The sequence below is a fragment of the Melospiza georgiana genome, chromosome W, assembly GCF_028018845.1.
Source record: "Melospiza georgiana isolate bMelGeo1 chromosome W, bMelGeo1.pri, whole genome shotgun sequence".
Classification (NCBI taxonomy): Eukaryota; Metazoa; Chordata; class Aves; order Passeriformes; family Passerellidae; genus Melospiza; species Melospiza georgiana.
Window position 1 is genome coordinate 10,230,615 of NC_080464.1, and position 72,089 is coordinate 10,302,703.

The window sequence follows — 72,089 nt, forward strand, 5'->3', positions numbered from 1 at the left end:
GCTTGCTTTCTTTCTGGGCCCCATGTCAAAGGTTCCAATTCTTTCTAATTTGTGGCTTCAGTTAAGGGTTTAATTAACTCTCCCTGCCCCAGAAACCACGGTCTGCAGAATCCTACTTGTCCTAAATAAAATCCTTAACTGCTTTTTTGTCACTGGCTGGGGTAAATTTATGAACACTTTAATTCTTGATCTGGATCTATTAACTTCTGCCCTTCTCTTAGGATGAATCCCAAATACTTCTGTTTGACACAGCTGTAATTTAGATAGAAATGCAGTGTCCTTTCTCAGACAATTCTGTACATAACTGGCATATAATGTACACTTATCTTTTGAATTACTATCGATAAATCATCCACATACTGTACTAACACTGAATCTCTGGGTAGTTTTACATCTTCCAAATCTGTTTTTGATATTTGTGAAAACATAGTTGGTGCTCCCTCAAAGCCTTGAGGCAACCTTGTCCAAGTTACCTGTTTCCCTTCCAAGTGAAAGCAACCAGTAGCTGGCTTTCTTCTTCCAATGGAATACTAAAAAATGCAGCAGTTAAATATATGACCACAAATACCCTTTCCCAGTATGGAATTTGTAATAAAAGGGTTGATGGATCTGGTACCACTGGAAGTGGCACTAGCACATGCTCATGAATTTTTCTTAGGTCCTGTATAAATCTATATCCTGTATGACCCTCTTTATCGATTCTGGTTGTGGTAACTGATAATGGGGTATTATAAGGGGATTCACATTCACTTAGAATACTGTTTCTTAAAACCACATCAATTAGGTTTTGAATACTTGGACGTGCTTCCCTGGGGATAGGATACTGCTTTACTGCAGGTGGAACACCTCCCTTGGTTTTTATCTGCACTAGTTATGCTGACTGCAATAGACCCAAATCTCTGCTTGTCTAGCTCTACAGTAACTTTGGGTCTTTCTTCAATTTTGAGGGAATTCCAAAAGCATTTCTGGTTATAACTTCTTTCAGTTTTTCTTTTATCATATTAATTATCATAATGTCTAAATCTATTCCTTCTGATGCCAACCTTATTTCTACATCCAAAGCCTGAAACAGATCCCTTCCCAAAAGGCACACGGCTGAGTCCTCAGCTATTAGAAATCTTCCCTGTGTGCTCTTACTTACAAATCCTCTGCTCCTATCCTGAAACATTTTTGCCGACACTGTTGCCAATAAACTCACTTTCTGTTTCTTTCTTTTCACCTTCAATTCTTCCACCTTTTCCTTTCCATCATATACAAATGTGGACACACTCAGTATTGTTTAGCATTTATTCTTTTACTGTATTAGATTTCAGCTAGGTTCATTTTATGTGTAGATAAGAGAATAAAGCATATGAGCCTCTATATATACATTGGTTTGAAAAGACAGGTGTCTGCTAAGGAAGGCAGGAGCCTCCCCTGAAATGGAGAATGTAAACCCCCTCCCTCCGAATTGTTATAATTTTGAAATTAAGGGCCTCTCCGGCAAAGATGTGGGAGCAGGAATGACAGTTCTTTATTAGGGAAGAAAATTAAAACAAACAAACAAACAATGCAGTAATACAAAACAACACTGACAGAGTCAGAATACAACCTGACTGATATAATGATCTCCTTGAGCCAGGTCTTATAAGCTCTTGGAGATCTATATCACACCTGAGATAGCTCAGCCACCTCAGATGGCATAAAATCAGCAGGATGGCTTCTGTGGCAGTGTTGGAAACAGAAAAGTTTTAATAAAAGGCAAAATAACAAAGCTCTTTACAGAGAAAACCCGAGCTAGGGGCAAGAGGCTCTTGCTTCTGTTAAAACACCTCACAAAAGCACATAGTTGCCTTTGTTTTCTTCTTTTTCTAGTAAATTGCTTAGGCAGGACTTTTTTTGCTTCTGTCCAATTGGCTATCCTTAAGTTTCAGGTGAAGTCCCCAAGGTCCTATGAGGTGTCTTTTTACCTAATTGAGGAGAGAAACTTCTGGGCTTTTTTCCTTTTTAAGGAAACAAAGGATAATTTTGTCACTCCATCAACAGGGAGCACATTCCTACACCTGACACCCTGTAGGTCAGGGTGTTGGTATCAGTCCAATTGAAATGGTGGCTACAGTCCTCCTGGAGTGACAGATGTGGTTCTGTTGAAGCAGTGATCCTGTAGAAGGGTGTAGTCTTTCTTAGTCTTTCTCTGAAGATCCAGTGGTGGTGTAGATGGGCCTGGTCTTCCTTTGGGAATCCAGTGAGAAAGGGCTGCTCCTGTGGGAATCCAGTGGAGAAGGCTACCCTGGTGTCCCAAAATCTCAGATTATATCCAGGAAGTAATGCTTGGCCCCTCCCTCTGGGCGGAGCATCTCACAATGGGATGATGTAATTTCTATCAGTCATGCAGTGAGACTCAATGGCCCATTAACAGAAGATATTTGCTGGAGAGAGGATTGGTTTGTGGAAGAGATAAAGAAAACCACCCAATTAACAGAAGATAACTGCCACACCACTAACAGATGGCAAATAGAATACACACTTATCTTGCAATTCAGGACATTATCCACCCCTTATTCTATTTCTATCTGAATCACAATGAAACCTTACACACAATTCTCACTTAAGAATTATTGTAGCAGCAAGCCCCGAATGGGGAATAATTAGAGTTGACTCCATGATTGCAGAAGGCTGATCCATCGCTTTATTACTATGCTATGCTATGCTATACTATACTATACTATACTATACTATACTATACTATACTATACTACCCATTGCCCTTGCCAGACAGTCCGATACAGCTTTGACCTAATTGGTCAATCAATCAAAACACCATAACCAGAGTCCAATTAAGAACCCACCCTTTGGTAAACAATCTCCATAACACATTCCACATGTGCACATCAACGGGTGCAACAAATTGAGATAAGAATTGTTTTCTTTGCGCTTTCTCAAAGCTTCTCAGCTTCCCAGGAAAATCCTGGGAGAAAATTATGTCTCTCTCTGTTCAGAGGATATGTGATTACCACATCTCACCCTGTTTACTGTACAAAAAGAAGAAAAGGAGCTGTGTTTGTAATCCTTCTGCTGGGCCCTTTGCAGAAAAGAGAACACAGCTCAATAGGTTTATCTGTTGCTAATCAAAACCTTATTCAGAAGCTGATTTAGAATAGACAGGGAAATTGTTTACCTGTAGAATATCTACTTCTATCTTATCTCTAAAACAAGATTTACAATATGAGAAACCAAACAACAATGCAAAGAATGATCATTGTTTTAGTCCAAACAGCTGAGTTTCAGAAGAAGGTCCCATTGACTGGAGATGTTCATCTTTGACATCCCTGAATGTCCTTCTTGGTCCTGAAACAGAGAACAGCTGAAGAAAGTTATTAACAACTATTAAGAATTAATCAGATGTGACATTATATAATTATCAAGCACTATAGCACTGACTGTCATCCCAGAGTCTGCAACAGCTGATAAACCTCAAATCAGCAGATTTGGAAATCATGTCCGGATCATGATTTTCCAAAGTCCCTTTGAGAGCAGGTTCGGCTGTCATATATATGTGGTCAAATTGCCAAGCCAAAATTACTTGAATCCTTTGGATGTAGAAAACATCTGGGTTGATTGTCAATCATCCCCCATCCAGGTAGAGTAAGGACCTGGCCACAGCCCAAGCTCTAATTGGATGGTTTGCAGGATTACCTTTTCTGTGTATAACTGTTATCAAATTCAGAGGTACTGAGAAAATCTCGGGAATGCCATTGCCACAGCCCTTAATCCAAACACTTGGGCCGAGGCTGACTCGTGGCCTTCCAGCACATTGAGCCGTCAGTGAAGACGATAGCTTTTTCTACCTTTTTTTTTTTTTTTTTTTTTTTTTTTCGCTTGCAGAAGGCCAGCAGTGGTGGCAGGCTTTAGGACCCAGCGGCAGTGGGCGCGGCGGGGGCCCTGGCCCCAGTGGGCGGGTCAAGGGGCTCAGACCCGGCGGTCAGGGCGGCAACACCTCTGCTGTTGAGCCCAGATTCATTCAGCTTGTTCCCTTCCCCCAGCTTTTTACTGGTATCATGTGGGACCCCTGGACCTGGGGTCCCTGGGACAGCTGACACCCATCCCCAGATGGGTGATACACTTCCGTCTTTTCCTTAATCGCCCGCCCTCACCACATTGCCTGTGTCTCGGCAATTCCTCCCTCATTCTGCCCTTCCCCCCCCCCCACTCCCCCGGCCATGGCCCAAGCCACAGCCTCTCGGAACCCCGCTCCTCCTGCCCTGCAAGTGAGAGCGGAATCACGGGGTGCCCCAGGGCACGGCAGGGAAGGTGTTATCCCCGGAGGAACAGAGATCTTCAGATTTCACAGCATGACCGGGCCGATGCTCAGCTGTGAGGGCACGCCCCTGCTCGGAGACAGGCTGACGGTGCTCGCTGCTGTCGCTGTCTGTTCTCTGAAAAACCGTGTGAAGCAGCGGCCGGTGGGGCACCCGGGAGCGGCGAGGCCGGCTGGGGACTTTCCTCTGAGCCACAGCTCACGTCTCGAATTGGAGCCGGGCCGGGTAGAGGCAGCGGGGGCGGCTCCGTACCCTCCGGCACAGGAGGAGGAGAACTCAGCGACAGGGCTGATCCACAGGAGGAGGAGGGGGAGGCGATGGTCCCTCTTGCACTGGCGAAGGCAAAGGGGCAGGAGCGACCACGGCTCCAGCCAGAATAATCATTGATCGAGGAAGTGGAGCTGCTGAAGGCTTCGGTCCTTCCTGCGCATGTGCTGGGAAGCCCGAAGTAAGCTGCTCTGACTGCACTGTGGGCAATGCAATGCCACCCCCCCCTCCCCCCCCCCCGCCTTGGTGGGGGGGGAAGGAACCAGCAGTGGCTGCTGTCCTTGAATAGATCAGTCCCTGGCTGGCTGCGGCAGGGAGGCTGATGGCCACGCGCCTGGGGTGAGATGCTCCTCCATGTCCAAGTCGGATGTGCCCACCAAAGTGGAATGGTCCTCCAGTGGGGTCTTGCCCCTCACAACTCTGGAAAGCGCTGATCAGATCAGTAGTTGTCGAGGTACACTTGTACCTCGCCTGAGCTTTCCCAAAAGGTAGAGACCCAGTGGGTCCCAGGCCCGCGTATCCAGGGAGGGTTCCACATCCATGGGGAAGCCATGAGCTTTTGCCCAACTGAAAAACCTACAGAGAGTCTCTTCTGACACAGGGATACTGTGATGACGAGCCAGAAATTTCCACACTACTAGGGTGACCTCCTTTAACAGAGAAAATCGGATGCCTAATTCTGCAGGCATCTCTTTCGAACTGCAAACACACCCCAGATCGGGGGCAGTGCTTTTGTCAGGAGATCTGTCCCCTGCCCCAGCCTCTAGGCTATGAGGCCAAAACGCAGTCCCAAGGGAAAAATCTCCAGAAAAACGCGGGGAAGGGGTAATGTTACCTCTCCTGGGGAGGAGAAGGTGTCCGGTTACAAGCGGGCTGCCTGGGGCTTCGCAGATCTCAGCAGGGTCCCAGAGGCGTCTCCCATCCCGCGACTTCACAAAGGGCTGCTGGACATGAATTCCGTGAGAGTTCAGCAGACCATTCCCATGTTCAGCCCTGGCTGCGAACTCGGCTGGATCCATTCGGATCCTGGTTCTTCAGCCTAGGCTGCACCCCAACGTCGGGGTTCACCACTTATTGTAGCAGCAAGCCCCTAAACGGGGAATAATTAGCATTGACTTCTTGATTGCAGAAGGCTGATCCATCGCTTTATTACTATGCTATGCTATGCTATGCTATGCTATGCTATACTATACTATACTATACTATACTATACTACCCATTGCCCTTGCCAGACAGTCCGATACAGCTTTGACCTAATTGGTCAATCAATCAAAACACCATAACCAGAGTCCAATTAAGAACCCACCCTTTGGTAAACAATCTCCATAACACATTCCACATGTGCACATCAACGGGTGCAACAAATTGAGATAAGAATTGTTTTCTTTGCGCTTTCTCAAAGCTTCTCACAGCTTCCCAGGAAAATCCTGGGAGAGAATTATGTCTCTCTCTGTTCAGAGGATATGTGATTACCACAAAGACTAGGTTTCTCTGTGGTACACAACAGCTTTCTCCATCTTTCTGCATTACCCACCAAGTGTAACCAGGTCCTTGAGCAAAAACAATCCCATAGATGGGTTTGTCTTTGCCTGAGGTGAAGTTAATCCAAACAGTCTTTCCTAAAATACCTTTCATATGTACCACAGGAACTTTATCTCCATCCACTGTGTGCAAGGGTTCAGACTAGGCAGGACCAGCTTGACAGATGGACCGGTTTGATTGGGTGTTGACCATTCAGGTGGCTTTTGCTAAGTTCATTTCCCAATTTCTAATGGTTTCCCTGCCAAGTGCCTTCAGGGTAGTCTTAAGTAGTCTGTTGAACTGTTCAACTTTCCCAGCAGCTGGTGCGTGACAGGGGATATGATAGATCCATTCAATACCATGTTCTCTGGCCCAGGTGTTGATAAGGCTGTTCTTGAAATGGGTTCTATTGTCCAACAGTTCTCTCAGGGGTGCCATGTCTCCACAGGACTTGCTTTTCTAGGCCCAAGATGGTGCTCCGGGCAGTAGAGTGAGGCACAGGGTAGGTCTCCAACTATCCCGTGGTGGCTTCCACCATGGTCAGCACATAGCACTTGCCTTGGCGTGTCTGGGGCAGTGTGATGGAGTCAATCTGCCAGGCCTCCCCATATTTATATTTGGACCACCACCCACCATACCATAGGGGCTTCACTCGTTTGGCCTGCTTCATTGCAGCACACGTCTCACAGTCATGGATAACCTGCAAAATACTGTCCGTGGTTAAATCCACCCCTTGGTTTCGTACCCACTTATAGGTGGCATCTCTGCCCTGATGACCTGAGGCATCATGGGCCCATCGAGTTAGGATTAACTCCCTCTTATGTTGCCAATCTAAGTCTATCTTTGACACCTCCTTTTTTGCTGCCTGATCTACCTGCTTGTTGTTTCAGTGTTCCTCATTAGCCCGACTCTTGGGGACATGGGCATCAACATGATGGACTTTCAAAGAGAGATTTTCTACCTGAGAGGCAATGTCTTTCCACTCTTCAACAGCCTAGACTGGCTTTCTTCTACGCTGCCAGTTGGCCTTTTTCCACCTTTCCAGCCAGCCCTACAGAGCATTGGCCACCATCCACAAATCAGTATAAAGGTAGAGCTTTGGCCAGTTCTCTCTTTCAGCAATGTCCAGGGCCAGCTGAAAGGCCTTGAGTTCTGCAAGTTGACTTGATCCACCTTCTCCTTCAGTAGCTTGTGCAACCTGTCATGTGAAGCTCCTTATGGCTGTTTTCCACTTCCAGTTCATCCCTACAATGCAGCAGGAACCGTCAGTGAAAAGAATGTAGCGTGTTTCCTCTGCTGGTAGTTGTTGTATAGTGGAGCTTCTTCAGCTCGTGTCACTTGCTCTTGTTCCTCTTCTTTAGTGAGACCAAAGTTTTCACCTTCAGACCAGTTTGTAATTATCTCCAAAATCCCAGGGCAATTCAGGTTTCCAATACGGGCACGCTGTGTGATGAGGGCAATCCATTTGCCCCATGTGGTGTCAGTGGCGTGGTGGGTGGTGGGAACCTTTTTTTTGAACACCCACCCCAGAACTGGTAGTCGGAGTGCCAGGAGGAGTTGTGCTTCCATGTCAGTCACCTCTGAGGTGGCTTGAACTCCTTCATAGGTGGCCAAGATTTCCTTCTTTGTGGGAATGTAGTTGGCTTCAGACCCTCTGTAACTTCGGCTCCACAATCCCAGTGGTCGGCCTCAAGTCTCCCCAGGCACCTTCTGCCAAAGGCTCCAGGACAAGCCATTGTAGAGCACATTCTCCACCTCTGGTCCTGTTGTGACTGGGCCAAGGGCAGCCGCATGAGCGATCTCCTGCTTGATCTGGGCAAAAGCTTGCTGTTGTTCAGGGCCCCAGTGGAAATTGTTCTTTTTGCGGGTGACCAGGTAGAAAGGGCTCATAATCTGGCTGTACTCGGGAATGTACATCCTCCAGAAACCTATGGTGCCTAGGAAAGCTTGTGTTTCATTCTTGCTGGTTGGTGGAGACATAGCGGTGATCTTGTTGATGACCTCAGTGGGAATCTCACACTGTCTGTCTTGCCACTTTACTCCCAGGAACTGGATCTCTCAGGCAGGTCCCTTGACTTTGCTCTTCTTGATGGCGAAGCCAGCTTCTAGCAGAATCTGGATGATCCTCTCTCCTTTCTCAAATACTTCTGTTGCTGTGTTCCCCCACACAATAATGTAATTAATGTACTGCAGGTGTTCTGGAGCTTCATCCCTTTCCAGTGCAGCCTGGATCAGTCCATGGCAGAGAGGGGGGCTGTGCTTCCACCCCTGGGGTAGTCAGTTCCAGGTGTACTGCACGCCCCTCAAGGAGAAGGCAAACTGAGGCCTGCATTCTGCTGCCAGAGGAATGGAGAAAAATGCGTTAGCAATGTCAATAGTGGCATACCACTTTGCTGCCTTGGACTCCAGCTCATACTGGAGTTCTAGCATGTCTGGCACAGCAGCACTCAGTGGTGGAGTTACTTCATTCAAGGCATGATAGTCCACAGTCAATCTCCATTCTCTGTCAGTCTTGCACACAGGCCAAATGGGACTGTTAAAGGGTGAGTGGGTTTTGCTGACTACACCTTGGCTCTCCAGTTCATGGATCATTTTGTGGATGGGGATCACGGCATCTCGATTCGTTCAATACTGCTAGTGGTGCATCGTGGAGGTGGCAATTGGCACCCATTGCTCTTTCATCTTCAGGAGTCCTACTGCAGATGGATTTTCTGATAGTCCAGGTAAGGTGTTCAACTGCTTAATGTTCTCTGCCTCTACAGCAGCTATGCCAAGAGCCCATCTGAGTCCCTTTGGGTCTTTGTAATAGCCATTCTGGAGGAAGTCTGTGCCTAGAATACACAGGGCCCCTGGGCCGGTTACAATAGGATGTTTCTTCCACTCTTTTCCAGTCAGACTCACCTCAGCTTCCACCAGGGTCAATTGCTGCGATCCCCCTGTTACCCTGGCAATGGAAATAGGCTCTGCCCTCACAGGTCCCGATGGTATCAGGGTACACTGTGCACCAGTATCAAGTAAGGAATTGCATTTTTGTGGTCTCTGATGTGTCAGGCCATGGGATCCACACTGTCCAGAAATCCTGTTTTCCCGTGCCTCTTTCTGGCTAGAGGCAGGGTCCCTCTCACCCTGCTGTCCTGGTTTAGGGCAAATTTGGGAGAAAGCCTCCAACGGGGGCCCCTCCAGAAAGCAAACCCATACTGCCTCTCCTCCCAACCGATTTGGGAAGGATTCCTTGGAGAGAAGTGGAAAGAACCTGTTTATTCAACAGGCAAAGCTCCCTCCAGCACACGAAATGAACAATACTAGATGACAACACTCTTTCACCACTCTGAAAAAGATGACAAATTCAGAAAGTTCTCTTGGGAGTGATCACTCTGTTATCAGTCCCTCTGGCGCTGGGGATAGCTGCTGCTGGCCACAGGGTGCAAACTCTTGGTGTTTCCCAGGTCCCAGTCCAGAGCAGGTTCGAGTAGGTCCAAAAAAGGGAAAGGAAAAACAGTCCAGGGAAAATTGCACTGCTTAGCTGAACTAACTAATGAGCAGAAGCAAAAAGCAAGAGCAAAGCAGGTGCAAAGCAGAAGCAAGAGCAAGAGCCAAGCAAAAAGCAAAGCAAAAAGCAAAAACCGCACTATGTACTGCCCCGTCTGTGTGTCCTGCCACATGTGGGGGAGCAGGCTGATAACAAAACAAAACATTTGCTCTTCAGAGCCAGTCTTGAAGGCAGACAACATAATATCCAGCATAAACAGAACACACGAATGGGGATACGAGCATCATAACATCACCCAAGGACACCTGGTTATTATTTCTTTCCTGGGCATACATACTCGAGATTCCTTCAAGGGGATCTGACAGATTGTCCAGGTTTAGAGCAAATATGGGGAAGAATCCCCCAAAGGAGCTCCAGTGGGAAAAGCAGATCCAATCGGCCCCTCCCCCCCAACTGGTCCGGGAGGAAAAAATACCTCCTTGGAGAAAGGTGGAAAAAAACTGTTTATTAAACAATAAGACCAAAACAATATCAAAACAATGAGACCCCTTGCCACTCTAAAAGAGATGACAAACTGAGAAAACCCCGGGTTCAAGCAGCAGCTCACTCAGTCTCTGATCAGTCCCTCCGGTGTTGGAATTGTCGCAGGCCAGGCCTGGCCTGGTGGGCCACAGCTGCAGCTGCCGGTGCTCTCCTGGGTGTTCAGTCCAGAGCAGTTTCAACAGGTCCAAAGAAAAAGGAAAAAAAACAGTCCAGGGAACTTCTTTGCCTCAGCTAGCTAACACTAACTAAAAAGCAAAAGAAGAGCTCTGTCCCACTGTCTGTCCGCAGACAACACAGTCAGGAGCAGGAATGTGGAGGAGTGAGTGCAGTATCTGAAAACAAACTGTGCGCTTCTTCTCTCCCCCCCTTCACTCTTGTCCTGGTTTAGGGCAAATTTGTTAAAGAATCTGCAAATGGGGGCCCCTCCAGAAAGCAGAACCCACACGGCCCCTCCCCCCAACCGGTTCGAGAAAAAATTCCTTGGAGAGAGGTGGAAAGAACCTGTTTATTTGACTGGCCCAGCACCCCCTAGCACACAAAATGAACAATACCAGCTGACACCGCTCTGAAAAAGATGACAAAATCAGAAAGTTTCTTTCGGGGGTGGTTGCTCTGTTCTCAGTCCCTCTGGCGCTGGGCCAGCTGCTGCAGCCGAACCTTCGGTGTTCCCAGGTCCCAGTCTGGAGCAGGTTCGAGATGGTCACAGGAACAGGAGAGGAGAAACAGTCCGGGAAGGAATTTGGACTGTTTAGCTAGAACTAGCTAATAAGCAGATGCAAAAGCGGGAGGAGAAGCAAGAGCAGAAGAGCAAGCAAGCAAAGCAGCAAGCTGAAAGCAAGAAGTGAAAAACAGCCCTATGTATACTGCCTGTCTCTGATAAGAGAAACCCAAACAAAACTTCCACTCTTCGGAGTCGGTCTTAAAGCCACAGAACAGATGAATGGGGATACAAGCATCACCCCTGGACATTCCACCCCTTATCCCCATATCATCAACATACTACAACACATCATGCATTATTCATACAAAATTTCCATCTGTTTCTCCAAAATTACAAGCAATACCCATCATGCCTTCATCACATCCCCACACTGGACCACTGAATCCAGGCCCTAAATTAGAGCTGCAGGATTCCCCCTTTTCACTTTAGTCACTTAAAGCTCCATCTATCACTTGCTCAGACCTTCGACACTTACACATCTCCTTCTCCATCTTCCACTTGCCCAGACCTTCAACATTTACACATTTCCTTCTATCTCATGTCTGTATGGTTTAATGTACAGACAATGGCAGTAACATCCAATGAACAGTGATATTGCATATCATTCTTACCCCACAATCAGATCTCCCTGAGGTACACATCGTGTTGTTCCATCTCTTTGCATTATCCACCATGTGCAACCTGGTCCCTGAGCAAAGACAGCCCCACGAATGGGTTTGTCTGTACTCGAGGCAGAATTGATCCACACAGTCTTCCCTAATGTCGGTTTCTTGGCTGTTTAGGTGGCCTGGAAAGGCCCAGGGTGGCCTTGGACAGCCCGGCGCTTCAAAGGACGAGGAGAGACTTCTGATCTTTTCTCGGTCTCGGTGTTTATTAATTTTTTATCTAAAAGATTTTCTTTCAGCCCAACAGAGGTCTGCACAGCAAGCTAGCTATGAGCACACTGCGAGCCCCCGGGGCGGTCACTTATCTTTATACCCGAAGTTACGTATACAATATTTATAATTTTTCTCCCATACCTTCTACCCTTATTAACCGGTGCACTTCTAGTAATGACCAATCTCAAAGTGCCACCATCACCACAGAAGATGGAGGCCAAGAAGAAGAAGAAGAAGGACAGGACACGCCCCAATTCTTCTATCTTACTTCTTTAGACTCCCCTGTACAGAAATCCTAAACCCTGTGTTTTACACTCTAATTAACTTATCTCTTCACCATTCACCCCAGTGAAATCCTCCTATCCTCATAAAGGTGTCGTCTCCTGTGTAGGGTCAAAGTCCTGCCACCAGACACTTCTGGCAACATTCCAGGACTCCCGAGCCCCCCAAGGGTGTTCTTGGCCACTCTGCACCTCCATCCTGAGGTGCTGAGATCCCACATCTCCCCCTTCTGTTTGTACTAGGAAGACTTCTTTTGCTGTCTGATTCATAGCGTGTTTTAAACATGCAAATATGTATGGGACGACAAGTATGAGGACTAGGAGGACTATTAAATCATAGAATCTTACTCTTAAAATTCTTTTCTAAATGGGAGAGATGTCAAAGAAGTCTACTAGCTGATCGATCTATGATCAAGCAAAAAAGGAGCTGGAGAAAGTCGCAGACGCGATACAGAAAAGGCAGGCACATCGATTTGTTCCAACGTTGCCTTTTCAGTTGACAGTGCTGGGGAAGAAAACACAGTTCCATGGTTTGATCTTCCAATGGGACGAATCGCAAAAGGACTCTTTGATAATCATAGAGTGGATTTTCCTACCACACAGGCCCGCAAAAACAATTCTTACAGATTTAGAGATGGCAGCACAAATCATCATAAAGGCGAGAACAAGGTTGCTGACAATGGCAAGAAGAGAATTCCTAGTCATCAGATTACCTTTGAAGCGAGACTATTTCGATTGGGCAATGCAACAATCGAAAGACCTGCTAATCGCGTTGTTGGCGTTCCCAAGAACTTGCACAGTCCACTTTCTGAGACATAGAATACTGCAATCGCAAATATGCTATAGAGCGAAACCAAGAATAAGCGAAGAACCTTTAGACGGGATCACAGTGTTCACAGATGGCTCAGAGAAGACACACAAGTCAGTGATCACATAGAGAGACTCAACGACAGGAGATTGGGAATCTGACGTGAAAATAGTTCAAGGCTCTCCACAGAGATTGTGGACTTGGCAGCCGTTGTCCGAGCATTTCAGTTGTTCGAACAACCTCTCAATCTGGTGACAGACTCCGCATATGTTGCGGGTGTGGTCAAGAGATTAGAAGGTTCGCTCTTGAAAGAAGTCAGTAATGAGGTTTTATACTCATACCTGACAAGCTTGAAAATACTGCTAGAGAGCAGAGAGAGAAAGTATTTTATCACACACATTAGAGCGCACACAACACTTCCGAGATTTTTAGCAGAAAGGAATGCTCAGGCAGACAAGTTGACGATGCCCATTTCACAAACACTGCCGGACATTTTTGAGCAGGCAAGATTAAGTCATGCGTTTTTTCATCAGAATGCGCAAGGGCTAATGGAGTCCTTTCGTCTCACAAAAAGTCAAGCGAGAGAAATCATTAGTGCTTGTCCAGACTGTCAGCTTGTGCAGCCACCTTCTTCTACCAGAGCCATCAATCCGCGGAGGCTGCAAAGTCTTCAGTTGTGGCAAGCAGATGTCACGAAATATCCATCTTTTGAGAGGCTCAAAAATGTTCACGTTTCTGTAGATACATTCTCAAGAGCAGTCTTTGCTTCAGCACATGCAAGAGAAACAGCAGACCATGCTTGCCGACATTTCCTGCAAGCATTTGCAGCGTTAAGTGTGCCTCAAGAGATAAAAACAGATAATGGACCGACGTATACAGGCAAGGTGCTTGACAGATTCTTGAAAAAGTAGGGTGTCAGACATACGTTTAGTATTCCACACTCACCCACAGGTCAAGCGATCATTGAAAGAACACATCACACCCTGAAATCCCTTCTGGACAGACAAAGAAGGGGTGAGCCAGAGGCAACACCTCACATGAAATTAAATAAGGCACTGTATGTGTTGAATTTCCTAAATAGCTCATCCTCAGAACCCAATCCACCGATTGTGAGACATTTTTTAAACAGCACACAAGCAAAGCTAAAGAAAAATCCTTTAGTTTTGATCAGAAACCCAGAGACAAGACAAATAGAAAGTCCTTTCAAGCTAATCACTTGGGGCAAGAGTTTCGCTTGTATCTCCACAGATCGAAGTCTGAAGTGGGTGTCGGCACGGCACGTGAAGCCATTCCGAATGCGAGAACACGAGAACGCTGATCCAAGAAACAAAGAGACGAGTACTCAAACAGAAGTCGAGACTCAGACCGCACAGAACGATTCAGAAGAAAAATAAAAAGAAGCTAAAGACTTTGGGAGAATTTTCTCTAAGGTCTTGAATGACAAGCAGAACAATGATTCCACGCAGAAGCGGAGTCGTGAGTTTCATGATGCTTATGTGCATCATTCTTTCATTCATTGTAGTAAGCAATGAGAGTAATTTACCTATTAGTCAGCCAAGGCAAAATGTATGAGAGACTTTAGCTCAAGCAGCAAATTTAGATAGTATCTGCCTGACACATTCTTCTTCTTGATCCACACAGTCTTCCCTAACAAACCTCTGATATGTACCACTGGGACTTTGTCTCCTTCTATTACATTCAGGGACTCAGACTGGGCAGGACCTGCTCGGTTGGTGGAACCTCGGATGTTAACTAACCAGGTGGCCTTTGCTAAATGCTGCTCCCAATTCTTGAAAGATCCCCCACCCAAAGCTTTCAACTGGGTTTTTAGTAGTCCATTGTACCTCTCCACTTTTCCGGCAGCTGGTGCATGGTAGTGGATATGGTACACCCACTCAATGCCATGTTCCCTAGCCCAGGTATTGAATTGATAAGGCTGTTCTTAAAATGAGTCCCGTTGTCTGACTCGATCCTCTCAGGGGTGCCGTGTCTCCACAGAACTTGGTTTTCAAGGTCCGGGATGGTGTTCCGGGCTGTAGCATGAGACACAGGGTAGGATTCCAACCATCCAGTGGTGGCTTCCACCATGGTCAGCACGTAGCGCTTGCCCTGGCATGTCTGGGGCAGTGTGATGTAGTCAATCTGCCAGGCCTCCCCATACTTGTATTTGGACCACCGCCCACCATACCACAGGGGCTTCACTCGCTTGGCCCGCTTGATGGCAGCACACGTCTCACAGTCATGGATAACCTGGGAAATACTGTCCATGGTTAAATCCACCCCTCGGTCTCGTGCCCATTTATAGGTGGCATCTCTGCCCTGGTGGCCTGAGGCATCATGGGCCCATCAAGCTAGGAATAACTCTCCCTTATGTTCCCAATCTAGGTCTATTTTGGACACCCCTATCTTTGCAACTTGGTCTACCTGCTCATTGTTCTGGTGTTCCTCATTGGCCCTACTCTTGGGTACATGGGCATCTACATGGCGGACTTTCACAGGTAGCCTCCCTACCCTGGTAGCAATGTCTTTCCACTCATCAGCAGCCCAAATTGGTTTCCCTCTGCGTTGCCAGTTAGCCTTTTTCCACCTCTCCAGCCATCCCCACAGAGCATTGGCTACCATCCATGAATCAGTGTAGAGGTAGAGCTTTGGCCACTTCTCTCTCTCAGCAATGTCTAGGGCCAGTTGAACAGCTTTGAGTTCTGCAAGTTGGCTTGATCCACCTTCTCCTTCGGTAGCTTGTGCAACCTGTCGTGTGGGGCTCCATACGGCTGCTTTCCACTTCCGGTTCATCCCTACGATGCGACAGGAACTGTCAGTGAAAAGAGCGTAGCGTGTTTCCTCTGAGGGCAGTTGGTTATAGGGAGGAGCCTCTTCAGTACGTGTCAGTGGTTCTTGTTCCTCTTCATCTGTGACACCAAAATTCTCACCTTCGGGCCAATTTGTAATGACCTCCATAATCCCAGGGCGATTCAGTTTACCTATACGGGCGCGCTGAGTGATGAGAGCAATCCACTTGCTCCATGTGGCACTGGTGGCATGGTGAGTGGAAGGAACCTTGCCTTTGAACCTCCACCCCAGCACCGGTAGTCGGGGTGCCAGGAGGAGTTGTGCTTCAGTGCCTATTAACTCCGAGGCAACCTGGACTCCTTCATAGGCAGCCAGGATTTCTTTCTCTGTTGGAGTATAGTTGGCTTCAGACCCCCTGTAGCTTCGACTCCAAAATCCCAGTGGTCGACCCCCAGTCTCCTCAGGCACCTTCTGCCAAAGGCTCCAGGACAAGCCATGGTTCCCGGCTGCAGAGTAGAGCACGTTCTTTACCTCTGGTCCTGTCCTGACCGGGCCAAGGGCTACTGCATGGGCAATCTCCTGCTTGATCTGGACAACGGCTTGTTGCTGCTCAGGGCTCCACTGGAAATTGTTCTTCTTGCGGGTGACCAGGTAAAGAGGGCTCACGATCTGACTGTACTCAGGAATATGCATCCTCCAAAAACCTATTGCACCCAGGAAAGCTTGTGTCTCTTTCTTATTGGTGGGTGGAGACATTGCTGTGATCTTGTTGATGACATCTGTAGGAATCTGACGCCGTCCATCTTGCCACTTCACTCCCAGGAATTGAATCTCACGAGCTGGTCCCTTTACTTTGCTCTTTTTAATGGCAAAACCAGCTCCCAGGAGGATCTGGATGATTTCCTTCCCTTTCTCAAACACTTCCGCAGCTGTGTTCCCCCACACAATGATGTCATCAATATACTGCAGATGTTCTGGAGCCTCTCCCCTTTCTAGTGCAGTCTGGATCAGTCCATGGCAGGTGGTGGGCTGTGCTTCCACCCCTGGGGCAGTCGGTTCCAGGTGTACTGCACTCCCCTCCATGTGAAGGCAAACTGACACCTGCATTCTGCTGCCAGAGGAATGGAGAAAAATGCATTGGCAATGTCTATAGTGGCATACCACTTTGCTGCCTTGGACTCAAGCTCATATCGGAGCTCTAATATGTCTGGCACGGCAGCACTCAGTGGTGGAGTCACTTCATTCAATGCACGGTAGTACACAGTCAATCTCCATTCTCCTTCAGATTTTCGCACAGGCCAAATGGGGCTGTTGAAGGGTGAGTGGGTCTTGCTGACCACCCCTTGGCTCTCCAGCTCTCGGATCATCTTATGGATGGGGATCACAGCATCTCGAGTGGTCCTATACTGCCGTCGATGCACTATGGAAGTGGCAATTGGCACTCGTTGCTCTTCTCCCGTCAGGCATCCTACTGCAGATGGATTCTCAGACAACCCAGGCAAGGTGTTCAATTGCTGGATGCCCTCTGTCTCTACAGCAGCTATTCCAAATGCCCATCTGAGTCCTTTTGGGTCTTTGAAGTACCCACTCCGAAGGTAGTCTATGCCCAAAATACATGGGGCCTCTGGGCCAGTCACAATAGGATGCTTCTTCCACTCATTTCCCGTTAGACTCACATCAGCTTCCACCAAAGTGAAATCCTGGGATCCCCCTGTCACACCAGCAATAGAAAAGGACTCTGTCCCCACATGTCTTGATGGGATTAATGTGCATTGCACACCAGTATCGATCAAAGCCTTGTACTCTTGTGGTTCCGATGTGCCAGGCCAACGAATTCACACAGACCAGAAAACACGATTTTCCCTGGCTTCTACCTGGCTAGAGGCAGGGCCCCTCTAAGCCTGGTTATCCTTCTTTCCCTGGGCGTATGTTTTGGTGTTCCTTCGAGGGGGTCAGACATGTCATCATCATCATACCTGGCCGTTCGGCTACGGGCAACTGGAGCTGCTTTCCTCCTGGTGGCTTCCTTCAGTTCACGCACCCGTTGTGCCAGAACAGCAGTAGGTTTCCTATCCCACCTTCTCACGTTTTCCCCACAATCACGCAGGTAAACCACAGCTCAGCTTGTGGGGTGTACCTTCTCTCACCATCTGGGAAACGTCTGCCTTGGAGACCAGAACCTCGGATCTGTACTGCTGAAATTTGGAGAAGGTCTTCTTTAATCTCCTCTCTAAGCTTCTTATGGTTCTCCTCTATCTTATCCTCCAAGTTCTGCAGACGTGTTTCTACCGCTGCGATTCTGGCATGTGTCGGGCCATGTACAGCATCTGCATATGCTTGGAGCTTCCTTGCCATGTCAAGCACAGTCTCACCTCTCTCATCCCTCTTCATGATGGCTAAGGCAGAAGCATATTCGTGTGGCCCAAGTCGTACGAGTTTTGGCCACATCACAGATGTGCATGGTACTAAGTCTGGGTTCCTAGTTGTTACATCATCTGAGAAGATAATCTCTGCCACTGCCATTTCTCTCAGGCGTTGGATCCCTTGCTCTATTGTCTTCCACTGAGTTTGCTGCATATAGAGATCGTCCGCACACAGGTATCTTTCTGCTACGCTTCTTAGGACCCATTCCCAGAGGCTGTGTGGATTAGCCCCCCTCATCATTCCTTGGTCTATGACAGGATCCTGTGACAGGGATCCCAAATGCCTGGCTTCAGTGCCATCCAGAATTGTAGCCTCGCCTGCAGCATCCCAGAGACGGACAAGCCAACTAATTATGGATTCATCAGGCCTTCGAGTGTAGTCCTTCCATAGGCCACGCAGGTCCTTTAGGGAAAAGGACTCATCTGATCTTGCACCTGCTGCTTTGACTCCTGATTTTATGTCAGGAGGCATTGAGGTTCATTCTCCTTCATCATCATCATCATCATCATCATCATCCCCTGGTCGATTGGTCTTCTCCGTGCATTTCCCACTTCTAGTGCTGGTAGCAACAGCCATGGGTTTAGATGCTGGCTTTGAGCCTGGGCTGTTAGCTGCAGCCTGAGTCACCGGGACAGTTCTGATTTATCTCCCTGCCCCCCTGCCTCTGTCTGCTGCCCGACAGTATCTAGCAGTGTGCGACAAGCATATGCCAGGGCCAAGCTCACTGCAATGACCTTCCTCTCCTTAGGCTCATCCTGGTACTTCTCTTTCAGATATTTCCCCACCTCAGCTGGGTTCTGAATTTGTTCATGGGGAAAATCCCAGACTATAGGGTCAGAGAATTTCTTCAGGATTTGGCCCATATCCTCCCATTTTCCATACCACTTAGGATTTTCCACACCTGGGTCAACTACTGAGTCAGGGGTCTCATCAGCCCATCTAGAAATCTCAGCCCTCATTCTAGAGAAGCAGCAGGCTGTATAGAGGAAGGTTACCAGATTGAATACCAGGAAGATGGTTTCTTTAACATTGAGGGGAAACTGAACATCCTTCACTAGTGATGCAACTGATTCATAGGAGAAGGAGGAAAGCAGGGGCTGAAAAACCTCATTCCCTCCTGCTCCTCCTGCAACAAACTGGATGCATAACCATAACCATGAACCATTCATACCTGGAGCAGACACTAGCATGTTTATAAACTTCTTGCACATTATTGCCACCAAGCCCAGCAGGATAGCTACTCTGGTCACTGCCCCTCTGATGTAAAAACTACGTATTAGGGGCAATACTAAAGCTATTTCTGGATAAGAAAATAAACCTAGGGACCAGAGAGGTATTAAAATCTCAAAAAACCCTTGGGACGAGAAATGCATGCAAACCTTCACCCCAATAGACATTATGAGTTCGAAAAGCATGGTTATTAGCTGATTTAAATGAACACAGAGTAATAGCAACCAAAATGCAGTCAAAACAGGGTTTTTCCACTCTCTCAAGCCCCCAGGATGGGGGCCAATGTTTTGTCCTGATTTAGGGCAAATTTGTTAAAGAATCTGCAAATGGGGGCCCCTCCAGAAAGCAAAACCCACACGGCCCCTCCCCCCAACCGGTTCGGGAAAAAATTCCTTGGAGAGAGGTGGAAAGAACCTGTTTATTTGACTGGCACAGCACTCCCCAGCACACAAAATGAACAATACCCGATGACACCGCTCTGAGAAAGATGAGAAAATCAGAAAGTTTCTTTCGGGGCTGGTTGCTCTGTTCTCAGTCCCTCCGGCGCTGGGGCAGCTGCTGCAGCCGAACCTTCGGTGTTCCCAGGTCCCAGTCCGGAGCAGGTTCGAGATGGTCACAGGAACAGGAGAGGAGAAACAGTCCGGGAAGGATTTTGGACTGTTTAGCTAGAACTAGCTAATAAGCAGATGCAAAAGCGGGAGGAGAAGCAAGAGCAGAAGAGCAAGCAAGCAAAGCAGCAAGCTGAAAGCAAGAAGTGAAAAACAGCCCTATGTATACTGCCTGTCTCTGATAAGAGAAACCAAACAAAACTTCCACTCTTCGGAGTCGGTCTTAAAGGCACAGAGCCGATGAATGGGGATACAAGCATCACCCCAGGACAACTCTCTGTAACACTCTTAAAGGTACAAAACTTATTATTATTCAACATAAACAGAATGAGACAATTGGGGATAAAAGCATCATATAGTCAACCCAGGACACAGATCATACCCAGCTGCTTGGTCATGGGAGGTTGAGGCTAACTTTACTTTAGTGGAACTCCCTCAGTTAGTGTTTTCCTCCTTGAGTTGACTCACCCATGCTGCCAGGACAGAAGTGGGTTTCCAAACCCACCTCCTCATGTCTTCCCCATGGTCACACGGAAAGAACCATAGGTCAGCCCGTGGGGTGTACCCTCTCTCCCTTGCTAGGGGACATTGTACTCTGACTTTGGGGCCTGTGACTTGCACTGATGCGATATGGGAACTGTTCCTCCTCACCTCCACCCTCACCACCTCCCTCATCTCCTCTTTGAGGTTCTTAGTCACAGCAGAGACATGAGCATGCATCGGGCCATTGATCATACTTTCATAATTCCTAAGCTTGTTGGTTACAGAGCCCACTGTCTCTCAGCTGGTATCAGCATCAATCATTGCAATGAAGGTGGTGTATTGAGATGGCCCTAGATTTACCAGGCTCCACAACATTTGTCCTGTGCACCTGACCTTGTCGGGGTCATTATCATGCTGTCCATCCCTCCCAAAGAGTACCTCCAGTACTGCCACTTCTCTCAGCTGTCGGATCCCTTCCTCAAGGGTCTTCCAGTGCATTCTATGGTGCTGGTCCTGCATTCTCTCCCTGTGGACAAACCTCTGACACTCATTAAAAGCCACTCCCAGAAGGAAAGGGACCCTGACTCCCTTAGAAATACATGACTCATACCTGAGTCCTGGGTCAAGGGTCCCAAATTCCTTGCCTCACCACCATCCAGTTGGATGCCTGTACCCACAAGGTCCCAGACCCAAAGTAACCAGGTTGAATAGCCTCACGTCCCCGTCGTACAATGTCTTTGGGCAGATTACGGAGACTTTTGTATGTCAGGGACTCAATGATAATCGCAACCTCTGGCTCCCCTGTGGGTTGTGAGGGTCCTCCATTCTTATCCTTGTCTGGGTGCTCTGATTTCATCTTAGACTTCCTTGTTTCTTCAGGGGAGACTGCTACTGGCTGTGACTACCTTTGCAGTTCAGCTGGAACCTGGATGGATATAACATCTGTGGGTTCCCCTGCTGCACTATTAGACTCTTCCTCTTTGAGGCAGGGGGGAGGGCTTCTTACCAGCTGGGGAAATATACTCCTTCAGCATCTGGCCTATCTCCTTCATCAGAAACCCCACCCAATCTGCATGGTTCATTTCTGAGGTGGGCTGTGGGGCAGGGATGGGCTCTGGGGCTTGCATCCGTAGTCTCTGGGGTAGGTGTCAGGGTGGTTAACCAGGTTAATCTTCCCTTATCTCTGAATGCTAAATAGAACAGGAGTATCAGCAACATCAGCCATTGTATGATATCATTAGCATTTAGGGTGGATCTGAACCCCTTGAAAACTGGTGAGGCAGACCCAAAGAGATGGTTAAAGGGTTGGGAGAAAATTTCCCCCGGTGTCATTTCCTCACAGTAGGTACCATTATTAAAGTAACCCCAAAAACATTCAGTTAGTGTATGATAGCTCTGAATCCATGTGCCTGCTTTTCAAAGGACGTTAAAGACCCATTAATTCCTCACCTCATTAACCATTTAAAAAAATGGATAAAAGCCACAGTAGCTTTAGTTATAGGACCCATGTTTCGATAAGGGCCTGAAAATGGGAGTAATATAGCCACGATCATGTGCCACGGAAACCAGGATAAGCTAGACCACATGGTGTCACTTAAGGACACTGGGGATGTACAAGTAGTTGGGAGGGGACACAGCTGAGACAGCTGATCCAAACTTACCAAAGGGATATTCCATACCATATGCCATCATGCTTAGCAATAAAAAACACAAGGAAGAAAGGAGGATGGTTCAGAGTTACAGTGTTTGTCTTCCCAAGAAATCATTACATGTGATGGAGCCCTGCATCCTGGAGATGGCTAAACATCTGCCTGCCAATGGGAAGGAATTAATTAATTCCTTATTTTGCTTTGCTTGCATAGGCAGATTTTGATTTCCCTATTATCTCAACCCACAGGTTTTTGCACTTTTACCCTCCTTATTCTCTCCCCCCTCTGCCATCCCATCCCCCTAGGGGCAGGGGAGAAGTGAGCAAGTAGCTGTGTATGCCGGTTGCCAGCTGGGATTAAACTGTTGTAGAATTTTGCTCAGATATGGCTTGAAGGAAAAAAGGCCATGAAAATATACAGCTGATGGAAAAGTAAAAGGCAGTTGTAAGCAGCAGTTCCCAAGCCTGTTTCTGTAAATAATAAGGTTCTCAGGCACATTTCTATAAACAGCAGAGTTCTCAGGCCGTTTTTTCATAACAGGTAAACATTCTGTCCTTGGCTGTTACGGAAAGCAAAAGTGACAAACATGGAGGCCTTGAGAACCATTCATATCAGGGTGAGAACACAAATCTTGGTTTCAATAACAAACCACAGGTATTGAAAACAAAAGGAGGGATTAATGTTTAATCTGTAACGTATGATGAGCTCGGGTTTTGCAATATGTATGAGCTTAATTGTTATAAAATGTGCCTGGTGGATCAATAAATCGGAGTTCGATGCTGCTCAGAGGATGGGTCGTCTCCCTTCACTTCAACATTAAACCATGACCAGTATTTTTGGCATGCAACCTAGGACTCAAAGGGTTTGAGATAATGACAGATTTGACCAGAGCATATTAGAGGAAACATAGAATTATTATAGCTGTTTAACCACTGCTGACCATAATATTAACTTATCTGTTCTCACTATTACTTTATCTGATCTGTGCCATGCTCCCTTTTTTACTGTACACATTAAAGACTTTTTGGCTTGAGAAGACAACAGGAGCTGTCTCCATGGCCAACAGAGCCAGTTCCAATCAGCTCAAAGGCAGACTTGTCCCTGGCTAAAGCTGAGCCAATCAGTGATGGTGGTAGCATCTCTGTAATAATATATTTAGGAAAGTAAAAAAAACTGCACAGCAGCAGCTGTGAAAGAGGAGTGAGGAAATATGAGAAAAATAACCCCCCAGACACCAAGGTCAGTAGAGAAGGAGGGGGAAGAGGTGCTATAGGCAGTAGAGATTCCCCTGCAGCCAGTGGAGAAGACCATGGTGACACAGGTTGTCCCCCTTCAGCCCTTGAAGGATCTCACATCAGATCAGGTGGATGTGCTCTGAAGAAAGCTGCAGGAAATGTTGAGGACCTGAGTAATGCCCCTCTTTATCCTGACCAATTATCATTTTGCCATATTTTCTACCCATCCTGTTGCTGGGGAGGGAGGTGAGAGAGAAGAACTTGATGGGCATCTGGCAGCCAGCCAAGGTTGACCCACCCCACTTTGGACCTTTCACGTCAGTCTAGTTGCTGCCTTACTAAATACAAAATGAATCTGCTAAATGTGACTGAGTAGCAGAAAAGTGATGTCTTCATTCTGAAACTTGATTCAAAGGTGATATCTGATTGCATTTCTTACCATTTTCAGACCTGCAACCCTCAAAAAAAACCCTCTGCCTGAATGCTGCTTTTGAAACCCAATATCAACAGTAACTATCATCCATCTGAATATGTCCTGCATTTCTGACCATTATCCTTAATCACTTGATGGAGAAATAATAATTACTCCAGTTTTAAATCTAAAAATGAAAAATATATAGACCAGTAATTCATATGTTTTTAGGGAAGACCAAGACACTTGAGTCTCAGAACAGGCTGACCAGTTGTGAGAGACTGGAGGACATTGCTGGCTCAAAACATTTTGGGTGCGTGTGTGAGGGGAAGGAACAGGTCGGGCCTTGCCTTTGGTGAGGCGATGCACTGTCCCGCACACCCCACTCTCCCTGGGCCTGTATCCCAGCCCCACAATGGCTGCCAATCACTAGCACACTGGAGGCAATGCTCCACATCTCATCCCTGGAGCCTCAATCTAGCCCCAGAGTGGCCAGATGACCAGAAGTCCCACCTGAGGGAAGGGCCCAGGAAAGCCAAAGGGTACTTAAACCAAAGCATGAGGAGAGCACACATCTTGACCCTACCTCGTCTTGGAATTTCTATCAGCTGAACACTGCTGGAACCAGGAGTATCAGCTATGTTTGTTCTTTTCTATATTTATTCTCTTTCTCTTTCTCCTAATTCCCTCTTCTTGGAATTTTGACTAACTTAAAATCAAATGGGCTTGGAGTTTGCTAAGTTGAATGGACTGAAGTTAATGCTTTGTGAAATGCTTTATGTTGATTGAATGCTGCTCTAAACTTTTACCAAAGTTCCCTGATTTTGTGAAGTTGCCAGTAACGTTTTTTGTTGTTGTTGTTGTTGTTTTGACCTCTTGAGAATATCTTGATGGTATTTCTCCTGTGCATCTAACTCAGAGTACATGAAAAACCGTAAGCCCTTTTAAGAGGCTTGTCAAGAGAGTTTTTGGGGGGGGTGTTACACCAGTTTTAAGTCTTCCACTACTCCTTGATATAAGGCCCTTAGCAGGTGCTAAGGGGAGAGATTGTCCTTCTCCCATATAAGTTCTCAAAAAAAATTTCTTCAAGCATGCACATATCTATAGGGATCTACAACAAAAATAACTAGACAACAGTTCCCTGAATGTCCTTCTGTAATCATACATTCCTCAGGCATAAACAGTATTCACACACAAATATGAATATATTCCCTACTGCTGGAAAGATGCCCAAATTTCTTGGTCAAGAATTTAACTTAGGATTGATAACACACATAACTGTTGAATTAGTGAAGTGGGTGTTAGAAATAAATACAAAACATACACCTGCACCATAAAGGGAAATCTAAAAACAAGGCTACGAACTTTCCTAAAAAGAAAATTGTCTGAACAAAAAGCAGTGCAAGCATGTAGTTTCTCAACACTGTAATGAGGGTTGAGAACAAACTATTTCTAAGAGTATCAAAATCCAAGTTATTTATTATTTTATTGTTTCAATAGCAAAGAAGTCACCTTGCATTTCAGAAAAATTTCAGACCTTCTGGCACAAGCAACAGTAACATCTAGATGTAGACTTGAGAAGACTTGAGGAGAATGCTTACTGACAAAAACAAAAGCAAAATACTGTTGCAGTAGGCTATTTATATGGTATGTAATTGCTCTGCATCAATGGCCACTGTTGAAATCATCAGAAAAAATCAAGTGGAAGGGTTGAGGGAAACAGCAGGAGCCACTTTATTAAAAACCCCCAATATACTGAAAATCAATATATCAATATTTTAAAAAGTTTTTATTTTTACAAAGGTTTAGCCTTTTCTGTAACATCGGGATTTAGTGGCCTGCACAGCAAGGACGCAGGGACTCGGCTGCAAAACTGACAGACTGATGAGGGAGTGTTGTGAGAAATTCTAGAGAGAGGTAAAGGTGATGATGTAGGCACTGTTAATAGCTCAAGGAGTCTATAGGGAAAACACCAGCATAGCGTGTATGTATGCTACATACCTTCCTGGTCAGCATTCAAATTACCACGTACTTCAAGAAAAAAACCACCTTATTTTCTGGATATTTTCATATACTTTCACTGTAATTTCAAAACAACGCTGAAGCGGCTTACCACCTCTGTTGATGTTTCTGCATGTTCCGAAGCAACATGTTCCTGAAGAGATGTTTCTGTATAACCCATCTTTCCACAATAAGGACAAGTAAAGGACTGTGGCTGCTCTACAGAGAAAGCTTCTCCACCATAATACAAATCTGGAAAAAGATGATATTTTAGGAATGGCTCTTTTCAAGCAGGATAGCTCATTATTTAAATAACTTCTGTATATATACACTTGCGTACATGTAATCACTGGCAATTTCATTAACTAATTAATCAAAATAAACATTTTCCTTCTGCACAAAGTGTAAATGCCAATACTATAAAGCTGTTCAATGACTCAACTTCCAAAAAAATAAACAGACTACATGATTTTTACACTAACAAACAACATGGCTCTTCCTGAATGTTAGAAAACTAAGTCTGAACCATCATTTTTCTCCCCATCCTTGTTTTTACCATAGGTGAGCTTGCATTACAGGTAAAATCACTGTAGATGCATTGTGCTCTCACAGCAAATCTATGTTAAATACTGTAATTCAAAATGACTCGGTGACACCAGCACTTCATATGTTGATATTGGTGCCATAGCTGAACCAGTGTTTAACAATATGGGGAGCTAATCCCTGGCTAAATGAATCATCTTCTAATAGTAAAGACTCAAGCTAAAATGTAGTCAATCTATCCAAACCTCAAACTTGGCATTTTAAAGCTTAACTTCATGTAAGCAGCTCACATTTTTGCAAAAGGTAGCTGGAGGGTTTTGATCTTGTACCCTTATAAGCACCCAAGATGAACTTACACCACGGGAACTTAAACAGAAGTAACATAAATTCTTAATATGATACTCCTGGGAAGTGGTACTACCTTATTTGTCTAGTTAACTCCTTGAAAATGGCAGGAACAGTGAGAAAACCATATGCTTCCACATAATACAAATCATAAAGCATCCTCAGCTTAGTATGCAGAGTCTGTGGCTCCCTGCCAGCAATTATTTTTCAGAAACACCAAAACTGGGAAATCTGCTCTGAATTTCTTTGCTGTTCTGTCAAAAAGTATAATTTCTGTAGAGTACTAGATATGCATATCCCTGTTCTTTAATAGACTTATTGCAATGCTTTCTGCCCTTTGCCGGGATAGCATACCAATGTTTGTGCCCATTCAGCATTTTAAAGTTTATGTCTAGCAAGCATCTTTTCCCAGAATCACTCTAGGAACTGAAAAACAATACAACTGTTACCATTCACAATTTCACCTTCCTCATTCAGAAATACTAGATTGTGCATTGACTTACAGAAGAAGCGAGACAACTAGGCTCATAAACACAAACACAGCCGAAGCTGAAAGTCACTAGTGCTTCTTATTAATTTCCTGCAGTCTCACATGAGTCCCTATACTGGTCCAAGTCTCAAAATTCAAGGCCATGACTAAAGCTCCTCCAGTAACCTCTCATTAGTATGTATTTCACATCATTTCAAGGCTGCTAAGGACTAAAATAATTGATCAGGTGTGGCAGGTTGACCGTAGCTGGCCACCAAGTGCCCACCCAAGTGCTCTCACTCTCCCCCTCCTCAACAGAACATGGGGAAGAAATAAGATGGAAAAGCTCATGGGTCAAGATAAAGACACGGAGATTGCTTACCGGTTATTGTCAGGGGCAAAATAGACTCCTACATGGGCAAAATTAATTTATTGCAAATAAAAATCGTGTAAGATAGCAAAGAACAAAGACAAAACTAAAAACACATTCCCCCTCCACCCTTCCCAGGCTCAATTTCACTCATGATTCTTGTACCTCCTTCCCCCACAAGAAGTGCAGGCAGATGGGGAATAAGGGGTTGCAGTCAGTTCCATACACTTCATCTCTGCCACTAATTCTTCCTCACACTCTTCCCCTGCTCCAGAGTGTGTGTGGGGGGGGTGTCCCTCACACAGGATTCAGTCCTTCACAAAACTGCTCCAACATGGGTCCTTTTCCACAGAGTACAGTCCTTCAGGAACAGACAGCTATAGCATGGGTCACCCATTGGCCAGAAAAACCCATCCTGCTAGAAAAACCTGGTCCTACTTAGGCTATTTCTCCACAGGCTGCAATTCCTGCCCTCCACAGGCTGCAGGGCTGCTCTGATGTGGTCCACTACAGGCTGCAGGGGAACATCTGCTCCAGAGCCTGGAGTAACTCATCCCCCTGCTTCTTCACTGACCTTGGTGTTTGCAGGGTTGTTCCTCTTGCATTTTTCTCACTCTTCCCTCACAGCTGCTGCACAGTGCTTTTTACCCTTTCTTAAATATTTTATCACAGAGGCACCACCAGCACTGCTGATTGGCTCAGCTTTGGCCAGTGTCAGGTCTGTCTTGGAGCCAGCTGGAATTGGCTCTGTCTGACATGGGGGCAGCTTCTGGTGTCTTGTCACAGAAGCCACTTCTGTAGCCCCCCTGCCCACCCCCCCAAAGATCCTGGCAAGTATTCTGACAGAATTATACAATTGCACATTAATTTCACTAGATCTCCAAGCTATCCCTGACATCAGTCTATTTGGTTCATTGCCCTGTCACAACCCAGAATCTGAACAAGGTCTCAAGCACAGATTACCACAGAATCCCAGAATGGTTTGGGTTGGAAGGTGCAGCAGCGTGGGGTTTAGATGGTGGATACTGCTACCTATACTTATTCCCCAATAAGCATCTCCTGTGGAAAAGCCGCTTGGATAGGCATTCAGGCAAAGCAGTCAAGTCCACACACCACACTCACCATGGTGTGGCGGTTTCAGTTCAAAACCAGGCAGAAACTCTTAATTTCATGTAGTGGTTTTGGTTTGTTAAAATCTGAGGTTTCACTAATTTTGAGATTTCTCAATCAATTGCCTGATGAGTGTGATGGGTTTCAGTGTTGTTCAATCACCTATGTACTCACTTCTTGTTGTGAGATAGGAAGATAGGATTAGGAGAAAGGTAAAGCAGGCTCAAAACTTTAAAAGGGTATAAAGAAAATTTTATTAACAGTAACTAAAAGAAAAAAAGTAGTAAGAATTAAAACAAATCCTTCAGAACACTTCTCCTCTCCCCACAACCTTTTCTTTCTCACTGACAATGTAAAGAAACAAAACCTAAAATTTCTAGTCAGTTTACTACCTCTAAAATAGTCTTTCTTCAGTTCACTTAGGGAGAGCAGTCCTTTTTGTTAATGTTATGGAGACTTCTCCACAAGAGTGAAAAAAACAGTTCTCTCGTGGTTCGCAATTTCCTTACCGATAACAGCTGCCCAGGGAACCCTGTTATCATGAAGTCCCTCCCATTTTCTACAAGCCTTCCCACAGCTTGTTGATGGGCCATGTCAACTTATGGGGTATTGTTTTAAAGATGAGTTGTTCAAAGCCAAAAGTTTTTATTATCTATCTCTAAAATCATCTTCATCCTTGGGAACAGAGATCTTCTTTTCCTGGGGGCACAGGACTACTCTCTTTCTCTGTTCAGACTTCTCATGGGATCACAGCTACTTTAACATCTGCTTACTTTAGCATGGAGGCCTTTGCGCAATATCAATTTGAACTCTTCATCTCTCCATAGTTTCATGCGTTATAGGGAAAAAGAGTCTTTTCTCCATAGCTTACAAGAGGATTTCAGCTCCAAAATCAAGGGATCTCCTCATCCCTCCCATCTGCAACTTAATTTCTTTCTCACTGACTATGATGTCCTTATGTTGTTCTTTCACATGTTTGCATATTGTTTCTTTCTCTCACTTGAGGGCGGATTGAAGCACTGAAAGAGTTAACATGTTGCTTGGGCCCTTCAAATGGTCACCTGACCCACCGGGTAACTTGTGGCGGGAGCTGTGGCTGTGTCAGGATCGGCTTCATGGTTGGTGTTTGGTTTTCTCTGCATTCAATTCCAGCCTCAGGGCCACTCTGCACAGCTGCAGGGCTGCCTCTCGTCTCAGCCGCACTGGGGGGAGGGGACCTGACTGCAAGATCTTAACAGCCGCGGCCAGCCGGACTGGGGCCCCGGCCCAGCCAGGACGGGGCTCGGAGCCCCCCTGACCCCCTGGCCTCCCGTGGCAGAGCCTACCTGGCCCGGCCCAGGATGGGGTCCAGCGGGCCCAGGGCATGTTACCTTCTTGCCGGCTGGGAAAGAAAAAGGAAGTTCACGGGTTTCTTTCGTCTTTTAACATGTGTTTTTCACAGAGGTGCGTTCAGCTTCTCAGTGGTTCAACAGACTGTCAGTTGCACACAAAGCTTTTGCATCACTTCCCTAAATTCCTCCCGTGTCAAACTATGACACACGGCTAGCTCAGCAAAGAGAGGCAGAAGGGCCTTTTGTATGGTCAGTTCCAGCAAAGGTTTATTGCAGAACACCAAAGGGAAACCAGAGACAAAAGACAAGACCATGTGGTCTCCACAAGGTTAAGTATGGGAGGGCACAGGGGCGGTACAAAGGGCAGGGCAAAGGCCATTGGCCTACAGGGAAGATGGGGCCAGCCACCAGGGATACCACAACCAATGAGGAAACAGGGAAAGGAGAAACTACTAGAATTTGGAACATATGGGAAAAGGAACTGGAGTGATTCATGGTGTTGTGCAAGACTCCATGGGGAAGTCTTTTCTGTCCGCCTAGGTGGGGAAAACTCTATAGTAAATTCTTCCAAGGCAAGGCTCTGGGAATTTCCCTGAGGGGGAAGGATTCAGAGGATTCCACAGGAAGTGACTTAAAGATCATCTAGTTCCAACCCCCCTGCCATGGACAGGGATGTCAGTCACTAGATCAGATTACTCAAGACCCCATCCAACCTGGCCTTGAACACTTCCAGGGATGGGGCATCCACAACCTCTCTGGGCAACCTATTCCAGTGCCTCACCACCCTCTGAGTAAAGAATTTCTTCCTAACATCTAATCTAAACCTGCCTTCTGTCAGTTTAAAACTGTTCCCCCTTGTCCTATCACTATCTATCCATGTAAAAAGTTGCACTCTCTCTCTTTTTTAGAAGCCCCCTTCAAGTACTAGAAGGCCTCAATGAGGTCTCCCCTGAGCCTTCTCTTCTTCATACTGAACAATCCCAGCACTTTCAGCCTGTCTTCATAGGAGAGGTGCTCCAGCCTTCAGATCATCTTCGTGGCCTCCTCTGGACCCACTCTAAGAGGTCCACGTCTTTCTTGTGTTGAGGACCCCAGACCTGGACACAGTACTCCAGGTGGGGTCTCACGAGGGCGGAGTAGACAGGGAGAATCCCCTCCCTCAACCTGCTGGCCACACCTCTCTTGATGCAGCACAGGATGTTGTTGGCCTTCTGGGCTATGAGTGCACACCGTTGGCTCATGTCCAGGTCTCCCTGGATGGCATCCCATCCTTCTGTTGTGTCAACTGCACCGCTCAGCTTTGTGTCATTGCAAACTTGCTGAGGGTGCGCTCGATCTCACTGTCTGTGTCATTGATGAAAATATCAGAGCCCTCGTCCCAAGACAGAGCCCTGAGGGACACTACTTGTCACCAGCCTCCACCTGGGCATAGAGCCATTGACCACAACTCTCTGGCTGCATCCAGCCAGCCAATTCCCTATCCACCAAGTAGTTCTCCCTTCAAATTCCTGTCTCTGCAATTGGGAGATGAGGATGTCATGTAGGACCGTGTCAAAGGCCTCACAGAATTCTAGGTAGATGACATTGCTTGGTCTTCCCTTGTCAACCATTGCAGTCACTCCATCATAGAAGGTCACCAGATTGGTCAGGTACGGTTTGCCCTTAGTGAAGCCATGCTTACTGTCTTGGATCCCCTCCTTGCCTTGCATGTGCCTTAACATTACTTCCCGTTCCATGATCTTTCCAGGCACACCCAGATGTGAGGCTCACAGGTCTGCAGTTCTCTGCATCTTCTTTTCTCCCCTCTTTAAAAATAGGAGTGATGGTTCCCTTTTTCCAGTCACCAGGGACTTTGCCTGACTGCCATGACTTTTCAAAAATGATGGAGAGTGGCTTGGCAAGAACATCCGCTAGTTCCCTTGTGACCCTGCAATGCATCTCATCAGGCCCCATGAACTTGTGGCTATTTAGCTTCATCAAGTGGTCTCAAACCTGCTCTTTGGTTACAGTGGGAGGGCCTTTGCTACTCCAACCCCCACCTAGAGGTTTAGGGACTTGAGAGACAGGAGAAAACTGACTGCCAGTGAAGACTGAGGTGAAGAAGTATCAATTGCAACCAGTTCTCCCTTCTCATTTACTGGGGGTGGGGGGTAGGGGGGTAGTGTGTACATTCTCCTTGGCCTTTTTTTTCTGACCTATGCACTTTTAGAATCCCTTCTTGTTACTCTTCTCCACATTCCTGATTTGAAGGACAGGTGTCTGCCAAGGAAGGAGAGAACCTCTCTTGGAATGGAAAATGTGTGGATTTTGTAGAATTGCCAAGAACTTGAGGATACAAATATCTGTTAGTGGGGGTTGACACATTTTCTGGATAGCCAGAAGCCCTTCCCTGTTGCACAAACCAAGCAAAGGAAACAGTTAAGTGGTTACTACACGAGATCATTCCCAGGTTCAGGGTTCCCCTAGAGATATCATCAGATAGGGGCCCTCGTTTTATAGCCACAGTAGTAAGAGAAGTAAGTAGGTTGCTGGGAATAGCTTGGGACCTCCACACACCATGGAGACCCCAGTCAAGTGGACAGGTAGAGAGGATGAATCAGACATTAAAGAGGTAAATCAGTAAAATATGCCAAGAAGCCAAACTGCAGTGGCCCCAAGCTTTACCAATAGCACTGTTGAGTATCCCGATAAAAACTAGGAATGGAATGACAGTAAGCCCTTATGAGATACTGTATGGGAAACCATATGAATCTCCTGAACCTAACCCAAATGTACATGTCACAGAAAAGCAAGAAGTATATAATTATGTTCTGTCTCTCGGGAAAACTTTAGCTCGGCTTCGGAGCGTCCTTGTCTGGAATAGGCCGCTGACTCTCGAGAATCCAGTTCACAACATATACCCAGGAGATGAAGTGTACATTAAGACTTGGAACAAAGAACCATTAAAAGAGAGGTGGAGTGGACCTATCAGGTACTGTTGACCACTTTCACAGCAGTCAAAGTGGCTGGAGTAGACTCCTGGATCCACTACACCCGAGTGAAGAAAGTCTGTCCTGGACAGTGGACTGCACAAACTGTAGGACCAACAAAGCTGCAGAACAGATGTATTTAACTGTTTCAAATATTATCAGTAGTTGTTCCAATGCTCACTTTATGGTTATTAATATCTTTGGGATGTGGAATGCAAAAAGATCAACTAATCACTCTTCATTCTAGAATGAAGAGGGAGGTACAGGCAGAAACACAGGTGATAAAGGTTTTTAATGCAATTCGGGCTGAGAATGTAATGACTGGATTAGTTAAAGACTTTGCCAAAATGCAAAACACCAGCAGAGTAACTGCCTGTCTGCCAATACCAAAGGCAGTGGGAGACCCAATAAGTTGGGGAATCATAACGTCTAATTTACCTGAAATACAAAAGAACAAAATTGCATGTAAACAGGTACCAGAGTCAAGGCAAGTAGTCAGAGAAACCTGGAAAGTAACAGGGGAGTGGATGAGGCCTCTGAGGAAATGGGACTGTATTTGAAGTCATGGCAAGGTAGGAAAAATCATAGAGTGGTGGGTTAAAGATCAAGACATTGCAAATTGGGGATGTTTCTTGCCACACTATAAAAAGATTAGAGAAAATATCACAGAGACCACTCTGGTGTGGAAGTGTGAGGAAAAAGATTGGAAAGGTCAAATGGAGCCCTGGGACAGTGCGTGGTCCATGAGTATACTTCAAAGATTCCAATACATGGCAAACACCCCTTGGTGTATTAAATGGGAAGGCTCTGAGAATGAAACAGATCCAGCAGTAACGAACACTGCCACTAGTAGTTGAATGAAGGCAGACAAAGTTGGCCCCACCAACTGTGGGCATGTAATAAAACTTATGATTGCACTTCTGATAACATAGAGATAAAACAAATGTCACCACTGGCACTAGCCTTGCAAACTGGTTGTGCCTGCAGAGGGATCAAACACAAACAAGGGAAAGTGAATTATAAAATACTAGTGGGATGTAGTAAAAGTACAATCCGAAGTCCAGGACAATTAGTATAGGCAACAAGTGATGGTACCTGGACAACACATCTGCCTGTAGATGGGAAAGTAAAAGAAATTTCTTTGGGCCTCCCTACTTTAGGTCCAATTTGGAAAAAGTCCCCATTCAATGGAAAACATGAACTTCTGCAGATAAGAGCAAGATGAGAAGTTCTAGACAATGAAAATTCAGATGACACTTGGCAAGAACCCTCTAGTGGAATGAAATCTGGGTGGGCCCTAGAGTCTTCGTTCAGTCCTATAGCAAACTACCAGAATAGAGAAATGCTGTACAAACTTACGGGTCAGGTAGATAGACTGGGAAGAGTAACCTGGGGAGGATTTAAAGACCTAAATGTGCAATTACAAGCCACCACAAAAATTACTTTACAAAATTGATTGGCCTTAGGTTTGTTACTCCTGAAAGAGCATGGAGTGTGTGGATTTTTAAAAGGACAAACTGATCATTACTGCAGCCACATCCCAAATGTAACTGCAGATGTAGAATATGATATCAATCAGTTGAAACGAATAGAGCATGAGGCACAAGAAGAACAAAAGAACTTGACTACAAGCTGGTTAGACAAAATCTTCAAAGGGTTAGGATGGAATGTGAGTTCATGGATTAAGTCCATCATTGAGAGTTTGATAATCTTACTGATCATGTTCTTAGTAATTTGGTTAGTTTACAGCAATCTAAAAGGAGAAATACAGAAAAAGACGTCCTGAAACCAAAAAATAATGAAGGCACTGACACGGGACAAGAATCTACATCCATCATATTCAGGTCCTCCAGTTTGTGACAGCATCCATGACAACATTTATAACAACCCCAGATTTGAAGATGAACATTAAGTATAAACTCCGAAGCCAAAGGACTGCATCAAGTGAAAGCATTTACACTTATTATAGTGAAGTGAAGTGAAGTGAAGTGAAGTGAAGTGAAAATCCTTTCAAAGGGGGGGAAATGATAGTATAAGGATAAAATGTTTCTAAAATCATGGAATGATCAGGGGAGTTAGAAAGGAAGGATAGGCCTGGTAGGCCCAGGAAAATGTTAGGCTGCACCTGTATAATCATTTAATGACTATGATAAATGATATGATTGTTAGATGCAATGATTGTTTGGTAATTGGATATAATTATTGCTTAATCGTAACAAGAATAATGAGAAACGATGTTGGGGGTTTGATGGAAATTACAAAAATCCATGCTTGGATGAAAGCAGTGTATACAATAGAAGAATATAAGTTTAATAATTAATATGTAGTTATATAATGATAAGGGTCTAAAAACATGTTAACCCTGAACCCATGTCAGAGTCAGATTTGGGTCTGTACCCCTGACACCCAGAGCTCTTCAATAAAAGCACCTGCATATAATCATTCCGTGATTATGTGTTCCTGAACGCTATCAACTGGTTTTGCTTTCAAACCAGAACACCTTCCCACATTGATTCTGGTTTAAAGTTCTCCTGATTAGTCCCATCAGCTTAAGCCCACAGACCCATTTGTCCCATCCAGGACAGGTGGATCCCATCAGGCCCCAGCATACATTGTCTTCAGTGGTTTAAAATCCCAAAGTTTGGTACAGGCACCAGTCCTGGAGCCAGGTATTGATATCCTGGGCTTGCCTGATTCTTCCAAAGTCTCCTTCCATTACTGGAAGGACTGAGGAAAACACTACCTGTGCTCCTGACCTTTTTTAGGATTCTTCCCTGGGCTCTAAAGTCTCTTTTGATTGACCTTACTTTTTTTTTTTTTTTTTTGGTGACACTTTGTACATTGTTGAAAAAGCAGGAATGGATAATAGTCTAAAGGTTGAATTAGGCTCTTCAATCTTGTGGCAACATTCCTAATTCAGGCCCGTAGAGGCAGCAAGCTTCTCTGGAAAGAGGGTCTGGTCTGAGAACAGGTGCTTCTGCTCCACACAGGAGGGAATCAATGACCATAACTCGATGTTGTTTCTTCTTAGTGCTGGTCTGTCATGGTTTGACGCTGGCACAATGCCAGTGCCCCCATGAAAATACCTTCTCCCTGGTGTCTACTGTGAGATGCGACCAGGAATAAGCAAAGCAGGCTCCAGCTTAGGAATAGAAGGGAAAAATCTTTATTAACCTACAATATATAAAAGAAACACACAAAACTCAGGATGAAAAACTTCCAAACATTCCTCTTCCCCCCAACCAAGTTCCGAATGCATCACAGTAAGACAAAACCTTGGACTCTCAATTCAGTTGCCACCCCTCACATCACCAACTCTCAGTCCATCACCACCCTTCAGATAATCAATTCTCAGTTCATCAAGAGGAGAGGAGTCCTTCTTGTGCCATAGGCTTCCCCTGGAAACACAGTTGAAACCTCTTGTGTTCCCATGTCACTCATGGCACCACCCAGAGAACATTTGCCATTGTGACCTCCTCCTTCCATGTCCAGTGCTCTCACCACTGCACATGGACCAGAGATGATTCTAGGGTTTTCCTTTTAAGGGTGCTTTGTCCAGTTCCAAAAAGAGCACAGTCTCTCACTTTCGGGACACCTGTCCCCCCCAAATTTCACCCCCTGGGGCCGAGGGGTCTCAACACTGAACTCTATTGGCTCTGAGCCATTGCCTCCCCCTGGATGCAGTCTCTGTGTCACAGGAAACATGGTTCTGTCCATGGCTATACAAGAAAAGTCCAGCCAAAGGCCACTCCATCATCTCCTGCCACCTAGAATTCTTCTCAACTTCTCTCGGACATCTTTCACTTGCACGGACTTTCATCACACTTGCCCATTTCCTGCTATTCATCCCTATCTCTCTTCTCATTCAACTGCAGGAGGATCAGCATTTGTAAGGTTTCCATCATCCAAGAAAAGGGTTAAAAATCTCAGGCTCTGCCTGTCCAGAACTCCCACGGCTGCCCTGCCGGGCACCTTCTCGCTGCACCCCCCCTTCTCCTTCTCGCCGGCTGTGCTATCAAATTTCAAGGTGGCACAGGCATAGGCTGGCGCTCTCTCTCTCTCTCTCTCCTGGAGGGCGGGAGGGGGAGGCTGCCCGATATCTCTTGGTGCTCCTCCACCCTTCCATCCTCAGGGCCCAGGCCTACCTCACCCGGCCCCATGGCTTCCCTTCCCCTGCCCAGCCACAGCAGCTGGGCAGGGGAGAGGTCTGAACTCTTCACTCACCAGAACCCAAGAGAGATTTTCCTGGGAGTTCTCTGCTTTTAACCCCCGTGTTCTCAGAGGCGTATCCATGTCCCAGTGGCCACACCAGGTGCCAATATTCAAATCTGAGCACCTATTGCTTTGACCACAGCATCCCAAAAAACTCACTTCCTCTCAAACCTCGACACGGTCTTAATGCAGGTTTTGTTGCGAGGGCTTGGGCTCTCTGACCTTGACAAAACTGCTTGCACAGGTCACAGGTTCCTCCTCTTTCTCATTATGAGCTTCATTTACTGTACCCATGAGTTTGTACCCGTTCTATAAGGGTATGTGAGAGAGTAACTTAGAGGGTAAGGAGGTTACTTTCTCTTACTGCTCCATGCTGCAACTTTCTTCTACCATTTCTTATCCCTTGTGATACTGCCTTCCCTCTGGCAGAAAGCAGATCCTGGACCTGCCTCCATAGTGGCCTAGTTGAGTTGGCTTCTATACATCATAGATGGCAGAGTACAGCTCCATTGATGGAGCGTCAATCTCCCTCTTAGACTCTCAAATACTCCTCAGTCTGCTGCTCACCTCCTCCTGAAGCTCAGCCACGAAGCAGAGCAGTTAATCAATCTGGTCACAGCTCCCACAGTCTTGCTTGCAATCACTTTCCATCTCTAGGAATATCCCTTCAGACATCCCACAGCCAGAAACCTGGGTAGTTGCATCCTTGAATAGGAGCTCTGTCTGTATGGCTCCATTGGTTTTCCCAGATGCTAGAAGCTCAGGAAAAGCAGAGGACACTGCTTTTTGCCAGGTGGCTATCATGCTGCTGCTGCTGTGTGCCTGCCTACTAGAAATATATATGCTTGTTTGTTGCAGTCAGCTGGACTGATTATTTTTGCCTGCTTAAATCTCCTGTGCTGCCTGGTGCAGGCTCTGCCCCTTGCTGTCTCTTTCAGTGGGTCTGGGGTCAGTTGCTTGGGAACACCCTCTGTTCAAGACAAGCTTCTACTTGTCCACATGTATCTCTCATGGATTTTTAAAAATTATATGAGTAACACACTAACCCAAAGGTGTGTTTACTTAGAGACTTTCAAAGAAAAATATTGTGGTTTCCTAGATGGTTTCTATATGCACAGAACATTCACAAGATGGTTGGAAGAACTTTTTAAAAGTTAACATTGAATGTTAATTTATAGCTCCACAAGCAAGCATATATCAGTCCTCTTTTCCCTATGAATCATGCACCCTTAATGTTTATGATGATGCTGTAATTTAACCCTATATGTAATATACAAGAATAACTGTCATCAGGGAAGAAATAAGTTTAAACCATATATCTCAAATAGTGACCAGAACATTTAATTAATATATACTGTTACACAAATATTTTTACCTTGTGAAAAAACAGAAAAGTAAAGTTTAAGAAGGAATATCAGTGTTGTATTGCACTAAATAGTTCATTTAGTTGTTGTTTTGCACTGGGTTTTGTATTTTGCACTGAATAGTATGTTTGTATCCTCATGGGATTCCCCTCTTGTATCACATGGTCTTCCCCTCTCCCCTAAGCCCCAGTGGTGGTGGTTTCTCCCTGGTCTACTCCTCCCCTTGTCCTCTTCTCACTTGTATCCCATTGGCTGTGGCCCCTCTCCTCCACCCCCCTTCCCCTGGGCTTAAAATCTCTGGGGAAGAGACCTCTGACCTCTTTTTGCCTCCCTTGGACCTCCCTGGAGTGGTTCCACAACAAAGTGGGACAATCCTACGGAGAGGAAAGAGCGCCTCTAGTCTTTTACTTTTGTCCTTGTAAGACTGCGAGGGGCCAGGGTCCAAATATCTAGAAACTTCAATTATAGGATTTTCAAGACTAGATTTGTATATTTAAATGTGTCTTTCCAAACTCTGGATTCTCAGAGCACAGATTTCAAAGTCATTACAAGGCAGGCTTAGGGCAAGCAGCTACTAGACAATTAAACATAAATGAGATAGTTCTCTGCTCAGAGAGCTCTGAGAAAGAAGCTATATATTGGTATATTCAGCTGTTTTGAGCTTTAATTGATATAGGAAATAGCATAATGTGTATATTCAATACTTTTTTTAAAATCAAAAAGCTAAAAAAATTACTAAAAAAATAAAAACTTCAACAACTATATTTATACTACAATCACAGAATTGTTAGGTTTAGAAGGGACCTCTGGAGGTCATCTAGTCCAAACCTGCCAAGGCAGGGTGACCTAGAGCAGGTTATACAGGAACACATCTGGGCGGGTTTTGAATGTCTCCAGAGAGGGACACTCCATGCCCTCCCTGGGCAGCCTGTTCTGGTGCTCTGCCACCCTCAATGGAAAGAGGTTCTTCCTCATGTTGAGGTGGAACTCCTTGTGCTTTAGTTTATGGCCATTGCTTCTTGTCCTGTAGCTGGACACCACTGAACAATCTGGCACCATCCTCTTGGCACCTGCCTTTGAGATATTTATATGCATTAATGAGATCCCCTCTCAGTTTTCTCCAGATTAACCAGGCCCAGCTCCTGCAGTATCTCCTCATAAGAGAGATGCTCCAGACTGCTAATCTAATGTGGGGCTGAGAAAGTAAAAAACCCTTTTATTAATTACATGCTAGTTGTGCTTGCTCTGTAGAGGGTTAAAGCAGTCAGTAGCCATGTTGCTTAAATTCATAATGTCTCTTGGGGTAGAAGCCTTCATATAGTTCTAGTCTCTAGGCTTTTCTGAGGTTTCAATACCTTTCTAGCCACTAAGATTATGGTCCCTAACAAGTAGTTTTTACAGTAAAGGGGCACGGATTAAAATAACTGTTGTGCTGGGCTTAGTGATAACGATTTATAAGGCATTTACAAAAATACTAGAGTCTGTTCAAGATATGTATAGTTTATAGTTTCTTCATCCTACCCTGCGTCCCAGTTCCAATAGTATGTTTTGGGGATTTATTAGTAATTGCATCCAGTTTGTTAGAAGAAGAGCAAAAGATGAGGCTTTCCAGCCTTTCCTTCTTCTTCTTTGAATCTATTATGTCACTTTTTAAGAAAGTTCAGTTTCCCCTAAATGTTAAAGAAACCATCTTTCTAGTATTTAATCTAATAAGCTTTCTTTATATAGTCTACAACTTCTCTAGAATGAGAGCTGAAATAACCAGAAGAGCTAATGAGACCCCTAACCGAGAAGTAGACCCAGGCGTGAAAAATCCTGAGTAGTGTGGAGAATGGGAAAATATGAACCAAACCCTAAAATAATTTTCTAACCCTGTAAACTGGAATTTTCCACGTGAACATAATTCAGAACCCAGCTGAAGTAGGGAAATACCTGAAAGATAAGTGCCATAATAACTCTAAAGAAAAAAAGCCCATTACAATAAGCTAAGTCCTGGCCTATGCTTATCGCACACTGCTAAATACTGTAAAGCAGCAAATAGAAGCAAGAGGGCAAGGAGATAAATCAGCAGCTACCCAAATCACTCAAACTACAGCCAACACCTCAACTACTCAAGTTGTAACTAAACCAGACAATAACCCTAAACCACTAGCAGTCACCGCAGGAAAGAAGCACACAAACAAAACCAATCAGCCAATTGTGAAGGTCCGCCCGAAATAAACGGGTGACGAATGATTTTTGGGTGCAAAAATAACCAACAAGAGGCACAGGGGTTTTGCAGTAACAAATCAACAAGGTGCAATTTATTGATTATAACCGCAGCTAAATATGCATTTGGTTAAGGGATCCGGGGAAGAGAAGGGTAAGACAAGGAAAAAAAAGGGAGGAAAGAAGGTCAGGGAATGGGGTATAGCTACCAAGACGTGATGTCTTCGGGGTCCCGCCGCCGAAACTCGCTGGTACACGTCTTGGGGAGATCTCAAAGGACAGTCGGGCCGAACCCCAATATATATACTGTTCTTGGTTGGGGGAAGGTAACTGAAATTAGGTTTCCATGGAGGGGAGAAGTCCATTGTTTTCATGGCCGAATGCTTCCCAGTCTCTGGAAGGAGGTTGCCAGGGGGGTGCCATGGGGGTGTCAATAGGGTGCCAGAGGGGTTCTTGGTTCCTTGATGAGGGGATTCGCATCTCTGTTGGTCTGTCACGGTGGTTGAAGACAGGCAAGAGGGGTCTTCTCATGGAGCGGGGCGGAGCCACCCCAGAGCTCAGTCCAGCCAGCTCAGGAGTTTGGAAGAAAGTCCAGTTCAGTTGTCCAGAAAAGGGCAGCATGCCCCCTTCGAGTACAGCATGGCGTGTTCTGCAAGCATCACTTGTGAACACACTAGATAAGCAGGAGACTTTCTTTCCCAACCGGCTCAGCACTTTTAACTCTTCGGTAGTCTTTTCTCATGACAATTGTGAGGCAAAAAATGAAGGATTTTCGGATGGACTTCTACATGACCCCGTGACTCACGATTGTCTTGAGGAATCTTCATCAGCAGAGCTCTAGAGTGTCTTCGAAACTCGTTGCACGTTGGTAGCATAACCCCGGAAAAGTAGGGATGACAGGGGAGAGGGGATAAAAGGGGAAGAGAAGGAAAAGAAAAAGGGAAAAGGGGAACCAACAAACATATAATTATTATTGATCATCATAACAACTTCACACGTGGTTATTTTTTATAACGATTTCAAAAAATTATGATTAATTTTAACAATTTCAAAAAATATTCATCAGTTAAAGCAATATAATTTGTTTAACAATTTCAAAATGATTAAAACAAATCACAAATAATCAAAACAACAAACATCATAATATTATCATCGTCTTTTAAAATTATTTTCTAAGAATTAAAGTAACTTTCTGTAAGTCATACTTGATATTTAAGAAGTTGTTCTAAGGCACATATGCTTGATTCATAACCGTTTCGTATCAAGTGTTTTGGGGACATCTATTGTATCGAGTACATCAGCTAAGCGGTGTGCATTGACTACAGCTGACAGTCTCTTAAGCTTTTTCATCATTCTCCAATTCAAAATGAATAGGGCTGCTGACAAGATAAAACCAAGCGTAACTAGGATCAAAAGAACAACAATTGGATGGCACACACTGTTCAGAACACCTGTGGCAGTAGGTGACCACCCAAAGAGAGTATCCCACCACCTATGCTCAGCATCTTGCTTTACCCTCTCCATAACCCGGTGTATTTGTCTCACGTTGTGATGAACAGTCACCAGGGTCTTCTGTCCGCTCTCCTTGATTTTCTCGAGGATGTCAATCAGGTCTTGATGGAGCAATAGTTGTCTCACGAGGGTGAGGTTCATTCTAATAGGAGTGGGCATCAGCTTCTGGATCAGCGTGTAGTTGGATTGCAGTAGGTGGTGAGAAGTAACTGGAGCTTCATAAGAGAAATCGCATCCTACTATCTTAGTAAAGTTACAAGCACAAAAATTTGAATGATTCTTTGCATCTACTACAACATCTTCTACAAAGACAGAATCACATGTGGTTCTAAAGCATGCACAGCCATTGCCTATGTATATAAGAGCTGTCTGGGTATCCTCATGTGGACGAGTCTTGAAATGACAGATATTTTGCTCTACGTCTAAACAAATATTTGATCTATGATTGCATTGCTTTCACAGATGAACTCTTGTTGTTCTCGGACAACACAAGTTTCCAGGTTAACAGTTTGCCATTTGTCATCAACCTGACGGGCCCATCCCCTATGTTCAGTAGGATAGAGAACAGCTCCATCATGGTTTAATCCTAATGCAATAACAGGGAAGACCAAATGTACAGAGGCATTGCGTATGGTTAGGACAAAAGCAGTGGCTGTGTTTGAAATGGGATCATAGGTAAAGTTCACCAGGTTCCACCAGGATTGGAATTCTCTTTCAAATTCAGTGGCACTGTCCCAGATTATTTTCCGAATTTCTGTGGGGAAGGTGCCTTCCTCGCCCTCTCTTATAATTGCAGCAGAGACAGATTGCATCTACAATTGTGCCTGGATACAGCTGAGGGCTAAGGAAACATTGTTCTGTGTAGCACTAAGTGCATCAATTACCAATTTGTGATCATCCACATTCACTCTTTCCCAATTTGGTAATATGCTTGATAGCAGTCTCTGGTGTGTTCGCAAAAGCCAATAAGAATGACTGCAGTAGTTGCTGTAATTTGGTCAAATCTCTAATTGTGACAGCCAATTTATTCAAGTTCAATTAATTTACATGTTATGTATAATATCATCACCTGGTGTTACCATAAGGGGAAGGAAAAACATTATTTCTGTTATTCATCACTAGTGTTATCATGGTTTGTCAGGTCTTCATGTCCCTCGGAGTTCTTCTGAAAAAGTAAACACAACAGACTCTGCCACTAAGAGGCAGAAAAGGTTAGAACAATGGAATTGCCAGAGAGGTTTTGAACAGCAGTGGTACTTCCCCTACAGCAGCAGGGGGTCCACCAAAAACAGGTTGTCCAGGGTAATGCCCTGGGTTCTTGAAATCATCTGCTCCCTGTAGTGAAGGAATTGTGCTTGGAGCTGTCTGGCAAAAAGCAGTGATTTTGGAACACTCATTTACCCCCCATCTATAGTAAGAGGTGTGAGAAGTCCATTTAATCTTTTCACCTTCTGCCCTATCCTGCACACTTTTGACAGTAAAGTGAGAAACATTACCAGATTGAATTTCCTGTGGGTTTAGGAAAATCCCAAACCATCCCTGCATTGCTTTTACAGTATTATCTCCTGTAGCTCTTTTAAAAGCATCAGCCTGGAGCAACCCAAATATAAACATAGCATAGGACTTGGTGTTAATACAGACAAGAAAGTAATTCTGTCCCTCACTTTGGAAAATACTCCAAACAGTTAACAGTTCCCCAACCTGGGCATTGTCCTGTTCCTCTCTGTTAGCAGAAGTGGGGGAGAGAGGAGGGGTTGCTTTAGTCACAGAGGCAGGTTTATTTTGGCTGCTACCCAAGCTCCCAGTTTCTTGGATTGCCCAGTTATCCTTCACCTCCCTGGGAGCCAAGCCAACCACAAACACCCCTTCCCAGGTAGTGTACCTATTCTCAGCATCTTTGAAACCATAGGAATAAAACCCAACAGGCTTTGTCAGACCCTCGGGACCCTGCTGCCAAATGTTTACTGAAAGTTGTGAGGAGGCAAATCCCCACTCCACCTGAAAGGGGTCTGTAGGATAGATAGGGTCCAGTGCTTGGTGAGCTGTCACTTCAAGAATCAGCAATTGCAATGTTTCCTTCTGAGAAGAAGTCCAATCCCATTTTATTCTTTTTCTCAGCAAGTCATAAAGGGGAACAAAAGGGTCATTCTGGTTACTAAGAAGTTTATCTGGTCTTTCTATAGGAGACAGAGCTACTATGGTTTTCTGAAGGAGAATTGCTGTAGGTTTAAGTGTTCCCGGAAGCCTTTGAGTTAAAGAGGTCATAATTTCAGGCTTTACAGGTGATTGGATTGGAGATTCAAAACCAGGAATTAATTTCTTTTCATGAATCAATTGCAGGCAGCCGGATTTGTGAATGTTTTCCAGGAGTTGGTCAAGGGTACCAACCAAAGGGTCTCTCCTTTCCAAGGGGTTAAGCCCCTCAGCCCAATGAGCTGTGTGCTGATTTGGGGACCATGGGATGCGTCTGTCTGCTGTTGTTAGGAACACCCCATGTCTCCAGCACCCGCCGGCTTCTTGTTCTGACAAAAGAATCTGATCTCTCCCAGTGAGAGACACTTGACAAATGTGTTCTGTTTCAGATTTTTGGGGGAGAAGCCCGTACTGCTTTGCAAGTTTTGTTAATTCAGTAGCAGTGTACGGGATTTCTTTAGTGGTTTTGTGCGGGCTAAAATCTTCATTATTGATATAGTTGTATTCTGTTTTAATTAGAGGTTTTATGTTGTTACAGCAGTGTTTCCCGCAATTTTTCATCAGGGTTAATTCTGTTTGAGAACAATTTTGACTAGTGTGAGGAGTTTCTTTCTCCTCTGTTTCTTTTGAGGAATCAGAGTTCTGTGAATTTTTAACATGTTCCTCTCTCAGGGCAGTCCGTAACAAGTTATTTACATTTCTTTCTTCATCCAATTGTTTTTGCAAAACTTCAACTAGGTTTTGGAGGGAGTCTATGATAGCATTTTCCTCACTTTTTCGCTTAAAGCGAGTTTCTATGGCTGCTGTGAGACAGGCACCCAAGACTGAGCAGAGGATGGTTTTATTTTTGCCCAGTTTAAATTTTGTTTCATGTTGCAAAGAAAATATTCTATCAATAACATTTTCTAAGTTAAACCAATTGCAGTTTGCCCATTCTTCTCCCCCCGGAGAAGGTGTGGCATTGTATTTAGCAAGCAGAGCATAAAATTCAGCTTTACCTTTTGCACTGAAGTTTTTAGTCATTTTGTGAGGGGACTAAAGCTACACCAGGGAGTTAACTTAAGTTACACAAATCACACAGCCTTTCCACTGTCCCCTTGCTTCCCTGGGTAGTTGAAGAGACAGAATCAGTCTGGGAGGCCCTGTGAGGTTGCTTCAAATTTGTCTCTTCCTTCCCAGACAGTACAGATACGCACTCACATGAACACACACACAGAAATGTTTTCTTTGTGAGGGGACCAGAACCTAGAACAGGGAAAAAGCCACTCAGCCTTCGCTGGGCCGCCCCTCGCTCCCTGTGTAGGTGAAGGGACAATATCTGTCTAAAAGGCACTGCTTAATTACTTCAAGTCTGCCCCTTCCCTTTTAGACAGTCCAGGTACACAAAATACAGCAGTAAAAAACAGTAACAGGTTCAAATTCAGCTCAAAAACAACAGTAACAGGTTCAGATTCAATTCAAAAACAACAGTAACAGGTTCAGATTCAATTCAAATACAACAACAACAGTATCAATATCAGTATCGTTATCAGTAACAGCATCAATATCAGGATCAGGAGAAGTATCAGTGTCAGTGTTCGTGCCAGTAAAATCAGTAACAGAAGTGACAGTAGCAATTTCCCCTGCTTTTGCACCGAAAAATCTTTTGTGTCAATTCCGAAGCCTGTGTGCTCAATCGAGCATGAGATTTGGCTTTGGCGTATGTAGTCTGTAAGAGGTTACAAACTACACAAAACCTGCAAAATCTCACTGGCTGCTGGAATCCTTGTCCGTGACGCCAATTATGTGAAGGTCCGCCCGAAATAAACGGGTGACGAATGATTTTTGGGTGCAAAAATAACCAACAAGAGGCACAGGGGTTTTGCAGTAACAAATCAACAAGGTGCAATTTATTGATTATAATCGCAGCTAAATATGCATTTGGTTAAGGGATCCGGGGAAGAGAAGGGTAAGACAAGGAAAAAAAAGGGAGGAAAGAAGGTCAGGGAATGGGGTATAGCTACCAAGACGTGATGTCTTCGGGGTCCCGCCGCCGAAACTCGCTGGTACACGTCTTGGGGAGATCTCAAAGGACAGTCGGGCCGAACCCCAATATATATACTGTTCTTGGTTGGGGGAAGGTAACTGAAATTAGGTTTCCATGGAGGGGAGAAGTCCATTGTTTTCATGGCCGAATGCTTCCCAGTCTCTGGAAGGAGGTTGCCAGGGGGGTGCCATGGGGGTGTCAATAGGGTGCCAGAGGGGTTCTTGGTTCCTTGATGAGGGGATTCGCATCTCTGTTGGTCTGTCACGGTGGTTGAAGACAGGCAAGAGGGGTCTTCTCATGGAGCGGGGCGGAGCCACCCCAGAGCTCAGTCCAGCCAAACTCCTCAGTCCAGGAGTTTGGAAGAAAGTCCAGATCAGTTGTCCAGAAAAGGGCAGCATGCCCCCTTCGAGTACAGCATGGCGTGTTCTGCAAGCATCACTTGTGAACACACTAGATAAGCAGGAGACTTTCTTTCCCAACCGGCTCAGCACTTTTAACTCTTCGGTAGTCTTTTCTCATGACAATTGTGAGGCAAAAAATGAAGGATTTTCGGATGGACTTCTACACCAATAACCAACAATAATAATCCAGGAGAAAGACCCTCAACACCAATTACTGATACAAAAGCCAAAGTGAAAGCAACTGATACAGAAACCACTATTAAGTCCAATTCCCTAAAAGACCTTCATGCATAGTAGAGGTGGCCTTTGAGTCCTACTAAAATAGATGTATTGTACTTGAATATCTGTATATAGGCCTTGCCCCTGGTTCAGTCTATGGCCACACAAGAAAAGTCCAGCCAAAAGGCCACTCCATCATCTCTTCCCCCCACTCAAGAGTCTTCTCCACTTCCCTCGTGGCCTATTCCTTCTTATCTCATCTCTTATCTCTCTTCCCATTCAGCTTCAGGAGAATCAGCGTTTGCAAGGTCTCAATCATGCAAGAAAAGGGTTAAAAATTTCAGTCTCTGTCCGTCCCAGAGCTCCAGAACTCCCACGCTCTACCGGGCACCTTGGCACCTTCTCGCCTCGCTTTCCCCCCCTTCTCCTCCTGGGCCAGCCTCAAAATCAGACGCCGGCTCTCCCTCTCTCTCTCTTCCCTGCGGGGGTGGGGGGGGGGGCTGGCTGCCGGATGTCTCTTGGTGCTCCTCCATGCTCCTCCACCCTTCCATCCTCAAGAGCCTCCTCACCTCCCATCTCTGTCCAGGCCCAGGCCTACTGCAGGGCTGCCCCTCCGTCCGCCCAGCAGCAGCAGCTGAACGGGGGAGAGAGATCCAACATCTTTCCCTCGAAGTCCCAAAAGAGTTTGCCAGGGGCGCAGCTGTGGTTTTTAACCCCTGTGTTTTCTCAGAGGCGGATCTAATCCTCAGTGGTGGTACCAAATGCCAATCTTAAAATCTGAGCATCCATTGGTGGTCTGATGGTAGTGACCTCAGCATCCCAGAAATCCCAATTCCGGTCCAACCACCACAGGGGCTTTCAGGCAAAGATATGGGAAAAGGAATAACAGTTCTTTACTAGAATATACATATATATGACAAGGCAAACAAACAACAACAGCAGGAACAGCAAACAAAACCAGAAACTCAACAACAGCCTTCTCTCTGCTGTCAAGCACTTTCTCTTTCAATGCAGTTATGGTCATAGCTGGCAGGGGCACTGTTGGCTCCCAGCCAGGCAGGGCAGGTATGATTATTCTCCCGCAGATGCTGGGGGCACTGTAGCATGAGTTCAGCCGGCTCTCTGCATGTGGATAATGGTAGGCAAGCCAGTGGAAGAGATAGAAAAGAGGCTTTCTTTACAAACCTGCAGGGGCAGCTGTTCCCGGTGCCTCCCCCGAATGGCAGAATGGACTATTGTAGGAACTCCAGAGTGGTGGCTGGAATAGCAGAGGTGAGCAGACCCTGGGGTGGCAAACAAAACATAGTAGAGATTCCGCAGCTGTAGCAGGAACTGCAGGAGGGTTGGGCAGACATGGGGTATTGGGTTAAAGTGTAGCTAAAATCCTGAAGCAGCAGCAGAAGACAGTGTGGCTGGGCAGCAGCAGTCGGGCTCCTGCAAGCAGCCGGGAGAGGCTCCTTCAGACAAGGGAGGGTCTCGGGGACCCAGGTTTTCTCTGGGACACCTGAGTAGATGGTGAGGGCCATTTTCTAGTGAGATCAGGTGTTCAATAAGGTCCCAGTTCAACAGCTACTCTTATGAGGAAAGCCTCACTCACGGTAGAAAGCAATAAAAGACGGAACTCCATGGTGGCAGCGAATTCTTCTCACAGGAACTGCAGACCGGCCATCTCCTCCTCCTATCCAAGAGCAAGAGAGAGAGAAGCTGAGTCCAGCCCCTCACTCCCCAGCTAGAATCTCATGATCTCTCTGCCCTTCTCAAGAGAAAGCCCCTCAGCTATGAGAGTGCCGCCAGGTGCACACCTCCCCCTCCTCCTTGGCTACATTTTTTGTATCTTTTAAGTACTGAGGCGGCTTGGACTCCATAGGCTGCCAGGATTCCCTTCTCTGTTAGGGTGTAGTTGGCTTCAGACTCTGTAACTTGGGCTCCAGAATCCAAGTGGTTGACCCCGAGTCTCACCAGGCACCTTCTGCCAAAGGCTCCAGGAAAGACCATTGCTCCCAGCTACAGAGTAGAGCACATTCTTCACCTCTGGTCCTGTCCTGACTGGGCCAAGGGCTATCATATGAGCGATCTCCTGTTTGATCTGGGCAAAGGCTTGCTGCTGTTTAGGACCCCAGTGGAAATCATTCTTGTGGGTAACCAGGTAGAGAGGGCTCACAATCTGGCTGTAATCAGTCAGGAATGTCCATCCTCTAGAAACCTATGGTGCCTAGGAAAGCTTGCATTTCCTTCTTGCCTGGTTGGTGGAAGCATTGCTGTGATCTTACTGATGACCTCTGTGGGTATCTGACACCATCCGTCTTGCCACTTCATTCCTAGGAACTGGATCTCTCGAGCAGGTCCCTTGGCTCTTCTTGATGGCAAAACCGGCTTCCAGGAGAATCTGGATGATCCTCTCTCCTTTCTCAAATACTTCTGTTGCTGTGTTCCCCCACACAATGATGTAATTGATGTACTGCAGATGTTCTGGAGCCTCACCCTTTTCCAGTGCAGCCTGGATCAGTCCATGGCAGATGGTGGGACTGCTTCCACCCCTGGGGTAGTTGATTCCAGGTGTACTGCATGCCCCTCCAGGTGAAGGCAAACTGTGGTCTGCACTCTGCTGCTAGAGGAATGGAGAAAAATGCATTGGCAATGTCAATAGTGGCTTAACACTTCACTGCCTTGGACTCCAGGTCATTGTGGAGTTCCAGCATGTCTGGCACAGCAGCACTCAGTGGTGGAGTCACTTCATTCAAGGTACGATAGTCCACAGTCAATCTCTATTCCCCTTCAGATTTACGCACAGGCCAAATGGGGCTGTTGAAGTGTGAGTGGGACATGCTGACCACCCCTTGGCTCTCCAGCTCACGTATCATCTTGTGGATGGGAATCACAGCATCTCGATGTTTCCGATACTGCCAGCAGTGCACTGTCAAGGTGGCAATTGGTACTCCTTGTTCCTGCACCCCCAGGAGTCCTACTGCAGAAAAATATTCCGACAGTCCAGGCAGGGTGTTCAATTGCCTAATGCCCTCTGTCTCCACAGCAGCTATGCCAAGAGCCCATCTGAGTCCCTTTGGGTCTTTGGAATACCCACTCTGGAGGAAATCTATGCCCAGAATACATGGGACCTCTGGACCAGTCACAATAGGGTGTTTCTTCCACTCTTTTCCAGTCAGGCTCACCTCAGCTTCCAGCAGGGTCAACTGCTGCAATTCCCCCTGTCACACCAACAATAGAAACAGGTTTTGCTGCCACATCCTGATGGGATTAATGTGCACTATGCACCAGTGTTGTCTAAGGCCTTGTATTTTTGTGGTTCTGATGTGGCAGGCCATCGGATCCACACTGTTGAAAAGACACAATTCTCCTGTGCCTCTACCTTGCTAGAAGCAGGGCCCCTCTAGCCCTGGTTATCATTCCCTCCCTGGACATACATTCTAGAGGTTTCTTTAGGGGATTGGACATGTCATCCTCCCTTCCCTTATGTTTGGCAGCTCAGCTATGGGAAAGTGGAGCTACTTTCCTTCTGGTGGAACTCCCTCACTCAGTATTTTCCTCCTTCAGTTCACACACACATGCTGCCAGGGCAGAAGTGGGTTTTCCCTCCTACCTTTTCATATTTTCCCCAGAGTCAAACAGGAAGAACCACAGATCAGCTCATGGGGTGTACCCTCTCTCCCTAGCTGGGGGACATCTGCTTCTAATAACAGGGCCTTTGGTCTGTACTGACAAATTTTGGAGAAGGTAGTCTTTATCTCCTTCCTGAGTTTCTGATGAGTCTCCTCAATCCTGTCTTCCAGTTTTTGTATGAGCTCTGACAGATGTGTTTCCACAGTTGAAATTCTTGCTTGAGTTGGGCTGTGCACAGTGTCTGCATATGCCCGGGGCCTCCTCACCATTGTATTCACTGTTTCGTCCCCTTCATTCTGCTTCATCATTGCTAAAGCAGGGCCATATTCTTGTTGCCTAAGTTGTGCAAGTTTTAGCCACATCACTGGCGTACATTTTACCACGTCTGGGCTCCTAATTGTTTAAATGTCTAAGAAAACGATTTCTATCACCACCAGTTCTCTCAAGCATTGAATCCCTTGTTCCATGGTCTTCCAAAAGCTTTGCTGTAGCTGGAGATCTTGGCACAGGTATCTTTCCTTCACGTTTCTCAAAAAACATGTTCAAAGACTGAGGGCTTTGGGCCCCCTTGTCATCCCTTGGTCAATACCCACATTATGTGACAGAGATTCCAAATGCCTCGCTTCAGTGCCATCCTGAATTACACCACCGCCTGTGGTTTCCCAGATTCTGACCAACCAACTTAAAATAGATTCATCAGGCCGTTGGGTGTAATCTTTTCTTAGGCTGCGAAGGCTTTCTATGAACAAAGACTCAATAATGATTTCGGGTTCGGATTCCTCTGCTGGCTGTGAGGATCCTGGCTCCTCATCATCGTCCACTGGGTGAATGGATTTGGTTTGTTGTTTCCTTCTCTGGACAGGGGCAATTGCTATTGGCTTAGGTTCCCCACCTGGTTTAGCTGCAGCCTGAGTGACTGGGATGTCTGCTGATTCATCTTCCTGCCCCTCTGGCTGTATCTCCTGCCCTACATCTAGTATCTAGAAGTGTGTGGTAAGCATTAGTCAGAGCCCAGCACATTGCAATGAGCATCTTCTCATTAGAGTTGTCATTGCAATTTTCTTTCAGATATTTCCCCACCCCAGCTGGATTCTGAATTTGTTTAGGGGGGAAGTTCCAAGCTATCGGATCAGAGAATTCCTTCAGGGTTTGGCCTATTTCCTCCTATACCCCACGCCTCTCAGAATTTTCCATCACTGAGGCAGATGTCTGGACAGCCTCTCTGGAAATCTCAGCCCTGATTCTAGACAAGCTGCAGAACATATAGAGAAAATCCACCAGATAAAACACCAGAAAGGTGGTATGTTTACCATCCAGGGGAAACTGAACATTCTCAAAGGTGATGTGCCAGATCTGAATGGGAAGAAGGAGATGAAGGCCTGGGAAACATCATCCCCTACTTTTCCCCTAACAGACTGGGTATAATTACTAATAAATCCCCAAGGAAGGCTACCGAGACCAGGACAGAAAAACAATAGAGCATACACATCCTCAATAGCTCCCAGTACCTCTGCTAAACTTCCATAAATTATTAGCACTGAGTACATCAATATGGAAATCTTGATTCGTGTCCCTGATTTCTAAGAGACATAGGCCAGGGACAAAATTGCCCCTATATATAGATAGGTAAAGATGCCTAGGTGCCAGAGAGCCATTATTAAAGCAAGCAGCATGGTGACCACTGATTGCTTTACCCCAATACAATGTGTTTCAAACCAGAATGTAATTATGTTTTTTCACTTTCTCTTGCCCTTCAAGTTGGACACCAAATTTTGTCTCTATTTAGAGACAAGTTTAGGAGTAAACAGTCTGGAATGAGTGTTTCCTCTAAAGAAAAGGGTTTCAGCAATCCTTTTCTGCCAATGAAAAAATGAATACTAGTAGATGAAAGTGGAAAAAAACACAACTGTTTATTGACAAAGTACCTGCACAGCACTGGAAAAAAAATGTATAAATGCTAGATATTGAATTGTCGGAACCTTACACACACACACGCAACCCACCCCTCCACCCCCCCACCCCCCCACCCCCCCACAGCAGAATAAAAAAAACCAAAATGCCGAGGGAAGAAATAAAACAGCTGGTCACATGGCAGGGAGGAAAAAAGGGAAAAAATGGTGCTCAGCTTCTATCTCAGGGAAGAAAAAAACAAAGGGTCACGCAACAGCTTGAAACAAACAGATGGGAGCTTGGTGAATCTCTGATGTTTGTCTCCTTTCACAGCAGATGAAGCTGGTGGATTTAGGGTCTTTCATTGTGTTGGCTTTTTCCAAGGTCTGGTTGAGATGGGGTGTCCCTGCAGCTCCTCCACCAGTCCTGGCCAATCGGCTTCCATCAATTGTCTGATCTAGAACCAAGATCAAGCTGAACAGTTACAGGAAAAAAAACCCAAAAGCCACCAAAGGGTTGCTGTTGCAGCCTTCAAGGTCAGTGAAAAGGAAAAAAAACCTTCTTGCCTGAGGTAACAAAAAACCAAGCTAGCTAAGCAACAAAGTAATGCTGGTCCTCACCGCACCCAGCATGCCCAGGAGTGAGGTTTCGAGAAAGCCCGCACCAGAGCCCCAAGGCTCCCCTCCCTCCCCTGGACCCACCTTAAAGCTACAGCAACTGTTTCTGTGCATAAAGCAGACAATTAGGGAATAGAGTATCATCATCAAATCACCCCAAGACACTTCTCTTTCCCTGAAACTGGAAAAATAGAGAACACTACTTGTGCTCCTGATCCTTCAACCAGTTGTCCCAAGGCCGTGAAGTCTCTTTTGAATGTCCTTGAACTTCTTATTGCAACTTAATCTCTGCCTACATGAAAAAGCAATAATGGATAATAATCCGAGGGCTGTACCAGGGTAGGAAGTTTCCTTACCACGTCTTTGAGCTGGGCCCTGGGAAGGCAGCATATTTTCCTTAAGAAATTGGAATTTCTGTTCACCTCAGAAGAGAGTATCTTCTGACAAGAACTCATCGTTTTTTCTTTATGGAAATGGTTTTGACACAGTTCATAGGGTGACTTAATCTTGGTGACATCTGTAACCTAGATAAACTACTGTCCTCATCATTGTTTGGTTCCACCTTTTGGTCCTCCTATTGTTTGGTGAGGTAGTCATGGAGGAGACATGCCTGCTGTGCCAGGCAGGAACTTGTTGCAATTCCCTATATCCCTTAAAACACTGCATTCTGTGAGGTGGAGAGAGGATAGGGAATCCTCTGTATCATATGTCCTGTCTTTCTGATAGGCCTGTCCCAGGGAAGGTAGGGTGCAATTCCTGTAGTCTATCTCTCAGACTCCTACTCTTCAATCTACTCACCTCCTGTTGGAGCTCTGCTACTAAACTGAGGAGTTCCTCTGTCTTGGTGCATCTCCCACAGATGTTCTCACCACTGTTGTCTGACATAAGAACAGGGCACATCCTGCAGCCTGACACTTGGATAACAGTGTGTTCCCATTAGAGCTGTGTCAGTCAAGACACATGCAGTGTTTAGAGAGGCTGTGGCCTTCCAACAGGTAGATACCATTGCTCCCTAGTCAGGCCTGTGGTGTTACAGCACCATTCCATGCAAACTGCCATGCCATGTCCTGCTTGTCTGCCCTAATTACTAGGGCTCCCTAGAAGCTTTTTATAAGTGTGTGGGCTTGGCTGCTGTTTCCCCTAGTCCTGCTTGGGTTGGGTCTTGGCAGCTGCTCTCAGACAAGGTGTGACCTTTCCTCTCCCCTGAGGTTTCCCCTCCCTGTTTCAGAACTGCCCTCCCTGCCCTCCACCTCCCCTGCCCCCCCCCATGCTCCGTGCACGTGGGCAAGAGGACTCAGCTGCAGATTGTGCTGTTACTGCAGCTGCTCATCTTGGTGACCATAGATCATGTATTTTAATTTGATTGTGAAAAGATGAGTTATTACTCTCTACTTTGCAGCTGTTACTTAGTCTAATTAAAATCTGTTATCTTTCTTGTGTATATGTTGAGTAGAAAGTAATTGTGGCTTAATGCCTTCAAGAGTGCTTTTTTATTTACAGTGGATCTGTTCTCTTTAACTGTTTTATATTTACATTAAAATGTTCCTGCTTTGTCTAGTAATTAAATGGAAGTCAATATTTCCATGCTTTTCCTGTGAAATACTGAAAGGATAGAGCCAGTCTTGGATAAGACTGACAAAGGAAGCAAGTTATTGAAAATTTTATCTCAGACTGATGTCTTTGAAATGCTGTTCCTGAGGTCTTTTCAAAACCCTGAAGTCTTGTGTATCCTGTGTAAACCAAATGTGAAATTTCCAGTGTTATTTTTACCTGCTCCTAATATTATTGGAGAGTCAAATGGAAAAGTCTTCACTGTTAAAAGAGAAAGCAAGTTGTTGTGTCTGCTTATGTAAGGCTGCTTATTTTTTAATTTTGGGTATTCAGGTTATCTTATTGGATTTCACTCCTTAGTTTTGTTTGTAATTTTAAAAATTAATCCCAGTGTGAGGTGATATTTGAACCCTAATATTATTTAGCATTAGTCTCCTTTTCTGGACATCAGATCACATGTTCATCTTAGTTTGATAAATAATTAGCTCCTCATTTCTGTTTATTTTTATTAGAGATCAACCAAATGTTATAGCATAAGAATAAATTATATTTGACTGGGGAGATGAGAATAAATATTGGACTATATATATATTTAATATGTTACTATTAGGCATATTGCATATAAAATGCTTGTAGGGTAACTTCTCTGAAATTTTCAGCCATGGTAGAGGTGAAAAGTGTGTGATACACCAGAATAGTGAGTCCAATGTGTTGCAGCAAAACAACCTTTTCCTTTTCTAAGTCATGGGACTTCTAAGTATCTCTTGATTGATCCATAAATTCAAAATGCTTACCTGTAGAAATTGAGTAATATTACTGAGAAGAGAATACTGTTGAAAATGTCTTTAGGAGTGAGGTTTGATCATTTAAAATTGCAATGAGTCCAAAATCTTTAGGCTTTTAGCTTAATCCTACCCTTTAGCAGAATACTGTTGCATTAAGTAGCAAGCATGTTTTATCCACAAGTGTCTTGGTTTAAAGACAATTTAATGGGGACACTCTAAAATGATTTACCTCCCCTTAGTTTTAACCAATCCCTTTCCATCAATAAGGAGAAATGCATATGAGTAGATATAAGTGAAAAAACAACAACTTAGTAACAAGTGAAACAGCAACAGGCAAAAAAAAGAAAAAAACAACAAAAAAACAGCGAATAATCACTAGATACAAAATTGTTAAATCTCACAGACTCCCCAGGAACAAAGTGATAACCGCAAGATAGGCTGGAAATAAAACCCCATAGAATGGTGTCTGTAACGCAGGTATTTGTTTATTGCAGCGCTGGAGGTGAGGGGGATTTCTCCTCCTAACTCACCCACCTTTGTCAACTGCTGTGGTATAGTTATTACAGTAAGTATTGCTTAGTGTTACTATGTCATTATAACATCATTTGATACGTGCCAGAACTAATTTACATAACATGATCTCATGGTTATTAGATAGTTTTTTTGCACTGTGCTTGCGCCTTCCCAATTCAGGGGTCTTTGATGAAGGTTTCCAAAATCATCTTCAAATCTGAACCTTTAAACTTTGTCTTCGGAGCATGTGCAGTTACTGTGTTCCTTGGTCTATCTGGTCCTAACCAGCCTAAATTCGTTATTTTGTGGCTAATTGACTTGACATTTGCCAATTTCTCATTAGCACTATACTTATCTATCTCTGAAACTATCCACCTGGTGAGGTTTTTTCTTCTTTTTTTTGGTCTATTCAGCATTGAGCAACTAGTTAACCATATACTAGCCATTACATTGTATAGAAAGTTATTTATATCAGGTTCTATAGGTGTAAGAAACATGGTTTACTATTTAAAATTTTTATAAAAGTTTATTAAACAATAAAAGGGATAAAATCTAGTTCTGGGGTGCTTGGCTATTTGCCAAAAGCACACTGTTAACTTAAACTATGTTTTCTATATATTGTTATATGACAGAGGTACATGTATATTCATAAGAGTTTATACATATTCAAACATACTTTTGAGTTTAGATTTTCTTTTGCTTGGTTTTAACTTTTGACTTGTCTTCATGCTATCTTGTAGATAAAACTAATATATTTTATTTCTTCCTGTGGTTCCATCCTGTTGTATTTTCACTCCCTGATAACACGGGTCAATAAATTTTTTTTCTTTTTGGTGCTCTGGTTTCTGTTTCTGTTATCTTGTCTTTCAGATAAGATAGTCCTTGAATGTGGGAAATCACCTAATTATTTTACACTATTTTCTGAGCTAGTTACACAAAAAAACATTTCAACATTTTACAGTCTCTATTATGCGATGGTCTAAAATAGTATATATTACACTACTATTTATAAAAGCTATATGGTGCATACATAAACTGACAGATTATACTATATCAAAAGCAGTAATTACAAATTGTACTATATCAGGATTTTTGTGATCAATAATGTGAAAAACAAGGTTCACTCTCCTGGTAAAGCTTAATAGTTTAATAAAGGACAATAGGAGACCAAGATAATAAAGCAAAGTTTAACAGTTGGGTGCTTGGCATTCAGTCAAGAGCACATCTGCTATATTGGAGACGCCCATTACATACCTTTTCTATTGCATCAGCCTACTGCATATTCATAAACAATTATGCATATTTAAACTTTCCCCCAAACTAGTTTGCATGTTCCAAGAACTGTTTAGCATGGCTCCTCCTAGGGTCCACCTTTTCAGAGCATGCGCATTTCTTAGCTGTGGTTTTAGTCCATTCCTATTATCACCTTCAGCTTGGGCTTCGGTCCATACTTTGTACAGACGGTAGGTGCTGATAGTAGCAGGGGTCTTCATCATACATTCATTGGATGCTATCCTAACTAAGCAGGCAGTTCAATTGCCACAAGCATAACTATATTAGCCATTTCCCTAGAATGTCTAAGTTTTGCTAATAGCAGAAATAAAAGGTATATCTATAGCAAAGTTACTTTAACATTATACATATAGAATCCATTTTTAATATTTGCAAAAAGCCAATATTATAATATGTATTTATAACAATAATAACTTGCAAAACAAAAGTAATACATAAATGCAAAAGCCAATAACTATATTTGTTATTTATAACAATTTCCCCCCTTTGTTTTTTCTTATTTTATTTGGCTTGATCTTAAACTTTTTGTATTAAATACAGAGAAAGAACAAGAAAGGAAAACAAAAGGAGAATAAAATAGAAAAAGGAAGTATGTGTGGAGGTGAGGGACAGAGAGAGTGACAGGGGTTAGGTGGAAGCATATCACCCTTCTGAGCATTTTAAAGACGTCGTTTTGTTTTCTTTTATTTGTTTTGTTAGCGTTCAGAAACACATAATCACGGAGTGATTATATGCGGTGCTTTTTATTAAGAGCTCTGGGAATCGGGGTATATTCAACCCAAATCTGACTCCGACCATACATCCGAAATGATCATGTTTTATACTCTATCGTTACATAACTTTCATGTTAATTATTAAACTTCTATTGTTCTATTGTATACATAAATTTACCCCCTCTCTGAATTTCCAACATAGTTTCGCACTATTCTTCTTATGGTTATATAATAATTACATTTAATTACTAAACAATCATCACATCTAACAATTATATAATTTATCATACTGCTTACGCAGGTGCAGTTGATCAGGGAAAGCACAAAGCCTAACATTTTAGATTCTATCTTTAACTTCTTCCAGGGTTCCACTATCAGTTTCTTCTAAGTGGGAACGCTCGCACCTCTCTTCTGTACAGCGTCAGTCTGACATTGTCTGCTGTAATACCATGGATCTGTTGTACTATGCTGCAGTGCTCTGGTGTAGGGTCTGGGGACTCTTTTGGGGGAAGCTTTTGATGGATTATGACACCCCTTCTGCTGTGGATGAGTCTTTTTTTTTTTTTTTTCTGGGTGAAGGGATTTTTCAGCTGGGCTTTCTTGCACAGTGGAGGATAGATGCTCATTGTGACTCTGATCAGAGGCTTTTTTTAAACATACACTCAAAGCTTCTTTCTCTCTTCCCCTACCTCTACCTCTTGGTGTGAGGGTCTGTGAGAGCTTGGCAGCTGATAGCCTTGGGGCTTGTGGTATTGGCTTGTGTTTTGTGAATGTCTCTAGCTCTGAGTTGTTACTTTCTTCATCAGTGAATGAAGTGGGGCCTCTCAGAGCTTTACTCAGGGTGTGGTGGTCATCTCTGCAGCTTTTGTAACACAGTTCTATTATTAAAGGTAAAAGTCTTCATTAAAATGTTTAAGTAATAAACTATTATATTTCAGTCTTTGACAATTTACCCCATGACTTAAACATTGTAATGACTTTTCTTCTGATTCTTTTTCATTTTGTGGGTTGCCCACAGTGGGTGATAGGTGAGAGTGGTTAGTAAGAGAAAAAAAATTCTTCTTCTTTAAATTCAGTTGTATTACTTTAAGAAGTTCTCCTTCTCTTTTGACTTCTTAAACTTTGCAACTCTCATGGAGTAGAGAGTGCTAGGGTTACCACATTGATCAGTATAATTAAAAGAAGTGAGGTAAAATTAAAATGTCCCCCTAGAAAATAGGAAGTTTCACAGTATATTAAAGATGTTCAGGTGGTTTTGAGAGTTGGTAGAAGATGGTTTTGTATTTTATTTACACTATTAGGATTCTTTAGTTCATGTAAAAAACGCCATTCAGTTGTGTTAAAATTTTAGAAGTTTAATAGTAATGAAAATAATAATAAAAATTAGGACAATAAGAATTTGGACAATTAAAGTTAGGACCATAAAAGACAATAAAAAAGCAAAGAATTACGGACATCCAGGTGCTTTTGCATTCTGCCACAAAAGCACACCTTGCTAACAAAGGATTAACTCTTAAAAGCAATAGCCTATTGCATATTCATATATTTCATACATGATTCAAACATTCCTTTCAAACTAAGGGTGTTTCTGCTTAATTTCAACTCCCCTCCTCATCTTGTAAATCAGTTGTCTAGGTTCCTTGAAGTCTGGGTTTTCCCGATAAGGAGGCAATAATTCATCTCTTGGAATTTTGGTGTCTTGTTGCTGTTATCTCTATGCAAAGAATTTCTTGATTATCTTATCCATTCCTTGAGCTAGTTACAAAAAGTATCTTAGATCACATAGTTTCTATTTTAATATTATGCTATAGCCTAAAAACTATATTCACCACACTACTTTAAAAGAGATTAATACAGCACTAATTTAAAAAAAAAGATTACAGCACAACTTTCCAACATAACACATATAGTATTCATTGTAATATTTGCGAAGAGCCAATCCTATAATATGCATTTTTCACAGTTCACTAATTAATAACTTTTTAAAGAAATTTAGCCATATTATAATATGTCACGGCGCGGGGAGGCTCGGGACCCTCAATATGAGAATCAGCAAGCTTCGTTTATTGATCAGAGCACCAGACATTTATCTACAACAAATAATAAGCTCATACATATTCTGCAAGCTAAGCAATCTATTGGTTATATTCTAGCTATCAGCTTCCTCATTCTAAAGGAGTTACATCTGCTTTTTCTCATGTCTCTAGTCTCTCAACCACAGCACTTTGTTATGGTAACACAGCTATGCTCAAGGACAGTGTCATTGCAGGTGCAGGACTTAGATTAGCCACGGCCCTGTACTTTTCCAATTTTTTGGTCAGCTATTCTTCCAACAATTTCCCCTGTTGTCTTTTTGCACAAGTAATGTTTGATTAAATGCAGCAGATATCATCTTTTGCACTATATTTTGCAAGCACATGCAAAAGCAAGGCAAAACTAATACTACTAACAAAGCTATAATGCTTACTATAATGCTAGCTTTATCGGTTAATTGGGTTACACTCTTTTTAATACAAGAATAGGCAATTCTAATAACTACTATAAGCAGTATTCTTAACTAGCAAAGTCTTTTATAAGGGATTTAAGCTAGGGAGAAACAGAAGAGAGGCTGTCACTATCTATAGGATATGCTATAAGACAAATATGAAAAGGATTTTGTGCTGTTGCAAGGCTCAAACAAAACTCAGGTGTGCTAATACAATTTGCAAAAGTAAGCCAAAAGAGTAATATGTGTGCAGATTTCATTAGCGTTAATTGCCTGATAAGCTTGTTCTCTATTCTGAAACAATAGATATAATTTAAACAGAAATGTTTCTACCTATAAATGCTTCTAATTGTCTTCTCCAATTAGAGTTTCTCTGATGTTCATTATAACATTCTGTACATAAATCATAAAATAAACGTCTAGTATAAATCTATTTTTGTTTTTTACATTTACCACATTCAAGCAAGACTCAAGGGATACAAAAGGCACACTTACTACATCTTACTTATACAATCGTTTTAACACATCCTTAACATCTTTAAATTTTTAAAAATACAGTTTCAGAGTCTGATTAGTTTCCTCTACTATAGAACACTCATTACAGCAAAACAGCTGGTCAAATGATGAGTTACATGACAGGCTTTTTTTTTTTTTTTTTCTCAGTCTCTCAGTCTATTTGTGGCTTCTGATGTTCAAAGTCTATGCAGTGACTAAAAGGCAGCATAGTGGATGTGCTAAGCCAAATCGGCCGAAAATTGGCCCAATGCATTCACCACGCTGATTTCTCTTTCACAATCTCTTTCAGGAAGAACAAAAGGTCCTTTTTAATCCAGATGAGAAACGTCCTGATAATAATGCTCTTTGGTGTTGCTTATTTATCATCACTGGTCTTTTAACTGCTGCGTGCGCCGGGAGGGCCGGGCCCGCGCGGACTCTTGAGCTGTCCCAGCCGCCGAGCGCTGGCCGGCGGCACCGCGAGCTCAGCGCGCCGGGGACACTGCCCGTGGCGGCGCCGGCTGAGCCGCGGGGCTGCGGCTTACAATCTGTAGTCTATTGAGGTTGCTAGGTCCAAACCGAGGCCCCCGCCGGCTGCGGGGCGGAGGGGGGCAGGTACTTGGGTTGGAAAGGCGCTTGAGTCCCGGGCTGCTACTTATGTCGCTTTGATGCGGTGGGTCAAAACTTAGCTGCTGCCGGACTCAGCGCAGCATCCCCGGCGGCACGAGTCGCGGCCCCCGCGGCGGGGCTCCCTCGCCCCGCCGCTGCCGCCACCGCCGGGAGAGCTCTCCGCCCGCGCCCACCGCCGCTCAGAGCCGCCGCCCGGAGCCGCCGCTGCCGCCCGGAGCCGCCTCAGGCGAGCCACCCGCCGCGGCTGCTCCCCATGGCGCGGCGCCCACGCCGAGTCAGGAGCGGCACAGCCCCGCCGTGCCCTGAGCCGCAGCTGCCGCCGCCATCACAGCACGGCCGCTGACTCATTGTGCGTGTCAGATTTGCAGCGCCAGCACTGCAAAGCACTTTTTTGCAACTCCATATGCAAGCAATCTCGGGAATTCTTTTCCCAAGTCGATAGTGTATGAAATAAACAGGGTCAGGAGACTTCTTCTCCTGTGTAATGCCTTTATTAAAAAGTGATCAGCTCAGGATTGGGCGGCTCGACGGGTCTGCAGCGTCCGTCGTCTCCCAGGGAGACTCAGAGGAGGAGGATATGCGCAGCTTTGTCCACCAGGGGCAGAGCTGGGGGGAAATCCAGTCCTCGTGGAAGCCTTTACGGCGTGATATCCCCATCAGATGGTGTCGTCAGATGTTGCCCCTCCCACTCAGTCGGCCTGGTCTCACCACCGGGGTCACCTCCCATGGTCAGGGCGAGAGGGTCCGAAGGTGTTCTGCGTCTCTGCAGGCTCAGCACTCGGCTCCTCACATCCAGACATCACTCCAGTCTCTCAACTCTTAGGTGGCTCGTTGTTTTTGGGGTTTCTCCATGAGTTTGGAGATGGGGGTCCCACAAAGCATTCTGGTCTTGCGAGTCACTTTGCATAACCCCCCCCACCTTCTAAGGTGTCTTCCCTATTCTGAGAAAGGTAAAACTTAGCTTCGGGCAAGGTCCCCACCCAGGAGAAGGGCCATTACCTCGCCCCAGCCAGGGCTTTTACTAATACAAAAACAACCATTAACGACAACGACCCGTGATTACAATAACAAAACACACAGAACTTGGGCAGGGCCAGTGGTCTGGCTGCCTTTTTGAAACTTTTTCTCATAAAAAAATATTAACCGAGTTTTTGTTCATAACAGTCCCCCCTCTTTTTCTTTGATCGAGCTTAAACTCTAAGCTCGCATCAACTCTTAATTTTTGTTTTGAATCTAATATAAATCTCTTGTGCACTTTGGTAATCACGGTTACTTAACCTTGTTACTTTCCTTGGTTTCTTCAGGTTTGTCTTCACGGCAAACACTATTTTACTGAAACAGATAAATAAGCATAGTAAAAATAGCAATCCTCCAAGTGCACACACAGCGAGAAAAACTACCTTTTCCCACACATCCTTTTTGAAAATCTCCAGGTTCTCCCACCCACTGGGATCAAGTGTAGGAGTTTGATCTTCATTATTTACACATACTAACCTTTTTATTTCGTTTGAAATGTTCCTAATAATTGAATTCTTTATTTTTAATACTGCCTGGAGCCGAATAATTTTGTTTAACATAGATATTGGGATCCGAATTTGGCTTTTACAATTTTGGATTTTCTCAATTTCTATTTCACTGTGCCTGTTCTGTTTAATTTCTCCCAAATTATATATAGGAACTCCCAAACTTGATCCAGTTTCTTTGGGTAATAAGAAAATTGGTTTTATCACTCCAGCGGTGCAGCTGCCAGACGAGATCAAATCTAGGGGTTTAAGGCTCCCCTGAAATGTGTTCCTAAAGGGGTTTATCTCTTTTCCAGTACACTCATATAAATACTTGTAACAAACAATTTTTCTTACCATTTTCACCATTTCTTTGCTTTTTACTAGATCTGCTGAGCTTGTTTCAGCAGCATCCCATTTAAAGCACAACCAGGCTTCCCCTATAGGGCACTCTCCTAGGAGTGGCTGCCTAAAAGTGGCAGTATTGTATATTATCCAATACACTCTTATTTTTTTGATAAAAGACCAATTGGGAGAGGTTAACACAATCAGGGTTAGAACTGATGTGGACTCTCGACAAGGAGCTCACTTCCTCCTCACAGCGGGCTTGGTAGCATTCATTGCACGGCTCAGCTGGGCTCCCCAGAGCACCACCAGCAATCAGAGCCATCAGCACTACCCTTCCCAAGAGTCCGGTATGGGTCATCTCACACAACCTGCCCACCCGGCCTTGCCTCTTGGGGAACTTTACTGAGGAAAAGCTTCCAAGCTCTTTAGAGTCCCTTCTACCCGTTTCTCTGGTTAAACCTCTCTTGGTCTGTTCCCTACCAATTTTGGTTTCCCCCAGGGGAGTGTTCTGTAGAGGATTAACCTGGAGTTTTTAGAAATAAATTGGGGAACTTAACTAGAATTACTTATTTACAGTCTTAAACTTTTTACCAACATAGTTTACACAGAACAGTCTTAAAACATTTTAAGCAATATTAGAACTCTGATACCAATTTTTTCCCACACAGTTCAGTCTTTTTGACTCTTCCTTCTGAGAGTCAACTTTAAATCTTTTGGTCCTTTTACCACAGTGTACTCAGGTGATTTAGCTTGTGATGTGGATGAATCCTTATCCAGTGCCCGGAGGTGAGTGGTGTGGACTCTGGCCCAATGCCAGAGGGAAAAACTGGGACTCTGGCCCAATGCCAGAAGGAGAAAGGGGTAGAGTCTGGTCCAATGACAGAGGGAGAATGGGGTGGAGTCCGGTCCAATGCCAGAATGCCAGAGGGAAAAAAAACTGGTGTTGAATCCTGGTCCAATGCCAGGGGGTGAGTGATGTGAGTCCAACCTTTTCCTTTTGGTCTGCACCGTCGAGTTAGTAATGGAGAGTACCTGAAACGGGCTTTCAAACACAGGCATTAATGGTCTGCAACTTAATGATTTTATCAAAACTCAGTTTTCTCTGTTTAATGTTATTGGTTAATTTCTCTTTTTCCATAGCTTGCATGTTTCTCTCATCAACTTCTACATACTCTGTATTTTGCAAGGAGTTGTATTTCTCAGCTAACTCAACTCCCAAAGTATTTTTATTCCCCTATTTTTCTGTGTATTTAATTCACTGGTTTTTCTGTTCTATTTTTCAAGATCTTATCTATTTATCTCTTGCTTCTGTTTCTCACTTTCACTTACAGCTTAAATACTTCTTTCAACCCCTTACACTTGAATTTTTTTTCTTTTTTTTTTTTTCTTACGCCATTCTTCTACACAATACACTTCCCTCTAAGGAGATGTGGTAAAACTTATAATGCACAATCTACATTACCTCTATTCTAATTTGCCTATATTTATTCTCACACATTCCTTCACACCCTCAAGACACAAACTGGATCATTATTGCTAGAAAATCACTGTGGCTCCCCTCACCTTGGGGTTGGCCCACAGGTCTCAGCATCTCTGGGCCTCCTGGAAGGGCCCTGGCTCTGGTTGCCTCTGGTGCACATTCACCTGTGAGGCTGTCTGCGTGTCACTCACGCTCTTACAGCTACGGCTCCCTCACACACCTGAGGAGCACTAGTCTCGTTTGCAGGTCACACACACTCTTTGGCCACAGCCCCCACCCGCCTGGGGGACACAAGCCTGGTTTGCAGGTCACACATACACACACTTCCACTGCCCCCTTCCCACGTGCCCGGGAAGTTGAGGCTGACTTTGTGACTCACTCTCACGCACACAACAAGACAACAATAAGGTACCTTTTACTTTCACATCACTTATTACAAGTTAAGCATTACTGGCCAGTTTTGGTGCTATTGGATATCCTTTCTACCTAGCTGTTTTTTCTAACTTCAGATGTTTTTCACTATACTATACTATACTATACTATACTATACTATACTATACTATACTATACTTCTTAGTACTTTGTTGAGACAGGACTTATCTGCTCCTGTATCTACTCAAAAATTCTAATTCTTCATTTAGGGGTCCCACTTCAAAGTTTACCAAGGGCTCTTCTAGATGTTACATCAGGTCCCCTATAGTGTAAAGCCCCTGACCCTCTAATCGTCACCTTTAAGGATCTTCCCTAAATTATCTTGTTCCCTGGCTATTGCCTCATCAAGACTGAGTTTTCTACAAAACCTCCTGACGTGTCCTGCCTTTCCACAGTAAGAGCAATGTCGCTCTCTCAAAGGGCCTTGAGGTGTCTCCATCCCTCTTGTACCTGACAGTACTGACCTATCCTTGCCTCCTCCTGGTGGTGGACCCGCCCACCCTGCACTTTCTCTAGCTACAGCAACCATGATCTTAGCCTTGGCCTTTGCTTTATCTTCCTCCCTCCTTAAATACACCTTCAGTGCCTCTTTTAATAACTCATTAATGTCCTTCTCTTGCCAATCTTCCATCTTTTCCAGTTTTCTCCGTATATCAGGCCAAGATTTGGTAACAAATTGGACTTTTAGTAGCATTTGACCTTCTGGGGTGTCTGGGTCTATTCTAGAGAACAACTGAAAATTCCGCCTTAGGCGATTAAGCCAGGCAGCAGGAGCTTCATCTTTCTCCTGTGCACCCTCAAATGCCAATTGGGTATTAGTTCCTTTGGGAACTGACTCTTTGATCCCCCGTATTATCAAAGACCTATATTCCCTCATGGCCTTCCTACCCTCCTCCTGATTAGGGTTCCAGTTGGGCTCCGTTAGTGGCAATTTCTGTTCACCTGATGGCACCTGGGGTCCTGGACTGTTATCTTTCTCCCAAATTTTTATGCCAGCCGCCCTTATCATCTGGACCTCTTCTGGGGAAAATAATATACTCAGGATGGAATTCATTTCCCCCCAAGTGTAGATATTTGGACCTAGAAATTGATCCACTTGTTTGGCTATGCCCACTGGGTCCTCAACTAAATGCCCCAACTCTTTCTTGAATCCCCTCACCTCAGAAACAGTTAGGGGAGCATTCACAAAGCCAACACCTCCCGCCACTCCTCCCATAGGAACCTCTCTGAGGGGAAAGAGTCTCTCTGCCTTGGAGGTCTTGGATCTGGTGCTACAGTATGGCCCATCTTCAGATGCCAAACTACTTTCAGGGTTCTCTGGGTTACCCTGAACTTTCTGCCCATCAGCAGGTGTATTTGCTGATAGCTGTCTACTGGGCAAGGAGGCATTTGTGTCCCAGGTAGAAGGAGGTAAAGGGACAGCAATAGGAGGGGGAGAGGGACCTGAGTAGATATTAATTGGAGCTGGAGAAGGGGTGGAGAATGCAGCAGGTGGAGTAGGCACTTGTGGTGGTGCAGAAGGAACTGGAGGGGATACTGGGTTCATCATAGCAGAAGCTGAAGAGGTAGAAGGAGGAGTTTGAGCAGGTGGTAATGAGATGGCAGCCGGGGGAGGAACCGGACCTGCCATTTGAGGTGCTTGAAGAAGAGGATTATAAGGTGGAGGGGCAGAAGGGGGCAAATAATCCAGGGGGTCCCATCTTTTACTAGTTCTATCATCTCCTCCTTCATTCCTCTGTACCTTACAAATTCGCACCCCTTCATCCCCAACAGCGCTCTTTAACCAGCAAGCCACATACAATAATTGCTCAGGATCAGTATCCCCTCGAGCTGTCAGATAATTATTTAATTGTTGGCACATCCACTTATCCTTTGTCTCACACCACGGCCATCCTCCTTGCACCTCTAATTCTGGCCACGCTTCCATACAATAATGGATCATTTTCACTTTATCTAATCCCTTTGTGGCCTCTATAGAATCCCATTTTACTAACAGTTCTCCTAAGGGACTACTAGGAGGTATATCCCTCAGTCTCTTGCCAGTCTTTTTACTACTACAACATCCCATTTTTCAAGTCTCAATAAAAAAAATCCCGAAGGTGCCTCTACTGACCGGGAATTTCAAAAAAAAACCTTCCTTGAGGAGCTCCAGCCTCCTCCACTGAACTTCAAATTTACTGCCTGATGCTCAGGACTTTATACTGAAACAACTGCCCAATCTCTTGATTGCCCAACTTCCCAGCGTCAGGTCTTACATCTATCGGGACTTAAACACACGAAGCCACGGCCAAGAATCCGGGTCGTGCCTGACACCCTCAGTCAGGAGAAACAACTGCCTGATTTTTAGTTTGCCTAACCTGCCAATTTTTAGGCTTCACCGTATCAGGACTTAAAAGCAAACCGCAGCCTCCTTCGCTGGGGTTTGTGCCTGACTCCTTTGTCAGGACTTACTTTGCCTGCAGGGCTTGTGAACCACCCGAATCCTTCTCGGGACTGACAAATCTTACTCGAATCCTTCTCGAGACTTACAAAAGTGCCTGACCTCCCTTTGTCAGGACTTTGGGGTGCGTGCCACTCATACACAGTAATTCACTCCGCACGCCCGGAGTGGGGGGGCCCTTTATTCCCCCTTGGGAGACGACTTCGCTCACGCTAATTCCACTCGTGTCCCCCTGTTCCTGGCCGCTTTTCTCGCGAAAAGACGGAACCGCAGTAATGAGGGGTCCACTCTCGCTTCGAAGGTCCGGCTGCCGGCCCTCGTCTCACTCACACACACATACGCACGTCTCCCGCTCCTGCCACCGAGTTTCTCACCAGTCCGGTGCTCCGGTGCTCCGGTGCTCCTCTGCGTCGCTGTCCTGAGCCGGTCCCTCTGGTCCTGGTAGCCAGCTGTCCTCTGAAGATCCAAGATGGCCAGTCCTGAGTCCTCTTGCGGCGTGGCTATTCCGGACGAGAGCCCCCAGCTGAAATAAACAGGGTCAGGAGACTTCTTCTCCTGTGTAATGCCTTTATTAAAAAGTGATCAGCTCAGGATTGGGCGGCTCGACGGGTCTGCAGCGTCCGTCGTCTCCCAGGGAGACTCAGAGGAGGAGGATATGCGCAGCTTTGTCCACCAGGGGCAGAGCTGGGGGGAAATCCAGTCCTCGTGGAAGCCTTTACGGCGTGATATCCCCATCAGATGGTGTCGTCAGATGTTGCCCCTCCCACTCAGTCGGCCTGGTCTCACCACCGGGGTCACCTCCCATGGTCAGGGCGAGAGGGTCCGAAGGTGTTCTGCGTCTCTGCAGGCTCAGCACTCGGCTCCTCACATCCAGACATCACTCCAGTCTCTCAACTCTTAGGTGGCTCGTTGTTTTTGGGGTTTCTCCATGAGTTTGGAGATGGGGGTCCCACAAAGCATTCTGGTCTTGCGAGTCACTTTGCATAACCCCCCCCACCTTCTAAGGTGTCTTCCCTATTCTGAGAAAGGTAAAACTTAGCTTCGGGCAAGGTCCCCACCCAGGAGAAGGGCCATTACCTCGCCCCAGCCAGGGCTTTTACTAATACAAAAACAACCATTAACGACAACGACCCGTGATTACAATAACAAAACACACAGAACTTGGGCAGGGCCAGTGGTCTGGCTGCCTTTTTGAAACTTTTTCTCATAAAAAAATATTAACCGAGTTTTTGTTCATAACAGTCTATAGTCCCCGCTTTTCTAAAAAGCATTTAAAAAGATTATACGCCGCTTGTCTCTGCATTACCTTCTAATCTGATCGTCAGCGCGCTGTTGCAGCTCTTTGCAAACGTCGGCGGCGTTTTTAGTCGGCCGAGCCCTTCTGTAAGGTCGCTCAGGGCGCGGAGCTCGCTCTTTCGCTTTCCGAGAATAATGAAACTTTTTATAAAGTAAAATGGGGAAAGTCAATATATATATGTATGATTTCTTACATGTATGAACTTCTGCACCAACTTTCAAAATAAAATCAGCTAAAACAAATTGTACCTTCATAAGACATTTTGTCATATCGTATCTTCTTTTATAAAAAGATGAAACATGCTTGGCAAAAGAATTTTAAGCTAATTATATATGAAATGTTTTGAGCAATATTTGTTTTTTTTTAAATGTAAACATAAGCAAATTACAAGCGTTAACAAATTTGACAATGTAAACAATTACGATGACAATCTAAAAGTTTCATTTGTTTTTACATAGTTCTATTTAATTTGTTGATAGGGCGTTATATACACAAAAATTGAAATTCGACCTACTATAGACTAATATCAAAAGAAAACAAAAACTTCTCATGGTTTCCACAATGTGACAAAGCTTAAAGTGAAGAAATAGTTGTTACATTGTCTTGGTTTGAAAAGACAGGTGTCTGCTACGGAAGGCGGGAGCCTACCCTGAAATGGAAAATGTAAACCCCCTCCCTCCGAATTGTTATAATTTTGAAATTAAGGGGCTCTCAGGCAAAGATATGGGAATAACAGTTCTTTATTAGGAAAATAAAAAAATTAAATCAACAATGCAGTAATACAAAACAACACAGACAGAGTCAGAATATGACCTGACGCCCTGTGGGTCAGGGTGTTGGTATCAGTCCAATTGAAATGGTGGCTGCAGTCCTCCTGGAGTGACAGATGTGGTTTTGTTGAAGCAGTGATCCTGTAGAAGGGTGTAGTCTTCCTCTGAAGATCCAGTGGTGGTGTAGATGGGCCTGGTCTTCTTCTGGGAATCCAGTGGAAAAGGCTGGCTGTGGTCTTCCAAATCTCAGATTATATCCAGGTAGAAATGCTTGGCTCTATCCTCTGGGTGGAACTTCTCACTATGGGATGATGTAATTTCTATCAGTCATGCAGTGAGATTCAATGGCCCATTCACAGAAGATATTTGCTGGAGGGAGGATTGGTTTGTGAAGAGTTAAAGAAAACTGCCCAACTAACAGAAGATAATTGCCACACACCCCTAACAGATAGGATTAGAGTACACACCACCATTTCCAACCTAAGACATACATCTAGGTGTAAATCTGTTGCTTGCAGTCTTCCTGTACCTAAATTTGCTCTCCCTATCTTCAGTGCAGGGATGTTAGGAATTCCCAAAAAAAACCCTGGGCAAAGAGTGTGCTCAAGTGTGACAATTTTTACAGTTCCCCACAAAGTTTGGTGGTTTGGGTTTTTTTCTTGTTTCTTTTTATTATTTGCATTTTAAAGCTTTCCTTGGACATGATATACAAGTTTGGCAGCAGGCAATGACTTTCCACACTGGATTTTTTTTTTTAACTCTCTCCCCACAAGCAGGGCAGAGCAATAATCGCTTGAATGTTACACCAACTACCCTTGTGCCCAGATTATCTTTGTAAAAGACGACCTGGCACTAAATTTATTTAATAAAGAAAATAAAGTTTGTATATTATATTTTATATTATTTTAAAGGTTAGAGTGATCATCTCCAGGGGTTCTCTGTGTAAATTGGGTGGAAAATGCCAATCATTTTTTTTGGAATTTTAAAAGTTTAATAGTAATAAAATGGTTATAAAAATAGTAATATAATTAGAGTAATAAAAATTTGAACAATTGGGATTAGGACAATATGAGACAATAAAAACAAAGAGTTACGGACAGTCTGGGTACCTCTTTCTGGGCAAAATAAGCCCGAAAAAGGACACACGTTAACAGAGGATTAACCCTTAAAAACAATAGCCTGTTGCATATCCATACACCTCATACGTGATGCATATATTCCATTCAAACAAAGGATTCTGTCTGGTCAGTGTTAACTTCTTCCTCTGAATCCTGACAGCATCTTCAGGGCTGAGCAAGGCAGGAAGAACTTGATAAGGGAGCAAGAAATTCTTTTTCTCTGAAATTTTAGGTGTCCTGTGACCACTATCTCGGTGCAAGTCCTCTCTTAAAAAAATAGTATCTTATATAGCATAGTTTATATTTTAACATTATGTTATAACCTAAAACTATATTTAATACACTACTTAAGAAAATTAATACAACAGAACTTTGTAACATAACACATATAATATTCCTTTTAATATTTGCAAAAAGCCAATCATAAAATACACATTTTTCACAATCCCCCCTCTTATTCTTTGTAAATCATTTGGCTTGAGCAATATTTCTTGTCTATTTGCATTTTCTGGACTATGCTGGAAAAATAAAACAGGGGATTACACAAGGAAGAAATATCAAAACAGTTGTAACACGTAAAAGAAAAAAATCTTAATTTCTTCTGTCATCTTATCTGTAATACATTACCCCACCAGCTAGGTTTTAACATTGTTTTCTAATTTTTGGACAGGTACCTGGGGTTTTTTGGATTTTCTTTTCTCTGATATCTTTTGCTTTTTCTCAAATGTCTTTTCCATGGTCATCAATTTTCAACAATCTGATATAATAAACTTTCCACAAACACTCCCTTCTTTAGCCAATAAATAGTCTAAAGCCAACCTATTCTGATACACTACAGTTTTTGTTTGGCTTTGCTGACTTGATATTAATTCCAATGTACGAGCAGCTTTATTTGTTATCATTTCTATAACTGCTTGGAGTCTTATAATACGATTCAGCATATAATTAGGGGTTAATACAGAGTTAGATTGCTGTGCTGGTTTTACTCTTTTGTTTACTAGTTGTTTTTTTACTGAATCCTGAACTGTATCTTTAAATGTAAAACAAATCCATCTCTCTCCTTTTGGACATTCAATTCCCTATGTATTACCACTTTTTCCTAAGTTTCTTGCAATCCAATAATTTTCTCTGTTTTGCCTACAGGTTCTTAATTTGGATCGGTTATAACAGTGGCTGTTGACATGGCTGTGTGTAATAAAAG